Below are 72089 nucleotides of genomic sequence, written 5' to 3' on the forward strand. Positions count from 1 at the left end.
CAGATGTGATTAAGATGAGGTCATACTAGATTAGAATGGCCCCTAATCCAGTGATTGGTGTCCTTACAAAGAGATGGAAATTCAGACACAGATACACAGGGGAGAATGCTATGTGAAGATAGAGGCAATGATTGGAGGGATACATAGCCAGGCTTGGAGAAAGTCATGGAACATTCTCCCTCAGAACCTCCCAAAGGAGCCAATCTTGCCAACACTTGGATTTTGGATTTCTAGCCACCGAAACTGTAAGAGAATAAGTTTCTATTGTTTTAAGCTATTCATTTTGTGATGATTTGCTATCACAACCCCAGAAACTAGTACAACTCTTATACTTATTTAACCCAGAGTTTCTCAACAGGAACAATCTTTGCTCCCTGGGAGCTATGTGGCAATGTCTAGAGAAGGTTTTGGCTGTCACAATCGGGGGTGATGTTAGCAGCACCTAGTGGGTTGAGGCCAGGGAAGCTAGGCATCCTAAAATACACAGGACAGGCTCCAGAAGAATTACCCGGCCTAAAATGTCAACAGTGCCAACGTTGAGAAAACCTTATTTAATCTATACCTTATTTGGAGAGATTCGATTTCTTTACTATTTTTGCTGTCGTAAATAACGATGCAATGAATATCCTACCTGTGCCATTACTACTTAACCATAGCAATTATGTTTAGTTAACTTCTTAGAGAACTTTGTGTTCTCTTTTTCTTATTTTATTAGGTTTATTTATTTATTTTGAGAGTGAGAGGAGGAGGGGCAAAGAGAAAGGAAGAGAGAGAGAATCTCAAGCAGGCTCCGCATTGTCAGCACAGAGCCCCACACGGGGCTTAAACCCATGGATCATGAGATCATGACCCGAGCCGAAACCAAGAGTAGGATGTTTAACCAACGGAGTCACCCAGGAGCCCCTTTTTCTCCTATTTTAATGCACATTTTGCCACTTCTTGTTACACTATTTGAATACATTTTTTTTTGAAATAGAGTATAAAAAAGAACATGAATGGGTGAAAAGCTGCAAACATTTCAAAGGTGTTGGAAAAGACTCAGTGCCTTCTGGCATTGACTTTTGTCTGCTAATATTCCACCTACATTTGCTCCATCCTTAAAAGATAAAAAGCCCTCAAGAAAAAAGTACTGTTATTTTAACAGCTGACATGACAACATGCTATTACTCCTAATTTAAAAAAAAAACTGTAAGTATAACAAACCAAAATTTTAAAAATTGATAATTTTCATTTTTTTCATGATCATTTTTATCTTTCATAGCCATGAAATAGGTTTTTCTGCTAGCAGATACTTAGCATTGCACGCTTTTAAAATGGGATGATAAAGGTGATTGCATTGAGGTATAAGCCTCAGTGCCCTTTTCTATTAGCTCCTACTAAAGTACTGCTGCTCAGATGTGGCTGTTGTCTTCTAGGAGGTATTAGGCTGCATGAACATTAAAATTCAATGATAGAAGCCCCTGGGTGGCTCAGTCGGTTAAGCGTCCAACTTCTGCCCAGGTCATGATCTCACGGTTCGTGAGTTTGAGCCCCGCATCAGGCTCTGTGCTGACAGCTCAGAGCCTGGAGCCTGCTTCAGATTCTGTCTCCCTCTCTCTCTGCCCCTCCCCCACTCATGCACCTCTCTCTCTCTCTCTCTCTCTCCCTCCCCAAAACAAATAAATATTTTTAAAAAATTAAAATTCAATGATAAATATGTTTGGCCCTTGACTAGCTGGTTTATATACTTTTTCTTGCATACAGTAAAGTACTTATGTTATTATTTGAGGGAGGTAATTTTCTATGGGTTTCTCATGATTCTGCACATCTTGTGAGTAGAAGCACTGGCCAGGTTCTGGTTCTAGATTATCTTTTCAAGGATGTTTGTATAATGAACAGCCTTGAAAATAGAGATATTGTCTATATCCAGAGCAAAGGGCAGCTGCACTAACCATCCAGTGTAATAAAAATGTTATAATGCAAAGATTGGGCAGTTTGCTTGCAGCCTCTTATAAAAGATTGAGTTTGCTAAGCTTGGGGTTCTTAGGCCATGACACAAAGCCAGTGTGTGAGCAGCATCTATCCGGACCCCTCTACCTGACCTCATGACATTGGGGCTGGGGGAAACAAACAAGAACATGAAGTCCATGGTATTTGTTTGCTGTGAGTAATAAGGTCTTTTGTCTCTGATCTAGTAGTCTTGTGTCTTCTCCAACATCCATGAAATTATGGCAAACAAACATGTTAAGTTGCATATAAGACAAAATCTCAGACACTGCACATTTCTTGACAATATTCTACTTTTCAAGTCTATAACTTAATTTATGAGAATATTCCACCCAGAAAGCACCATTTTTATTCTCATTCCCTTTCCTCCTCTCCAGAACTGTTGAGATAGTCAGGGGGTGACTAAGAATATGAAGCTGCTGATTGGCTTTAGCTCTGGAACTACACAGAATAAAATCTCTGGTTCAGTCACAATACTGTTGTTACCTCATGCAGCCTTGTCCCCAGTGGGGACCTAGAAGAAATCAAGCTCTTGGGAGGCACCTCAGTGGTTGCTCTTCGATGCTTCAAAGGAAATGCCAGAATCCACTCCTGGGTTATATGCCAGAGAATGTTACATGAGACCTTGAGCAGACAATCAGAAAAGATATGGAGGATGGAAACTAAAATGGTCAAGTGAAAATTTAATGAAAATTTTATGCACATATCTAACTTTTAGCAGAACACAAAATAAAGTTAATCCAGAAGAATAGGAAGAAGAATGAAAGATTTAAGCAAAACAATTCTTTTCATCTTAATCCTCTCTTAATACCATTTAAAACAATTTCTTTGATGGTTCAAAATTGGGATAGAGAAATAGATTTTACATATTACACTACCCATCAGAATAATGCAGTCATTACTGAAATAACACCAAACAGTGGCTCAGGAGGCACAGGAAATGTAGAAAGGTAAATGAAAATGTGCTCCAGCCTTCAGAGAAAAAAACAAAACAAAACGAAACACTCTAGTAATCAGTTGTTCAAAGCTATTCGCAACAGGTGAAAATAGAGCTACCTCAGAGCCCCAGCTCTTTGTGACAAAGTATAATTGTTAGTTTTACCACACATTCTAGGCACCATGTTGCCATTGTCATTGGATCTCCCCAAGAAGTCACTGTGGCTTATGGCCAAGAGTCATTCAAAGGAAACTGATAACACCAGAATGTCCCAGTTTAAGCAACCTTGGTATGAGCAAATCAACTAACATAATAGACATTGGTGGCTATTCTATTACCAGAAGAGATTTGCTTCAAATAAGTATTCTCCCACATTTTCTTTAAAAAACAGGAATCCAATGTGCCTAAATGTCTGCTTACTCTCCTTTAAGCCTTCAAGTTCATAGGCAGGGAATATAGGTAGCTGACTAAAGATTAGTTTAAACTGGAGTTGAAGCACTTCTGAAATTATAATTATGAAAAAGTAATTACATTAAATTGACTCAGTGTTTTGGAAATATGCCAAACACTTAAAAATGAGTAATGTCTTTTAACTTCTCCCTCAATACCTGTTAGCCAAAATGACAGAGTTTAACAGAAGATATTACAGAAAAATCTGATATCGCAGACTCCCAGAGCTAATCTTGGGCTCATCTGTTCAACTGGCTTATTTTGCAGTCTCAGTTCCAGAAAGTTTAAGTAATTTGCCACCAGGTAACCAGACTTCCAGACCATTCTTTACAGTATTTATTTATTTTTATTCAAATCACAGAGTAAATAATGTGATGCTTGTAGAATATTTGGAAAATGCATAAAAGCACAAATTATGCAAAAATTATGCATAATCTATGCACCCCACAGTTAGCCACTATTAACATTCCAGTAACTTTCCTATGAATTTATTTTTACAAAATTAAAATCACACCAGAGATATCTTTTTGTAAACTGCTTTTGTTTTCACATAATAATATTCTTTAACCTTCCATGATGGTGAATATTCTTTTACTGTATGAGAACATGAATATCTGTCTACAATCAATTATTTCAGAATGTGAATCTACAATTGATTGTTTAGTTAGTCCCTATTATAGGACTAGCTATTTTCAATATTTTATTACTGGAAACACTGTGCTCAAGAGATATAAATCTCTATGCACCTTTCTGTTTCTTTAGAACACATTATTTAAAGTGAAATTTGCTGGTTTCAGTGACAAAATATTTTAAATTGCTACATCTACTCGCTCAAAAAGTTGTTTCAATATTAACTTCAGCCACATGCTCATCAACAGTAGTCATTATTATTTTGAATAAGTTATTGAATATTTTGATAATTGATAAGCAAAGAGAATGGTAGCTTGCGATTTGCCTTTATTTAATTACTGGAACTTGGGGTGCCTGGGTGGCTCAGTTGGTTAAGCGTCCGACTTCGGCTCAGGTCATGATCTCACGGTCCGTGGGTTCGAGCCCCGCGTCGGGCTGTGTGCTGACAGTGCAGAGCCTGGAGCCTGTTTCCGATTCTGTGTCTCCCTCTCTCTCTGCCCCTCCCCCGTTCATGCTCTGTCTCTCTCTGTCTCAAAAATAAATAAACGTTAAAAAAAATTTTTTTTTAATTACTGGAACTTTATTTTCTTTTATTTAAGTTTATTGTTCATCTGAATTTTATATTTTTAAAATTGCCCAGGGCTAATTTATCTGCTTTCCAATTTACCATATGTGCAAGGAATTAGGATTTTGTTTCGGTGCTTGTTTTTGTTTGTTTTTAGTACTATTGTTATGGCTTCTCTAATAAATAAAGAATGAATGATTGCTTTATAATGAACAAGTAAGCAATTGTACATACTTATTCACTGGTGGCAAAGCAAGGCCTAAGAACCAGAACTTGTCCAAGAACGGTGTCCAAAAATACTTAATTTGGTCCCCGAAAGCTTCAACATAAACAAGTTTCAACAAGGTAATTAGTTCTGTTTTCTTTTTTGGAGAAATGGTATGAATATATAATTAACCATTGTCTACATCTCCCTGCCTTCTAAAAATATAAAAAGTCTATATACTGGGGCGCCTGGGTGGCTCAGTCGGTTAAGCATCCGACTTCAGCTCAGTTCCTGATCTCACAGTCCGTGAGTTGGAGCCCCGCGTCAGGCTCTGTGCTGACAGCTCAGCGCCTGGAGTCTGCTTCAGATTCTGTGTCTCCCTCTCTCTTTTCCTCTCCCCTGCTCATGCTCTGTCTCTCTCTGTCTCAAAAATAAATAAAAACATTAAAAACATTTAAAAATCTATATGCTAAGGATTTATGTATCCCAATGCAAATCGAAGTTTCAGTGGTTATTTTGCAAAATTATTTTATTTTAGTCTTGGGGAAACACTAGCAATTGCCCTGGGTTTTCTCTCCTACAAACAAAAGTTCAAAAAATTCCTCAGCACCATATGAGGTCACACATTATTGCCTTGACCGCCTCGACCACTTCTGCCCATCCCTGGCAAGGTCTACTGTAACTAGAATGTCCTCAGGAGATACATGGGTGGCAGGGTGGCAAGCCAACCTCAAAAGAAACCTTTGTACCATTGAACCACAGAAGTGTATGCCACTCTTTTTTCCCCTAGTTCTTCTAGAAGCTTTCACGGTATTTTATAATGCAACTCTTCCCTGCCATTCTGCATGTCTCTGACCAGGGAACAGGAAAGACATAGTAAGTTTATAAGCTAAATAAATATAGCTCATCCTTAGATCTGAAAGACGAAGGCATAAAAAGAAAGAAACCAACAAATTTAGAAACACAAATCTCAACCAAAGGACATTTAACTAGCAGCTTTTGCTTAAGTGGAAGTGTCTCTTTATGTCAGCATGGTGGAAGATGCCAGACAGATAGTGGGTAAACCTGTAATAGCAGCTCATTTGGATATGCTAAGAGACCAAGACAAAAAATTAAAAAGGACAAAATCTTTCTCCTAAAGATTCTCATGATACTGTTGTCCGACAGAACTGAAGTACTCCCTCTGGAAGGCTACTAACCTTGGATAAAATTTTCCCAGAGCTCAAATATACTGTATTTCTGTCCTTACTGCCCCAGAAAGTAAAATTAAGGGGGGAGGAAAGAAGAGAGGTTCTAGTCACCAACTCAGTCCTCTTTCCGTAAGCTTTTATCCAACTTGTCCTTGTCTCTGTTTATACTCCCCCCTACCCACAAAAAACATTAAATGTATGTGGTGGAAAGGCAGGATAAATGGGTATCTTACAAAACACTTTATAATAATATATGAGCAACGTGACTGAGAAATGATGAATCAAAACTTTCCCTAGTAATCATTTTAAACACGCACCTTGTGATTTCAGAACATTTGTACGTTAATATTTTCTCCTAAAAATAATGTTTAAATGATTCTTGGAACTGTCTTTTGCTTCACTGTAATCCTGTACCTACGTATGATCTAAAATTCCTTCATTTTACAGAAAGCCTTCTTTAAACAAAAAAGTAGAGAATTGAGATGCAATTATTAGTTTTAGTTGGGAATGCTCATATAAACATGAAAAGCAAAGTGGAAAATTGAAACAATCATCCAGGTTATCCGAAGTGGGGAAAAGGTTTTCATTGCATCTTGTGGATAGATGTGGCCTTAATTCTCCAACGGGACTTCCAATAGAGGAAAACTGAATAGGTTGGCACATCTCACAAGGTATTGTAAACCTGCCTCAAAAGTCTCTTCAGTGGGGGGAAAACAGAGCGGCAGTTTTTCCAATTGCAGGTGCATTCATCGAGGCAAGGGCAGACAGAAAGAAGGCACAGTTGTCTAAGTGTTCTTTCGCAAACTTGTTTTTAAGGTTTTATGGCAAGGAAACATGTGCTTTTCTCCTGCTTATTGGGCTTTCAGATGATTTTCCTGCACAGAAAAGAAGCCTCTGGCATTTTTTACTTTGCAACCGGCAGTTGCTTGGCTGCACTATCAAAGCAGGCCCAGCAGATCCTCTTGAATGGAGAATCCAAGACCCACCGCAGACTCTGGCCGCACTAATGAACTAAGAACACAGATTCCACTGGGCCCCAGCAAGGCAGCAGGGGGGACGTAAAATCCCATGGAGATGGGACCAGGCTTCAGCCATAAAGAATCAACTTGTCTTAGCAGGTGCTGTAAGTCCCAACATCTGCTGGCCACATAAAATAAAGTGCCTAATGGACGAGGGAAAAGGTAAATATACCATAAACAGTTCTTTTGTTGCTCTTCTTGGTATTGGTCCTATCGAGGGTTGGTGTTTTTCTATTGTTTTTTTATATTAAACACACTTTGACGTAAATTTTTTCCAGCAATGCTAGATTCTGGTCAATTACTTTCCTAAACTTATTTTAACAGAATTATATTCCAAACTGTTCGAGCAGAATGTCTTCAACCAGAGCATATCTTAAAACAGTAATCCTGATGAAACTGGAAGGACTCGTCTCTCAATGGAAGAATCAGAGAAACAGGCAAACTGCTTCCATTGACCCAGTCAGTACTTGAAAGACAATGGTCCCCCATCATTTGCCTATAGAGACGTCCAGCCAGCACAGTGGTGAGGGATCCAAGCTTCCTAGTCAGAAGGATCCAGGTTCAAATCCCAAGTCAGTTGTGGCCCAGGTACAAAGCTTCACTGAGATTCAGTTTACCTCTTATGAAAAATGGGAATAAAAATACCTTCCTTGCAGAATTGTGGGCAGGCTAAAATAAAATAGTACTGTTGAGCACTTAGAGTCTAAAATAAAGCGGACATTCAATGAGTAGCACCTTACTGCTGTTACTCTTGGTTATTTATTTACACCCTAGTTTGCCCAAAAATAGATTTAAGGTGGCCTATAAAGATAAACAAAACACAGAAAAATAACACACAGAGGAAAAGAGAAAGGGGGCAAAAACAAGGGGACTTTTTTGTGAGGTTTTTTGTTTGTTTTGCAAAGAATCCATTTGATTCTATGGTTCAATCAGATTAAAATTTGTATTTCTTCTTCATGAACTACTCATCAAATACACAGCAATAAAACCAAGGCACAACTTAGCAACACTAAAAGGACTCCTGGGAAGACTAAAACCTGTATTTTTATTTCACTTGAGGTCACAGACTCTTGTTCTTGCTCCCATGAAAATACCAGTTATCAGGAAACAGGCTACTATAAACTTTAGTGGCTGGGGCACAAGTACCAAGAAGCAGAATAATGTGGCCTCAATCGATTCCAGCCTAAAAGATCCATCCAAACTTCTCTTTCACTTTGCACTTAGATTTTTCCACTCCTATCCCCTCACTGCTTTCCATGCTTATCAGGGTAAGCAATGCTGCTGTTATTTAGTGAGACCTCCAAAAATAAGATCCCATAATAAATTTTATTTTAGAAAAGATATGCCACATCACTTTCTGTGTTGGATCTCTAGGGAGGTGAAGCGTCTTGGCATGTAAATTTACAGAAGTCTACTTTTGAATATTAATTATGTATTGCACTACCTCCTCACATAATTATTTTTGCTATAAATTTTGCTACAGCAAGCTGTAGGATTAGCATTTTAAAGACTTGCTGGAGATGGGAGTTCAACCAATAAGCATAAACACTCTTGGCCTCCTGTTGAGATATGCTTTAATTTGTAATGCTCAAAGTACATGTTTATTCTGACAGTCAGCATTGGGAAGACTGTATCGCAGAAATAAAAAGAAAAAGACATTTCTTCTTGAATGCAAAGTCCAGTTGAATGTCTGTGGTTCCCTGGAACCCTTTATGGAGAAATATCCTGAGGGACTGTTTAAGCTCTAGGGGAAAGAAGTCTACAACCGATTAATGACATCTATCATGGGCAGAGGAACAAGGAGGCGGGAGCATGATGGCAGGTATTTGCCCTCCCTGCTATATACACTGGACGTACAAACCACATATATCCATCTAAAGCCACTGAGAGTTGCTCAGTAGAATTTTAAATGCTAAGCCACGCAGTTCCTCCAAACCCGTGGAGCCCTCACCACTCTTTCAAGCTGTCATGCCCAGTAAAAAACAGTGTGGGTGAGTCCTGAGCTGGTGCTCAGCCAAAGGAGTCAGCTGGAATTACTACTGAGCACAGGAAGTCACCCTGGGAAAGCCCCAGAAGGTGGATGGGGATGGTAGGTTAAGAGGGGAAGTGGTTATTACTATATCTCTCAAACGTGCTTTCTTTTATAGAGCAAAGAACATTGCAGAATATATCTTTGGCAGCTGAAGCAAAGAAGATAACTGATTTGGACTGGTCTTGTAGACTTATGATTCAGACTGGTCATGTAGAATTAGTCCTGAAGAGAAATGCTTCCTTTTAAGCAAATATATCACTACCACCCACATCAATCTGAGCTAGCCTGATAGTAGGCTGTGCCTGTAATCACAGCTAGCGAGTGTCTCCACGTCTCCCTCCCTCTGGCCGGCAACTTTACGGTAACTATGGAGACTAGTTCAAGCCTAGGTTCAGCCTGGCAGTCTTTCGTAACATCCCTAAGAGCTACAAAAAGTTGAGGGCAATATCCTTGGCCTCTTTTCCTGAGTTGCAGACTGTGTGTCTCTCATCTTGCATGGATGTTTTCCTTCACTGTAACAGGGTAGGAGACAAGGGGGTGCCCAGGCAGGTTTGGAGTCAAAATGAAATCTTGTCATTTAAAAATGATCATTAAAAGAAGAAATGCTGCATCAACAGTTTTTATTTCTGTTCCTATTTAAAATTTCTTCCTTAAAAAAAGCTATAAGACAATTTAGAGGGACATAAGGATAATATATGGGATGATTCTGTTTATATAAAATATCCAGAATAAGTATATCTATGGAGACATGAAGTAAATTAGTAGTTGCTAGGAGTGATGAAAATGTTTTAGAACTTGATAGAAGGGATGGTTGTATAACACTGTGAATGTACATATAAGTGCCACTGAATGTACACTTTAAAATGGTTAATTTTGTGTTATATGAACCTCAATTTTCTAAAAGATAATTTGTAGGGACATTCGGTAAAATGTGAATATGAACTAAAAATTAAATGATATTGTGGAATTATTAATTTTCTCAGCTGTAAGTAAAGTATTACCATTATTTGAAATGAATTTTTTTATTCCTTTTTTGAAGATGTATGCAGAGACAGGCCACAAAAGCAAAAACAGACAAGTGAGACTATGTCAAACTAAAAAGCTTCTACATAGCAACAGAATAAAAAGGCAACCCACAGAATGGGAGAAAATATTTGCAAACCACCTATCTGGTTAAGGGGTTAATATCCAAAATATGTAAGGAACTCCTACAATTCAGTAGCAAAAATCAAATTAACCAGATTAAAAAGCAAGCAAAGGACTTGAATAGACATCTCTTCAAAGAATATATACAAATGGCCAACAGCTATATGAAAAAGTGCTCAACATCACTAATCATCAGGGAAGTGCAAATCAAAACTACAATGAGATATGACCTCACACCTGTTAGGATGGCTATTCTGAAAAGAAAAGAAAAGAAAAGAAAAGAAAAGAAAAGAGAAAAGAAAAGAGAAAAGAAAAGAAAAGAAAAGAAAAGAAAAAAGATCAGTGTTGTAAAAATATACAGAAATTGAAAACCTTGTACACTTTCATGGGAATGTAAAATGGTACAACCACTATGGAAAACAGTATGGAGTTTCCTCAAAATTTTAAAAATAGAACTACCTTATGATCCAGCAATCTCATCTCTGGATATATATACAAAAGAATATGCCAGATCAAGATCTTGGAATAGTATCTGCATTTCCATGTTCATTGCAGTCACTCACCATAACCAATATATGGAAACAACCCAAATGTCCACAGACAGATAAATAAAGAAAATGTGAGGTATCTGGGTGGCTCAGTCAGTTAAACATCAGGCTCTTGACTTCAGCTCAGGCAATGATCTCATGGTTTGTGGGATTGAGCCCCACATTGGGCTCTGTGCTGACAGTGTTCAGAGCCTGCTAGGGATTCTCTCTCTCCCTCTCTCTCTGCCCCTCTCTCTTCCCCTCCCCCACTCTCAGGTACATGCTCTCTCTCTTTCTCTCTCTCTCTCTCAAAATAAGTAAATAAACTTAAAAAAAAAAGGAAATGTGTTATACAGATTCAATGGAATATTACTCAGCCTTAAAAAAAGAAAACTGTCATATGTGACCACAGTATTTGTACGTTATCTGAAGATGTTATGCTAAGTGAAATAAACCAGTCAAAAAAGGAGAAATACTGCATGATTCCTCTTATATGAGGTATCTAAAGCAGTCAAACTCATAGAAGCAGAAAGTAGAATGGTGGTTTCCAGAGGCTGGAGGGAGTAGGAAATGAGGAATTGTTCATCAATTATAAAGTTTCAGTTGCACAAGATGAATAAGTTCCAGACATATGTTGTACAACATTGTGCCTGAAGTTAACAATGCTGCATTGTGCACATGGACAAATTTAAAGAGTAGTTCTCACATAAAGTGTTCCTATCACACACATACACACACACACACACACACACACACACACACACTCAGAGAAAGGAGACACAAGAGTTTGGTGGTGATGGATATGTTTATTACCTTGACTTGGATGGTGATTTCACAGGTGTGTATGCATATGTCCAAACTCATCAAATTGTATACATTAAATATGCTCAGTTTTTATATATCAATTATGCCTCAATACAGCTCTTAATTTAAAAAAAAGACGTGTGCAAAAGTCTTTAGGGATAAAGAATCATGATATCTGCAACTTACTTTCTAATAGTTCAGCAAGAATCATACATTTCTATATCTAGAGAGATCAAAGAAATATATTTTGTATTGTTGAATCTAAGTGGAGAATATAGAGCTGTGCATTTGAACATTCTCTCAACATTTCAATATGTTTGAGATTTTGAAAATATAGGGAGAAATTTTAAAAATATTTTCCTAAAATTAATCAGCACGTTGATTAATTAATTAATATAAAAGAAATTTGGGGGCATCTACTTGATTTCAGGTGCTGTGGTAGGCACTCTGGATATAATAATGAACAAAACGGGTGTAATCTCTGCCCAGCCCAGTGAGGAAACCCATAAATAATTAGGCAACACTATACAAGCTACGATAAGAAGTTAAGGGATACCAAAGGAATGGACTGAATGGGCTGGAAGCATCAGGAAAACTCCTCAAAGGATGAAAGACAAAGACTGAGCCCTGAGGGAACTTATTCACAGTCAGTTAAGTAGAGAGAACAAGCATTAACGGGTAAAACCCTCAGAATTAAGGTCTAGAGATGAGATTCTGGGCCAGAGGCTGCAAATCAAAATGCCTACAGGAGTCAGAAAAATAGCATAAATTAATGAAAACAGGAAGCAGCCCCACTGAAAGGTAGCTATTCAGTATAATGGCACTGCCACTCAACTCCAGCCAGCAGGAAGTCACATGGGAGGGAGAAAATCAGAAAATCATGGAGGTCAAATGATCACCTCAGTTGTAGATAAGTCCCAGTCCAAGCAGCTTCCACTCTCCTGTCTTGACTTTGAAGGTGTAGCCCCTTTCTAAATGGGAGGATGATGGGAGCCAAAACGATGTTAAAGGCATTAGAAAAATATCAGGGCTGGAGAAATAACCATGACCATGACAAGGAGCCAGGCACAGATCAATACTGTACTCATGCAATCTAGGGTCTCCCCAGTGTATGTAGTTTTCATTTAATTTTAAGTACAGCTAGAGAGCAAGGCACAGGCATTGGGTGGTAGTCATTCCCAGAGCTGTAAAGTCTCAGTGTTCTGAGTTGAATGGATTGCCACTCTAGAGCTTCTTAAACATAATCATGTAACACGATGATGAGAAGGTTCATGGTTCTGTTTTATTTTGTTTTGTTTTGCTTGCCTGACTATAGCCAGATTTGATGCTGACTCCTATGGGAGACTTGAGTGAACAAAAATCCTAACTTTCCTTCTCCCCTATTTTTGGTATAGGACAGACAGAGGGAGAGAAAGGAGAGAATGGGATTTTAAAGGGAAAAAAAAATCTTTAGAAAAATCTTGAGATAAATATAGTGTTTGGCCTTTTGGAAATAAATTTAAATTAGGCTAAACAGCTTTGAGTTACCCTTTGTCTAAGGCTAATCTTTTCAGTAGTGTTTAATGTTAATGGATTTGAGGAGATTTGGCAGCTTAGGAAAGTGTCTAGCCCTACGTTTAAGATTTCACTCTGGGATCCTTGAGGGGCCTCTGCAAAATCCATGACAATCTCCTGCACCCAGAGAGAGGCCAGGACATCTAGGAAGACCTAGGGGTGCCCACTGTACGATCAGGGCCCTTGAAGAGAATTCCCCCTGTTTCCTATATTGAAACACATCTCTTGGTGGGTTATTTTATTCTATTCTGGGGCCTGAGAAGAAGCCAGACTGCTAATTCGCAGCTCCAGCCCTTTGAAGTGCCATTGATATTCCAAACTTGGGGAGCCTCCCGCATCATAATGGAATCTCCAACCCTCCCCCAGCCACACTACAAATAAACTTGCTCTAGCAAACCTGCTAGCGGCCCTAGTCCTGTGCACCAACGCCAGCCGACCTCTGAGAAAAGGGCTGGGGCAGCATAAGCTTTGCAAAGGAAAATAAAATCCTCAGCATGGAGCCTCAAACAAGAAAAACAGTGAGATATTTAAACCTGACCATTTCTTTTTAAAGACTTGGGTGTTCTTCAGAAAGGGAATTTCCCTCCCACCTCAGAAGGGTCCAAAGTGTTACTCATATTATTTACAGAGCTTTGAAGTGTGTCTCCAAAGTTTGAGTTCAGCTCTGAGGAATGTGAGGGTCAAATCATTTTCCCTTTCTGATGAAGGAAGGCTGTGAATTCAATACCACAATTTATTCAAAACAAGGAAATACACTGAGGCACTCTTCACCACGAACGCACACAGTAGACAGTTGGAACCGTATCATACTCCAAAGAGTTTATACGGTTTGGCCAACAGTGGTGATACGTTTAATGAGGCTTCTGGTTAATCCATTCCTACCAGCCTCAGCACCTGTAAAATACAAGACACTTTGCTTCTAATAATAGGAATTGACTTAATTTATTTAAACAATGTTAGAGTCATCATTTTCTAAAAGTAAAATAATTAAAGATATATTCCTACAGTATGTGTATATTTTATGAAACCTGGAGGTTAAATAGCACATCTGGGGCATCTGGCTTCTCCTGGTAACCCTCCAGGTGACCTCCCTTTTAAAAAGTGGCCTTTCGAGCTTTATTATCTTAACAAGAACGCCCATTTATATAGCTGCTTTCTTTATGGAGCTTGAAGCACTTTGTTGACCTTGGAATGCCCTTCATGCATAGGAGGATGCTCTCCGTAGCCTACAGAGATGGTGAGACATTCACAAGCCAAAAACTAAAAGGCTTGGCTGCATGCAGTTGGTGCTGAATGAGCATCCAGAACTTTACTCTCAGATGGAATGGCAGAAAAATATTTCAGTCCGTAGGACACAGCAGTGTGTGCCCACTACATACTTGAAGAGGCTACCAAGGGTCCAAAGTTCTGAGTCGAGTTTGTGCTCTCTACTTACTGGTTGGTAGTCTTAAGCATATCGCTTAAATTCCTGTAGCCTCTACTTCTGCGTCTGCAAAGTGGGATTAATAATACCTACTTCACACAGATAATAGTGTTATCTGTTGTATAACACCATTGCCCTGATATGTTTGCATATCTGTCTCCTCTTATTAGTTTATATACAGCTGAATTAGCATTCTTGATTGAATAAATATTGAATGGTCTGGCACTGTGCTCATAGCTTTACTTAGATTATTTTATTTAATTCTCACAAAAACACATGAGCTATGTATAATTATTAGCAGACACAGAAAAATTGATACTTGGAACAGTTAAGTAACTTGCCTGAGTTCATAAACTAGTTGGAATCAGGGTTCAAGGCAAAGCACTCTGCCTCTATAGTTTGTGATTTAAAAAAAATTTTTTTAACGTTTTTATTTATTATTGAGAGACAGAGAGACACGGAACACGAGCATGGGAGGGGCAGAGAGAGAGGGAGACAGAATCCGAAGCAGGCTCCAGGCTCTGAGCTGTCAGCACAGAGCCCGATGTGGGGTTCAAACTCACAAACCGCGAGAGCACGACCTGAGGTGAAGTTGGACGCTTCAGTTATGGAGCCACCCAGGCGCCCCTCTATAGCTTGGGATTTTAACCAGAATATCATTTCTTATTCTTGGCTATCTCAAATCCTAACATAAACAGCAGGCAGGTAAATAAAGGATCGTAATGTAATGTACTAAGGAGACTTGGTAAAACACATTTTCCAGTGGTTTTATGTTTTGTTCTAGTCATATTAAACAAACTTGGCTCACCTTGGGATGCCCATACTAAACCACATAAAAAGTCTACAACAGGGGCGCCTGGGTGGTTCAGTCGGTTAAGCGTCCAACTTCGGCTCAGGTCATGATCTCGCGGTCCATGGGTTTGAGCACCGCGTGGGGCTCTGTGCTGACAGCTCAGAGCCTGGAGCCTGTTTCAGATTCTGTGTCTCCCTCTTTCTCTGACCCTCCCCTGTTCATGCTCTCTCTCTGTCTCAAAAATAAATAAATGTTAAAAAAAAAATTAAAAAAAAAAAAGTCTACAACATTGTCACAGTGAAATTCCTTCAAGTCTTTCTCCCTGGCTGCCATATCTCCTCCTCCTTACCTTCATCTTGCCTGGTTTCTTAATGGCCCTCATTTGAAGCTATTCCTTGACTCTGGCCTTCCCCCTTCCTAGTGACCTAGTTTTGAACGTGTTCTGCAGAAGGTCAGATACACCAGGGATCTTTAAACTGGACTATGTGCACCTCCAGAAGTATAGAAGAGCTTTCCAAGGGATGTGTGTGATCAGGGGAGGTTTTAAAGGAATCGGTTTCCAGATTCTCAACTTATATATATCCTCTTTCCTAAAACTAATTTGGCCTGTGGAAAAGCTTATTGAAAAAGAACAAGCTTGTATTTCTCATTTCTTCTTTTATTTTGCCTGTTTTACCGAAAAGATAAGTTTTTCTCTTTCTTCCATTCTTACCAAAGGTGCATGACCCCAGAGCATAAAGTTCTCAAGGGTGCCAAACAGACACTTGGAATATAGTTGTTTGTCATTATTTCCAATTTTTTTCTTCTAGCCACATTGAAGGAGGACCTAATTATCAGCCAGTTTAAAATACTTTTTGATTGCTGATTTGGGTGTATATCAGAATTTCAGACAATTGAGTAGTATTACTATAAAAAAACTTCCTCCCTTCCCATCTTCTCATTTACTAAACAAGTATTTCAGTATTTTCATTTATAAAAATTGAACTTCTTTTAATTTATAAAAATGAAAGCTAAATCAAAAATTATTTTGAGGGGAACCTGGATGGCTCAGTCAGTTGAGTGTCTGACTCTTGATTTTAGCTCAGGTCATGATCCCAGGGTCGTGGGATCCAGCCTTGTGTCAGGCTCCGTGCTGGATGTGGAGCCTGACTGAGATTCTCTCTCTCTCTCTCTCTCTCTCTCTCCCTCTGCCCCTCACCCCCACTCAAGCTCTCTCTCTATCTCTAAAAAATAAAAATAAAAAATAGAAAAATAAAAAATATTATGCTCAACACTGTCCCATTCTAGCAATGCTGAGACATTCACAATTCTGTTACACTAAAATTTTATTGAACTAAATTTAAAAGTATAGGCTTAGCCATGTGTACTATCAATAATCATAATTCAGTCAATAATATTTTAACATTTATAACTTGATGGCTGGAAGAAAAAAAATATTTATACTATCAATGTATATACATATTTTGTTGCAGAGAATTATGATATAGTGGTCTATAAGAATTTTAAGGATAGAATATATTATATACAGATAACATTATCTGGGGACAGTGGAATGGAAATATAAGTTCAAAAGAAAAATAAATGGTGTAAACATTCAGCCTGTTTAAGGAGAATTTATTTGTCTATTTTTAACTATGTGATGGCAGATTTCAAGTCAATACTTAGATCTCATTGAATGTATTTTAAAGGGTGATAGAAAAATTTTATTTAAAAGCTTAGTATTTAGAATGTTTTATTTAAAAGGCCAATAATTTGGGGTGCCTTGGTTAAGCATATGACTCTTGATTTCAGGTCAGGTCACGGTGTCACGGTCTTGAGATTGAGCTTCAAATAGGGTCACGGAACCTGTTTAAAACTCTCTCTCCTCTCTCTCTCTCTCTCTCTCTCTGCCCCGCCCCTGCTCACAAGTGTGCACAAGCTCTCTCTCTCTCGCTCTCTCTCTCGCAAAGTAAATATATATATTAAAAGGCCAATAATTATAATTGAAATACATCTTTTCATCTATTCTGTTTACACTTAAAAAATGTATAAGAGGATATAAAATTTTGCAAAATTTTTTTCCCCAATTCAAGAGGGACATGTGATCAATTAGAAGACCCTTTTATATGTAAAAGAAAGAAAGAAGCGATACTCAAATCTCTCATCTGGCAAGTCGGTGCTTAATAAATGTATGTTAAATAGATAATGCTGAAGAATTCGGTAAGTTGTAAATCACTGTACAAATGCTACAGCGATGCAGCATGATGTGCCCACATCACTCATCATATGAAATCTCATAGACTTGGTTCAGGATGGAATACTAACACCTGCTGTAGCCCTATGCACGGTGTTCATTATTTTCACAATATCCTGCAACCTTTAAAAATACCTTGACTTCAAAGTGTGTTGTTAGCAGTTAAACTTAACATTAAATTATTTTTCCCAACAATTCATTTCACACTAGTGAGAACTTGGGGAAGTACAAATCCTTTTGGGGTGGAATCTGGCAACAATTGCCCAAAACACAAATGTTTATCATTTAACTCAGCAATCATACATCTGAGACTTTCCCTACAGAAACACCTGGACTCATACAAAGTAATCTATTTTATAAAATATTGGAAAAAGATTAGCAACTACTCAAGCGAGATTGGTTCAATTACAGTATATTCCATGGCATACTATACAGCCGTTTAAAAAAAATTAGTATCTATAAACTGGCAGGAAGGTATCTTTGGATATATGGTCAGCTGGGAAATAAAATCAAATGTTTATGGTGTGCAGTCCTCTGTGCCAGAAAGGCAAGGAATAAAAATGTACACATTTGTATCTGCTAGGACTGATTTAAGGAAACACTGGGGAAATAAAAACAGGATCAGGAAGAACAGGGTAGACAGGGTTAAAGTGGGATTGAGACATTCAGTGTATGCCTTTTATATCATTTTGATTTTTGAACCATGTATTACATTTGATTAGAAGAAATATCAAAGAAAAAAAAAGTTTTCACCGACCACAAGCTAGTGTTGAACCTAATACATTTTTATCAGTTGACTTTATCTATCAGTATTTCTGAATGAAGACCCAATCTTGAGGTTCCTTGGACATGTTTTTTTCTGTATGACTGTGGATGCATATTTTATTGATTTTGCTGCAGGAACAGTAATTGCTAAATTGGAACTCCATGAAATGCATGCCTCTACCCCACAGCAGCTTAATTTATTTAATGGTTTTAAGTAATTTACAAAAAGTGACTTAGGGTTTTTTTGGCTAGCTCCTTTCTTTCTCATTCCAATAGCCAATTGAGTCTGGTACGTTTCGTCGAGCATACTTGAATGTAGAACAGAACTATTTTAATGGCACATTTAGTACCCATTTGTAATAATGTTTTCAGTCATTAAAATGTACACTAGGGAGAGCCATGGCAGCGGCACTAACTAATTACAGTCATGCAGAAACTGGGATGAAGAGAAAGAGGCCAGTTCTCTCACACGCTATGCCAATTTTTTACCAGCATTTGACCTCAATGAGACCTCTGTTTCCTTGATTCCCCCATTTTCTGCTAGTCTATCAGCTCCTCCTGGCTTCGTTTCCTTCCCTCCTGAGCCAGGGCCCCATGGTGCATCATTTCAACCTCTCTCTTGTCAGCACCTTTAATTTCCTCGACCCTTTGCCTTCTGCCACATACCCCCTGCCAACCTCCAACTCCAGATTCCTCCAGTAATCCATCTTCTCTATGCCTACACCGAGACTGCCAAGCACAGCTGGAGAGAAGCATGCAACCCCACAGATTGGTGCCACTGCAGATTTATGTTTTCTGATCTCAGCTGAATTCTCAACACCATTTCTCAACCTGTCCTGAGTCAGCTCCCACTCACATTCTACTCAAGGACTATTCTGAACCCCTGCCCCATTCCCCTCCTTCCCTCACTCTGATGACTTTGCCCCACATTCTGAGAGAAATGGGGCTATCAGTGTGTGATCCTCCTCCTGTCAGACTAGAAATGGTGATGGGCTTTCTGGTGGGGTGGACCACAAGACTGAGGTGGAGTGCAGGGTGGGAGGCACCACTTCCTGCAGGACCAGTACCTTCTCTAGGGAACATCATCAGGCCCAATAAAGAGCTGCTGCCTGAAACTCTAGTCTCCTTCCACACTATCCTCTCTCACTTCCTAGGCACTCCCCACACTGCGCTGCAAACATGCTTCCACTTCCACGTCTTCAAAGAAATTGTAGTTCCTAGATATCTTGTGACATCCAAGGTCCTCATCATATCTAAAGTCTCTGCGTCGTCCTTATCTTTATTGACTTCATAAAGTTTGGCCATATAGACCACACTCTCTTCTTAGCCATCACTCTCTCCTTAATCCTCCTCTAGGGTAGTCTTTTCTCAGTTCCCTTTCCTCATCTCCCTTTCTCCACTTAAATAATCACCTTAAATAGCTGTGGTCTTTGGGGCACACAACCACAGCCTACCCACTGGGCTATCTCATCACCTCCCATGACTTTATCCTCTCCATATTCAGTCTTGTCCAAAGATGAAGTCAGTTTTCTCTCTCAAGAGATTGGCTCCTGATCCAGATATTTCCAGATATCCAGATCGATATTTCTTCTATTCAAAAGCTCAAGAAATAAACAGAGATCAGTCTAAACATTGCACTGTGTACATGCAATCAGGCATCAATTTTTGGCATACCTTCTTCTAAATGTCCTCCAATCCCACTGCTCCCCTCTATCCCTCATATCTTTCTGTGTCATTTAGGACCCTATCACCTCTCACCCAAATGACCGTGCAGCCCCAGTGCCTGATACAGAGTTGACAGCTCATTACTGAATGGATAAGTGAGTGAATTAACAAACTGGACTAAACCACAGTCTTATTACCTCCAGTCCATGCTATGCACAGCATCTAGAGTCCTTTATAAACAACAAGTCTGACCATATCCTTTCCTTGCTTAAATTCCTGTAAAGGTAATGGTGATTACCTGCAGAATAAAATCCAAATTCCTCACGTCTATAGCCCATAACAAAGTTTCCAACCTCATTTCTCATTATTCTTTCATAATATCTAACACCTTGATCACTTATTACATGTAAGGCACTATTCTAAGTTCTTTAAGTTGATGATCTCATGTAAACTTCACTCTGTACCTATAAAGAGCACACAATTAATTTTGACACTTTTGACTAAAGACTGAGTAACTTCCCAGGATTATGCATGTAATAAGTGGCAGAGTTTGAAGTCAAACCCAGCCACTGACCCTTGAATCCATGCTGTCTGTACTGTGAACACTGTGTCACTTGCACCCTGTTACAACCAAAATAAATCACTAGCTCCACCTTGTACCTGCTAAGTACCGTAATTACTCCATGGTCTTGGTCATGCTCTTCCAAAGGGACATTCAAGGTTCTAATCAAATTGTCTCCCCTACCATTCTGTTAGCTATACAATTTTATTTTCAGTGCATGAACAGACTTCACATCTACTTGGAAGCCTTCTCTGGCTTTCCCAGACTGTTACTGTTACTCAACCAGATGCCTTCACTATTTTGTAATTAAGTGTATTATAACATTTAGTACACTGTATTGTGAATGTATGTGTCTCCCCACTAGCCCGTGAGCTTAGGGAATAAAGACCTTTCCGTTGAACTATTGCTGAATACATGGAACCCAGCACAGTGTCTACTCATGATAGGTACTCAATCAACATTAAATTAATGAATGGACAAATGATGCTTAATAACTGATGATGGCAACCAAGCTGCACACAGATATGGAAACTTTGACACCAATCGATCTCAATGTGGGACTACCCTACATTCCAATCAGTGAAAAAAATTTAAACCAGTTCAACTTATAGATATTTATTGAATGTCTGCTACAATTATCTTTTATTCTGGCTTATAATATAGCAAACGAGCAAAAGGCAGCTCGGAGAAGATTCACGGAAATAGCAGGTATGGAACCAAGATGTGAATGGCATGAAATGATTAACAAGTGAATAAAAACTTTCCCCCAAGTCATCATCAGGGCTTTTCCCAGTGTAATCTGTTACTTGGTATTTACTTGGTTTGTGCTGTGTGCTATAGTAGTATAAATTATACAACAAAAGTCAAAGGGAATTAACCAGGCCCCGAGGACCTTAATGTTTACTACATTCCTTTTGTGAGGCATTTTTCAGTTTAGCAATCACTTTCACACATGATATCTTCTCACAGATAATGTGAATCCCAGAATTTTTTAGTTAAAATGAAACTTTGAAAGATTGATCCAAGATTCTTCAAATTGCAAAAAAAAAAAGGAAAAAAAAAAAGGAAAGAAAGAAAGTACAGTCCAAAGACTCAGATGATGTGCTTGAGCCCCACTGCCCTTGAGACTATCAAGAATTACCCCTATTTCACAGATGAGAAAACTGGGCCTGTAATAATTTAAGTGATTCATCCTATTACCACATAGCTAGTTAGTAATAATGTCAGGATTTAAATCTTGGTCTTCTGATTCCAATATACCAGCTCAGTCAAGACCTGAAGAAAACAAGTGCTCAAGGGGCACCTGTGGCTCAGTCAGTTGAGCATCCTACTTCGGCTCAGGTCATCATCTCATGGTTCGTGAGGTAGAGCCCCGTATTGGGCTTTGTGTTGACAGCTCAAAGCCTGTAGCCTGCTTCAAATTCTGTGTCTCCCTCTCTTTCTGTTCCTCCCCAGTTTGTACTCTGTCTCTCTTTCTCTCTCTCTCAAAAATAAATAAAGATTAAAAAAAATTTTTAAAAAGTAAACAAATGTTCAAGATCCATCAGAAAGTGGCATTGCCTGAAAGGTCAACTGCTAGAGCAAGATTCTGACTAATTAAAAACCACTCTTACCCATCCACTCCACTAGAAAGGAGAAAATACAGTCCATGTGGCTACATGCAATATATTTTTAATGTATGAATTTTGTATAATGTACATTTTCTAAAAATGAAAAATGATAGTATTTTTTGTAATGGGCCTGTAGCATTAATGTATTATTTTATCTCCTAAATAAAACAGGGACTTAGAAAGCTCTTTAAGTATTAGCATTAGCATGCTGTTATTTTAATTTCAACTGAATGCCAATTGTAAATTAAATTAATGAAGGGCCATGAACTTCTCTTAAGAAAAACAACCAACAACCACTCTGTACAAGACCATCAGATTTTTTCCTGATATGGAAATGATCCTGCCTGAAGATAAATGTGTATATGTATGTGTGTACAAAATACTTATGCTGACGTAGCTGTAGTTAACACGTTTCATGCTACAGACTCATAGCACAAAATTATTACTTAGAGATAAAGTTAATCCCCTCATTTTACAGATAATTTTAAAGCAGTAATAAGCACTACTGTTTATCAAATGTCAGCTCTGTTCTCATGATGCACATATTATCCTTAAGTTTATGCAATAGCCATTCTACATGATTTGCACCATCTTGAAGATACTATATTCCAGTTCCAAACAAAGACAAATACAGACATGCTCAGATTGTTGTTGCAGCAACAAAGGGTGAAAGGCAGTCTAAGCATCTATCACTAAATAAGTATAATGAAGTAAATGCAAACAATGGATATTTGGCAACAGTCAGAAGTTAGATAACATAAATAGAGTAAGATGAGCAGACCTGAAAACTAAATTTTGGTAAAAGCCTAAGAAGTCAAATGAGATATATAGCTCATTAGCATTAAAGTAAATTAATAAATTGATACCCACACAACAACACTATATATTTTCAAAATATATACAGGTAACTAAAACTATGTGAGGGCAGTTTATACAGAGTGAGTACTGATAAACCCAGGAAAAGGAATTGGAGAGAGGATAATAGATCAGAAAGAAAATTATCAAATGAAAAAAAGACATGCATGGTTGGACAGATGGCCACAGTTTGCAACAAAATGAGTGTGATCAACTCAATTCTGGGCACTTAAAATTCTAAAGAAAAGAGGAGAAAAAGCAGAGAATTCAAAGTGTCTCACCATTCCCAAATCATGATATATTACAGGACAAATATTTTCTTTATATAAAATAAGACAGAGTTTAGTACATGTGTTTTGAAGCTAATTTCTTTCCCAGTCCTTCTGATTATACTCTACATAATACATTACTCTTAGTATAATACAGAGACTATTATGGCTTTTTAAAATCATTATTTTAGAGAAAGAGACAGTGTAAGTGGGGGAAGAAGGGCAGAGAGAGAGAGAGACAGAGAGAGAATCTTAAGCAGGCTCCACATTCAGCGTGGAGTCCTACATGGGGCTCAATCCCACAACCCTGGGATCATGAACCTGAGCCAAAATCAAGAGTTGGACACTCAACCGAGCCACCCAGGCACCCTAAAGCTCTTAAATATAATCAAACATTTCCAAAAACCACTGGAAAAATAGAAGAATAAAAACCAGAAATGCAAACAATCACTGTCTACAAATCCAAGAGAAATCTGTGACCATGAACCACAATATGCAAGGATGGCTGCTAAAAGCAAGGAAAATTCAGTTCAGGGTGCTGAATAAATATGAGAAAAAGTGGCTGTGACTGTAAATCTGACTTGCTGTCAATCTGTACTTGATACAGAGCAATACAGTCTGGAGGAAATCATATATACAACTGTACTTGGTGAATCGATAACACTGTCCTAACCTGTCTTCCACTCAAAACCCCTGCAAATGGCATTTCCAAGAACAATTCAACACTTTTAAGAATAAAGAATAATAGGGGCACCTGGGTGGCGCAGTCAGTTAAGCGGCCGACTTCAGCCAGGTCACGATCTCGCGGTCCGTGAGTTCGAGCCCCGCGTCAGGCTCTGGGCGGATGGCTCAGAGCCTGGAGCCTGTTTCCGATTCTGTGTCTCCCTCTCTCTCTGCCCCTTCCCTGTTCATGCTCTGTCTCTCTTTGTCCCAAAAAAAATAAATAAACGTTAAAAAAAAATTGAAAAAAAAAAAGAATAAAGAATAATAAAAAACTAATCAGCATAGGATCTATGCAAAAATAGCACAAGAAAAAAAATTTTAAATAATGAAAAACGCTAGAAAATTGTTATCTTAGATCCCATGATAACTATAACCGAGTATATTGCCCTAAGTTTCAAAAGTTTAATAACACATTTACTTGCATAGAAATAAGAGCTCAAAAGATAAATATAATAGTTCAAAGAAGATACGGAAAGAAAAAAAAGAACATAAACATGAATCGGCAAATCTCAAATAAAAGTAAAAGAAAAAAATCACAAAATGGCAGACCACATTGGAAGTAGCACAAAGAATAATAAAAACAACTTAAAAAGATAAGTGGACATGGAGGACAGGATTGATAAAAATACACAAATTAAAAAGGAAAAATTGTTAACATAGATTAGAAAGAAAAAGTTAACACTTAACAAAGACAAAAATGATCCAATATTTTGATAATTAGTGTCTCTGAAGAACTGAATCCTCCAAAAAAAAAAAAAAAGAAAGAAAGAAAAAGTACAGAAATAGTAAATATCAAATTAACTAAAGAAAAATTCCCAGAAACAAGTCTTAAATCTACAGACAGAATGAGCACATAAAGTCCCAGGAAAATACAACACAAAGTAATTATATCAAACAGGTTTGATTGCAAAGACCACTGAACACTCTAGCTCTTTTAAGAAAAACTTAATTCAAGGATTACATGCTTACACAAAAGTACAAAGGGCTATAATGGAGTAGGCTCTAGACTGACTTTTCAGAGATAACTCTCAGAAAGCCACCATAAAACTGGTCCATCAAGGAGGCTACAACTTCTATCATGACCAAGAAATTGAGAAATCAACATTACTTTGGCTGTTCAGGTTTTTTGTGGTTCCATACAAATTTTAGGATTGTTTGTTTTAGCTCTGTGAAGAATGCTGGTGCTATTTTGATTGGGATTGCATTGAATGTGTAGATTATTTTGGGTAACATTTTCACAATGTTTGTTCTTCCAATCCATGAACATGAAATGTTTTTCCATTTCTTTGTCACAATCCTGGACTTTAGCCTGTACTACAAACAGTAATCATCAAGACAGTATGGTTTTGGCACAAAAACAGACACATAGACCAATGGAATTGAATAGAGAACACAGAAATGGACCCACAAACGTATGGCCAACAAATCTTCGACAAAGCAGGAAAGAGTATCCAGTGACAAAAAGATAGTCTCTTTAGCAAATGGTGCTCAGAGAACTGGACAGCAACATACAGAAGAATGAAACTAAGCCACTTTCTTACACCATATGCAAAAATAAATTCAAAATGGATGAAAGACCTAAATGTGAGACAGGAAACCATCAAAATCCTGGAGGAGAAACAGGCAACAATCTCTTTGACCTTGGACACAACAACTTCTTACTTGACATGTCTCCAAAAGCAAGGGAAATAAAAGCCAAAAAAAAAAAAAAGAATGATTGGGACCTCATCAAGATTAAAAAGCTGCACAGCAAAGGAAATAATCAACAAAACTAAAAGGCAACTGACAGAATGGGAGAAGATATCTGCAAGTGATATATCAGATAAAGGGTTAGTATAAAATATCTATAAAGAATTTGCCAAACTCAACACCCCCCCCAAAAAAATAATCCAGTGAAGAAATGGGCAGAACACACGAATAGACACTTTTCTAAAGAAGACATCCAGATGGCTAACAGACACATGAAAGGATGCTCAACATCACTCATCATCAGGGAAATAAAAATCAATACCACATTGAGATACCACCTCACATCAGTCAGAGTGGCTAAAATTAACAACTCAGGAAACAATAGATGTTGGTGAGGATGTGAAGAAAGAGGAACCCTCTTGCATTGTTGGTGGAATGCAAACTGGTGCAGCTGCTCTGGAAAACAGTGTTTTGATGTTCCTCAAAAAAAAAAAAATAGAATTACCCTATGACCCAACAATAGCACTGCTAGGAATTTATCCAAAGGATACAGGAGTGCTGATTCATAGGGGCACATGTACCCTAACATTTATAGCAGCTACCAACAATAGCCAAATTCTGGAAAGAGCCCAAATGTCCATCAACTGATGAATGAATAAAGATGTGGTATATATATATACAATGGTCTACTACTTGGCAATGAAAAAAAATGAAACCTTGCCATTTGCAACAACTTGGATGAAACCAGAGGGTATTATGGTAAGTGAAATAGGTCAGTCAGAGAAAGACAGATATCATGTTTTCACTCATATGTGGAATTTGAGAAACTTAACAGAAGACCATAGGGGAAGGTAAGTAAAAGTAAGTTTCAAACAGAGAGGGAGGCAAACCATAAGAGACTCTTAAATGCAGAGAAAAACTGAGTGTTGATGGGGTAGAGGCTTGGGAGTAGGGAAATTGGTGATGGGCATTGAGGAGGGCACTTGCTGGGATGAACACCGGGTGTTGTATATAAGTGATGAATCATGGGAATCTACTCCTGAAGCCAAGACTACACTGTATGTTAGCTAACTTGACAATAAATTATTTTTGAAAAAAAGAAAAGAAGAAAAGAAAAGAAAAGAAAAAAGAAAAGAAAAGAAATTAAAATAATGGAGCTGCCTGGTGTGCAGATACTAGTCTGCATATCACCTGTGTCCTGATCCAGGGATCAGGGAGTGTCTTAGTTTATTTGAGTTGCCATAAAAAAATATCATAAAGTGGGTCATATAAACTACATTTATTTTTACAGTTCTGGAGGCTGGGAATGGTAAGACCAAGGTACCAGCATGTTCTATGTCTGATGGGGGTTTGCTTCCTGGTTCATAGACTGTGATCTTCTCACTATTTCCTCACATACTAGAAGGTAAGTGGAGCTTTCTAAGGTCTCATTCATAAGGGCACTAATCCCATTCATAAGGCCTCCAGTCTCATAACCTAATCACCTCCCCAAAGCCCCACCTTCCAATACCATCACATCAGGGATTAATATTTCAATATATGAACTCCAGGGGAACAAAAAAATTCCATCCAAACAGGAAAACATTGCCATAACTGTTGGCTCTATTATCACAAAGTCAACCAAGTGGTCATTCTATCCAGTTTCTTAATACTTATAAACATATAGACCAAACGCTGACCTGACACTGATGCAACAGAATAAAGCAAATGCCTGCACTTCTGGGTTTTCCAGCAAAAATAGCAGCAGTAATTAAAACAAAGAAACAAACAAACAAACAAACAAACAAAAACACTTTGCTTTTATCCTTCTTCTACCTTCCAAATCTCAGATGGGTGATTAGTGGTAGCTAAATCACATGTTGAACCTGAGCTTCAAGGAATTCTAGGATGTGCACTCTTTAGTAGATGGAATGCTTAAAGGGAGTTGAAATGGAATTGGATGAAGCAAGCCACAATATGTGCCACAATGTTAACATAATAAATACCCTGGTAAAATTACTGCATGTCAAAGTTCAATAAAAATTTTAAAGTCTCTTTTAAGGGAGGAGGAGCCAAGATGGCGGAAGAGCATGGAAGATTTTTGTGTGTCTCCCTTCCACGAAATACAGCCAGACCAACACTAAACGATCCTACACACCTAGAAAACGGACTGGAGGATTAACACAACAATCTGCACAACCTGAACCACAGAATTCAGCGGGTATATGGCATGGAGAGGTGAACTTGGGGAAAGAGAAGCCACGGAAGGCAGGGAGCCACTTTTGCGTGTGGAGAGAGGACAGAGATGAGGTGGGGGGGAGAATACAGGAAAAGCACCATTCCCCAAAAGCAGCTGGAGAGAAAGTGGAAAATTGGAAACAGCCACAGGGACTGAACTAAAAAGAGAGAAAGGAGAGGGTTTAAATTCCATTAAGACTGTAAACAAGGGGAGCACAGAGTCTGCAACTCCACATCTCAATACCTGGCAGTGCTCTGGTGGGAAGGGTGAATCCCCAGGAGCAGAATGAGGTCTGGGAGGTTCTTGGGCCACATGGGGAGAAGAGGTTCCACTGCTAGAAGAACACTTGGTAGGGGCTGTGAGGCCACCTGGGCCCAGCAGACCCCAGAGAATGGCCACATTTCCTGGTGCTGGAACAAGGTCAGGGATGAAGCCTGGTGCCAGATATGTGCTGTGATTTTCCATAATCCCTGAGGTGCTGCGGCTACACTGTCTCAAGAACTTTTTCTGGGGCAGGCTGGCACCTGGCCACAGTCTCTGGGCATCAGCAGTGGCACAGTCCTGCAAGCGTTCCTGGGTACAGTTGGCACCTGGCCATTGCTCAGTGAGACCCTCTGCAGAGGGGCAGAGCAGTTGAAAGCCACAGTCCCTCGGAAGTGGGCGGTCAAGGAAAACAGTTGCATCTGAGACAAAACTCGGGAAGGAGGTACTGCCTTGGGCTTGGTCACGGACAGTGTGGAAGCAAGGAGTGGATAGAAGACAAAGATGAAGGACAGGTTCGTGATTGCTGATCAGGGAGAACAGGGTTCCGATACTAGAGAGTGGGTAGCTGGGTGACGCCATTTTCACCGCTCCTGCGCATGTGCATACACACCTACGAGCACCACAACAATCTACCCCAGTAGGCTAGCGTGCCATCTAGCAGAGAACAGAGCCATTTCACTACACCCCGCCCAACTGGGCCAACCACGCTCTTCAAGAACAGAAGTCTCGCCTGCTGCTTAGTTTATGGACTATAAAGTGCTTCACAGTTTGACTTCTACGGGAATATGAAATAATTTCAGTCATATTTCAGTCTGTTAGCCAGTCCATCTATTCAATTTTCTTTCTTTCTTTCCTTTCTTTTTTTTACTTTTCTCTTTTTCGTTTCTTTTCTTTTTCTTGAATATGGAAACAGAAAAATTTCATTTTTATTCTCAATTTTTATTAAAAATATTTTTCTTTAATTTATTTCTACTATATTTTTTACTCTTGTGTAAATTTTTTCAAATTCTATTTTACTTCCATCATTTCATGTTAGTCTACTTCAGTGTATTCATTTTTTCAAATTTTCAAATGATTTCCTTCCCCCCTCCCACCTTTTCTCCTAATCTATCAAGCCATTTTCAACACTCAGACCAAAACACACCTAGGATCTAGCACCATATATTCAATTTTCTGTGTGTGTGTTTTTAATTTTTTAATTTTAATATTTTTATTTTAATTTTTTCTACCTCGTTAATTCCTTTTCTCCCTTCAAAATGACGAAACGAAGGAATTCACCCCAAAAGAAAGAACAGGAATAAATGACAGCCAGGGACTGAACCAACACAGATACAAGCAAGATGTCTAAACCAGAATTTAAAATCACAATAATAAGAATACTAGCTGGAGTCGAAAATAGATTAGAATCCCTTTCTTCAGAGATAAAAGAAATAAAAGCTAGTCAGGATGAAATAAAAAATGCTATAACTGAGTTGTAATCTCAAATGGATGCCACGGCAGAGAAAGAGGATCTCTTTTGCATTGTTGGTGGGAATGCAAGCTGGTGCAGCCACTCTGGAAAACAGTCTAGAGGTTCCTCACAAAATTAAAAATAGAACTACCCTACAATCCAGCAATTGCACTACTAGGTATTTATCCAAGGGATACAGGTATGCTGTTTCAAAGGGACACATGCACCATAGCAGCACTATCAACAATAGCCAAAGTATGGAAAGAGCCCAAATGTCCATCGATGGATGAATGGATAAAGAAGATGTGGTATTATATACAATGGAGTATTAGTCAGCAATCAAAAAGAATGAAATCTTGCCATTTGCAACTACGTGGATGGAACTGGAGGGTATTATGCTAAGTGAAATTAGTCAGTGAGAGAAAGACAAATATCGTATGACTTCACTCATATTAGGACTTTAAGAGACAAAACAGATGAACATAAGGGAAGGGAAACAAAAGAACAATGCATTTAGATTCCTTGAAAAAAGTGTATGCGACCCAAATATTTTGTTTTATTCCCAGCCTAACTTTGGTTCAAGTTACAAGCAATAGGTTGGGGCACCTGGATGGCTCAGTGAGTTAAGCATCTGGCTCTTGATTTCAGCTCAAGTCACGATCTCATGGTTCGTGAGATAGAGCCCTGCATCGGGCTCCACGTGCTGACAGTGCCGAGCCTGTTTGGGATTCTCTCTCTCTGCTTCTCCCCTGCTCGTGTTCTCTCTCTCTCAAAATAAATAAATAAGCTTAAAAAAAAGCGATAGGTGAACACTTTTAACATGCAAGAACTCAAGAAAAATAGTTCCCATGAGTCCTTCTTGAAGAAACTACTAGACAAGGAACTTCAGAAGATTAATGGAGAAACAATAGCAAAGACTGACAGTAATAATTGAATCCATCTAACTGTAGGATAAAGAATAAAACAAATATGAGAATTATGATTTCAGAACAGAACGTAAATATTTTAAATCTTGATAATGTAGAAAAGGTATAATAAGTTTAAGCTGGAAAGTGAAGGAGAAGTGAAAAGGGAAAGTAGTACAGATATACTCATTTACTCATTTTGTAATAACCAGGAGTCAAAAGATAAAATTTAAGGCTGATGAATAAACTAATTACAGTAAAATCATATTTAAAAGTATATAGGGAAAGTTGTTAAAATAGTACAATGGACCAAAACTAGTTATTAAATGAAAGAGAGAAGAGGATGTAATAAGTTAAAATGTACTAAATGTATAGTTGATTATAGTAAGGAGTTAGTAGATACTATTTAAAAAAGAGATAATTAAATATAAACTATAAAAGTAACCATCAGAACAACAACCACCAAAAAAACAACAAAATTTCCAACTAATATTTAATATTATTGGTTAATGATATAAGAAGTGAAAGAAAAAAAAAACCCTTATGGACCTATTTGCAAAACACCAATCTAAAACACAGAGAAATAAAAGTTAAATGATGGAAAATAATATATATCAGACAACTAGTATCCAAAATAACGCTGATATAAAAATGCAAAAGGAAAGGAACTAAACCTGGAAAATAGTATACAAGTAAAAAGAGAAAGTTATCAAGTTAATGTATTTTAAAATATCTGTACCTTTTGTGAGGATGGTAAAAATATTGATTAGCTGTACGTAGACAACTTATTTACCCTGACTACACTCTGATAACCTTCTATGGGCCCTTGCAACTCTCTCCAGTTAGGCTTGATGACTATTTTACCCCTCCACAACTAATAGCTTTAGGACCAAAATGGATGGAGAGCAGATCTATTCTAGTATAAATTACAAAAGGAAAATAATAACTAAAGTAAAAAAGCCTGGCAGACACTATCTTCGTCAAGGGAACATCATCATCAATAATGGGACAAATCAAAATAATCATGCCACCTGACAGGATGCAGTGAGAAGAACACAGCACCGCTTCTTGGTATTCCTGCCTACGATGAATAACCTGAATCTAATCGTGAGGAAGCATCAGAAAAATCCAAACTGAGAGAGCCTGTAATCTTCAAAATGTCCAAATCTCGAAAATGAAGAAAAGACTGAAGAACTGTTCCTAACTGAAGAAGAAAAAAACAACATTACAATTGAACATAACGTGTGAATCTAAACTGGATTGTTGTCATCTAGAGGATGTTTTGGGATATCTGATGAAACTTGAATGTGGTCTGGGGATTAAATGGTGGTAACATATCAATTTTAACTTCCTGATTTTTGTTGATTGTATCATAATTATGTAAAAGAATTTCATTGTTTTTAAGAAACATACACAAAAATATTAGGGGAGATTGGGGATCAGGTTGGGAATTTATTATTATTATTTCCCCCTGTGTACAGGGGGAAGAAGTTCCGTTGATGCAGAGTACGTAAATTCCAAAATAGCTGAAGGGGGAAAAAAGGAATGAAGGAACAAAACAAACTTTATCAATTCAAAAAAGGGTTAAAAAAGGAGAAACACAAATTAAGAAAAAAAAATAGGAAAAGTGGAACAAGTAGAGGACACAAAATTAAATGGTAAAAAAAAAAAAGAATTTAAATATATCTATAAATAATTAAATCCTGCAGTAAAAATGGAATTTGTTGGACTAGATTTATAAAAAAATATCCAGCTATATGCTATTTAACAAAGATATATCCAAAACCTAAGTACATAGATAACATGGCTTGAAAGCAAAACTTTTTAGAAAGATGAACTAAGCAAATACTAAAAAAATGTTTAGTTATTTTTATTATTTTATTTTTATTATATTGCAAAATTTTTTTATTTTTATTTTATTATATTTTTATTATATTGCAAAAAAGTTAGAAATCAAAAAATTGTATGTTTAGAAATTTTCAAAAGCTAAATCTAAATAACTTCTGTTCAAATAGAAAATTCCAATGGAAATTAGAACACATTTATAATCATACATTATTGAAAATATTCCATATTAAAATTTCGACAAAGCAAAAATTAGAGCGTCATTTAAAGGCTTAATAACAGCTAAGAAAAGAAAAATGTAAAATTAATTAGCCAAATAAACATCAAACTTAAGAATTTACAAAAAGAATAGAATAAAAGGCAAGTAGAATAAAGTTAATAAAAATTAATAAAAATTAAAATAAGCATATAAATGGTGTGTCTGGGTGGCTCAGTTGGTTAATCATCTGACTCTTGATTTTAGCTCAGGTCATGATCTCACAGTTTGTGAGTTTGAGCCCTGCATCAAGTTCTGTGCTGATAGCATAGAGCCTGCTTATGATTCTCTCTCAACCACTCTCTCTCTGTCCCTCTCCCACTCATGCTCTTTCTCTCTCTCTCAAAATTAATAAATAAACTTAAAAAATAATAAAATAAAATAAAATAAAATAAAATAAAATAAAACCTATAAATAAATAATTTTAGATTTACAGGAAAGTTACAAAGATGGTATGGAAAGTTCCTGTATATCCCTCAGCCAGTTTCCCCAGTTGTTAACATTTCACATTACCATAGTCATTTGTCAAAACTAAGAAACTGTTATTGATACATTACTATTTACAAACTAGATTTTATTTGGAATTCACATAATTTTTCCATTAATGTACTCTTTCTGTTGTTTCATTTTTTGTAGAATCAGTCCTCTGTTGAAATATGCCATCTCTATGAGCACTGGATGTTGCATGGAAACCAATTTGACAATTAAAAAAAATAGACTAAAAAAAAAAGAAGAAATACGCCATCTCTTTCTCTATTCTTTGAATGTATTAATCATAGTTATTTAAAAGCCTATGTCTAATAACATCAATTTCTGGCTCACCTGTGGGTCTGCTTTTATTGTTTATTTCTTCTCTTGGTTTTCAATTATCATATCTTATTTCTTGAAATTCTTAGTAATTTTTTTATTTCATTCTGAATATTGTATGTGAAAATTTTTAGGATCCAGATGATGTTATCTACCACCAGAAAGGATTTAATTTCCTTTGAAACACAGAGTTAAGTCAGATCACCTTGTTCCAGTTGAGATTAGATGTCTGTCATTCTCTATTTTCAGTTTGCCCTTACTTGTAAGACATAGATTTTACTCTTAAATGTATCTACTGAGAGTTCAAATGAAAGCCGAGGGTGTTTACCAGAGCCACTGCATCCTTGTAGGCTCCATCTGCTGTATCTGTAGCACCACAACACTGCCAAGGACAGTCACATATATACACAATTTTACCTACCTGCTCTATTCTCTATCTCTGGTGCATTTTTGTAAAATTTTTATAGCTGTACTGTTTTATTTAATCATCACAACAAACCTATAAGGCAGGTATGTGAGACTTATTCAGGGACCTTGTTAAGTGGACTTTAATACTTACTATGATAGTATATACCAATCTAACCCTTTTAGAAATCACTTCTTTATTCATATGATTGCTAAACCTTTGCTGAGCATCCAGTGTATGCTTGGCATTGGAACATCAATGTTCCCTGACCTCCTGTATCTCTTTGCAAACACATTATTAATAGTTTTAAAAATATTTATTACCATGGGGCGCCTGGGTGACTCAGTCGATTAAGTGGCCGACTTCAGCTCAAGTCATGATCTCACGGTCCGTGAGTTCAAGCCCCGCGTCGGGCTCTGTGCTGACAGCTCAGAGCCTGGAGCCTGTTTCGGATTCTGTGTCTCCCTCTCTCTGACCCTCCCCCGTTCATGCTCTGCCTCTCTCTGTCTCAAAAATAAATAAACGTTAAAAAAAATTTTTTTTAATTTATTACCATGTGCTTAACAGTTTCTTTTTAATGAAGTATTTAATAATTCCATTCTACAACTATATCCTAAGAAATGAACTAGAGATTTTATTTTATTTCATGCATGTGTCTAAAATGAACGGAGTGCTTACTATATCAAGTGTTTGGGCAGTATAGGATACTGTTAAGAGCCTGGACCCTGGAGCCATATTACTTGGGTTGAAATCGTGACTCAGCCACTCACTGACTGTAACCTTGGGCAGGTCACTTAACCTCTCCATGACTCAGTTTTCTCATCTGAAAATGAGGACAATGTTAGTAGCTGGTTCATAATTTCACTGTGACAATTAAATGAGTTAATATTTATAAACTGCTTAGAATAGCACTTTCATGTTATGAAGCACTATATATGGTTTTGTTTTTATCATGTGTTATCTTATGTTCTAAATGCTTCACTTGTACTAATTCAATTAATTTTCAGAGCTATTATATGAGGTAGATACTACTATTATTATATGTTAGATGCAATAAAATGAAGACTAAGGGGGGATGAAACAACATATTCAAGTAAATTGTTGAGTTGGTATTTGAACCCTGATAGCTTAGCTTCAGAGCTTGTGCGTAGAATCACTGACCTTCTAGGGGTGGCTGGGTGTTGGTTAGCATCTGACTTTGGCCAAGGTTATGATTTCACAGTCCATGAGTTCAGAGCCCCTCATCAGGCTCTCTGCTTGTCAGCACAGAGCCCGCTTCTGATCCTCTATCCCCACCTCTCTCTCTGCCCCTCCCCCACTTGCATTCTTTTTCTCTCTCTCTCTCTCTCTCTCAAAAATAAATAAACTTAAAAAAAAATCACTGACCTCTACAACACTGTTCTAGGCACTGTTCTGGATATATGAAACACTGTAGAGGTTGAGTTCCTGTTCCCACAAAGGCAAAAAAAGACCGATAATAAAAAGTAAGTAAAAAGTCACAAGGTAATAAAACAATTTCAAGTGGTAAGGAATGCTATGAAGAAAATTTTAAAGGGTGGTGTCCTAGAATATACCTAGCAGGACTGCCCAATACCATTTGATGAGAAAGGTCCTTTTGAGAAGGTAGCATTTTAAGTGAAAAACTAAAAAAAAAAAAAAAAAAAAAAAGAGCTATGCACATAACTGATTTCTGTAAATGGAAAATTTTCACTGCATTATTGCAAAAATAGTGGGAATAAGACCATGGGGGAGGAGAAGGGGGAAAAAAGGGAGGGAGGCAAACCATAAGAGACTCTTGGAAACTGAGAACAAACAGGATTGATGGGGGGTAGGGGAGAGGAGAAAGTGGGTTATGAGCATTGAGGAGGGAACTTGTTGGGATGAGCACTAGGTGTTGTTTGGAAACCAATTTGTCAATAAATTATATTTAAAAAATAAAAAAATAAAAGTCTAACAATAAATAAATAATTTATTGTCATGATATATTCCAAAGATGCTATGCTAACCATGAAAAAAATCATACTTTTTAAGTATATTTAATAAACGGCAATATCATTCATTATAAAGTTAAATGAGAGAAGTAGGAATTTAAATCTATATATCATTTAATTTTATTACTATTTACTATATAATTACATAGAAAAACATATTTACATGTATATTAAATTTTTTTTAATGTTTATTTTTTGATAGAGAAAGAGACAGAGCATGAGCGGAGGAGGGGTAGAGAGAGAGGGAGACACAGAATCCGAAGCAGGCTCCAGGCTCTGAGCTGTTAGCAGAGAGCTTGATGCAGGGCTGGAACTCACAGACCGCGAGATCATGACCTGAACCGAAGTCGGACGCTCAACCGACTGAGCCACCCAGGCACCCCTTTGCCCAGATATTAAGCATATACATAGAAAAGGAATCAGGAATAAATACAAGAAAAAGTTTACATTGATTAACTAAGTGGCAATGTTACTGGAAATGTTAATTTTCTTTGTTATATTTTCTTAATTTCCTAGAACCAGAAAAAAAAATTTATGTTGATACCTAAATGCAATCAACAACAAAAAGTCTATAATCGAATGTTAATAATTTATTGACTCTTACAATGTTCTAAAGATATCATACATTATCTTAATTGTTATTTCATAGATCAAAATATTGAGGCCTAAAAAGGTTAAATAACCCATCCAAGGTCATATATCTAGTTGAGTTAGCAGAGTCAGATTCAAACCACATTTGCCTTATCCCAAAATCTGTGGGATCATTACAGAAGTTATTTTTGTTTTAGTTATTTCTAATCCTGATCATATTCATGAAACAAATATGTGATTGTTAGGGCAAGTCAACTAATACTAAGATATGTAAGAAAAAGTCAGGCAGATTATTTTTAGAGTAAAAAATTAAAAACAATCCAAAACCCAATAAAACTCATGTATAAACCTGCATACCTACATGCTAAATTATTGAACAGGCATTAAAAACACTATTTAAAATAATACTATGATAATAAGGAAAAATATTTATAGAATACAAAGGAAATTAAAGTCAATGCAAAAGTATTTAGCATCAATTTAATTGCACAAATGCAAAAAACAGAATGTGGAAGTTAAAAGAAAAAAGAGAAGAAAGAAATATACAATTTTTTTAGTAGGTTTATTTCATTAGTGGGACAGTAGGGGATGTCTTTTTGCTGTTATATATTGTTCACACTTTCTGAAATGTGTATATATAGTATATTGGTAAAGAGCATGGTCTTCCAAATCAGGCTGCCTAGACTTGAATCCCAGCTCTGTCACTTACTAGATGCATGACCTTGGGCAAGTTCTTACTTCTCTGTGACTCAAATGTCTCACTTTGTGAAATGGCAATAATAATAGAACCAGTCTCATAGGATTAAATGAATTAATATAAATAAACCAGTTAGAAGAGTGCCTGGCACATAATATGTACTATATAACTGTCAGATATTATTCCTTCTATAATGGAAAAATAAAGTTCTTTAAGAAGAGAAAAGCATGATTATGCTGAAATATAACTCAATAATTTCTTTTTCTTCTCTATATTTTATGGGTAGGAAAATAGCTAAGACATGGATGAAATTTTTGCATTTTCTTCTCTATATTTTATGGGTAGGAAAATAGCTAAGATATGGATGAAATTTTTGCCTCTTTGGACTCTTCTTACAAGAGATGCTTTGAGCTTTTTTAACACTATTTTTTTTTTAATTTCAAATTCAGTCATTTGTCACATTCTACTGATAGCTGCCTCCATATTTTGAAGCCCAGTTTTAGTTAGGCACAGGATTAACAGCAAATAGGGCTTGTTCTAAAGAGTAATAGATAATAATAGATAGCATTGCCAGAGGCCATAAGAATAATATGCTCTCCATGTTTACATGGTAAACATGTGTTTTCCACTTGCCCAACAAAAACCATTGCCCCCTCAATCTCAGCGGTTGCTCCCACCTCCCTTCTCAATTCCTAGTCAGGAATGACAAATGTAGTCAATGAGATTCCTCTCCAGGACCTTTGCAGGAACTAGTGGTACAGCAGTACTCCCTTCCCACTGTGAGGGTAGAAGTCTAGAGCTGTCACTAGGCATTTTTGCCACTCTGCTGGGAAAATCAGCCCGAGGAGGACATCTACTGAACAGATCAGAACCAAAAGATAAAAACAGTATCTTTTCAGCATCACTGAGTGCCTAGAGGCTTCTGTGGCTGAAGCCAAATGTGCCTATAGAGGTCCAAGTCACATAAGTCAATGAATGAATCCCTTTTTATGCTTTACCTAACTAGACTGGGTGTGTCACTAATGACCAAAAGAGTTCTTACTAATTCACAAATGATTTCTCACTTAATATTCAAACTAACACTATACAGTAAATACTATTATCCCACTTATACATCAAGAAATTGAGACTTAGATCATTTATAACCTACCTCAGAACTGGTAAGAAGAAATTGGTAGAACCAAGATTTGAACCCAGGAAGTCCAGCCTAACTCCAGTTTGTGTCTGACTCCTTATTTGTGCCCTCACTATGCTCCACATGTTCTATCAATGAGTCTGTAGCCTTTTATCTGTTTTCCTCTGTCTCTTCCCATTAGTCTGGGAGACCATCATTCTCTTATCATCAATACTAAATAAATGTACATGCAAAAACATGAAACTGGACCACTTCCTTACCCCATATGCAAAAATAAATTCAAAATGGGTTAAAGACATAAATGTGAGTCCTGAAACCATAAAAGTCCTAAAAAAGAATACAGGGAGTAACTTCTCTTACATTGGTAATGGCAACATTTTTTCTAGATCTGTTTCCAGAGGCAAGGGAAACAAAAGCAAAAATAAACTACTGGGACTATATCAAAATAAAAAGCTTCTATGCAGCAAAGGAAACAATCAACAAAACTAAAAGACAACCTACTGAATGGTAGAAGATATTTACAAATAACATATCCAATAAAATATATAAAGAACTTATACAACTCAGCACAAATAATAATAATTAATAATAATAATAATCCAATTTTAAAAAGGGCAGAAGACATGAAAAGACATTTCTCCAAGGAAGACATACAGATAACCAACAGACACATGAAAAGATGCCCCACATCACTCATCATCAGGGAAATGCAATCAAAACTACAATGAGATATTACCTTACACCTGTCAGAATGGCTAAAATCAAAACACAAGGAACAAGTGTTGGTGATGTGGAGAAAAAGGAAACTTCATGCGCTGTTGGTGGGAATCAAACTGGTGCAGCCACTGTGGAAACCATCATGGAGTTTCCTTCAGAAATTAAAAATAGAATTATCATATGATCCAGTAATTCCACTACTATTTATCCAAAAATATGAAAATACTAATTTGTACAGATATAGGCACCCCTGGGCTTATTGCAGCATTCTTTACAGTAAGCAAGATATGGAAGCAACCCAAGTGTCCATCAACAGATGAATGGATAAAGAAGGTGTGGTGTGGTGTGTGTGTGTGTGTGTGTGTGTGTGTAATGGAATATCACTCAACCATAAAAAAGAATGAAATTTGCCATTTAAAACACATGGATGAATCTAGAGGGTATAATGTTAAGTGAAATCAGTCAAAGAAAGACAAATACTGTATGATTTCACTCATATGTGGAATTTAATAAATAAAACAAAGAAAGAAAAAAGAGACAAACCAAAAACCAGGCTCTTAAATATGAAGAACAATTTGGTGACTGCCAGAGGGGAGGTGGGTGGGTGGATAGGTGAAATAGGTGAAGGGGATTAAGAGTGTACTTATCAATGTGGCTCCTGCGTGGCTCAGTTGGTTGGGCGTCTGACTTCGGCTCAAGTCATGATCTCACGGTTCGTGGTTTTGAGCCCAACGTCAAACTCTGTGCTGGCAGCTCAGAGCCTGGAGCCTGCTTTGGATTCTGTGTCTCTCACTCTGTCCCTCCCTGCTCATACTCTGTCTCCCTCTGTTTCTCTCTGTCTCTCTCTCTCTCTCAAAAATAAATAAGCATTAAAATAATTTTTTAAAAAAGAGTATACTTATCGAGGTGAGCACTGAGTAATGTATAGAATTTTTGAACCACTTTATTGCACACCTGAAAGTAATATAACAATGTATGTCAATTATACTGGAATTAAAATTAAAAAAAAAATAGATAAAAATTCTTGAATAAAGATTTGTCAAGTACACTGAGCCTCTGCCCAATCAACTACAGTTGGGAATTTTTACCCTCATCTAAAGAAATTATTTCTTCGTTAATGGACCACACACTCAGGGTCAAACGAACTGTTTTTTTGTGGACTTTCCAAGGCACATGCTAAGGTCTACAGTTACTGATGGTGTTGACCTATGACCTCACTCATAATCACTTACAATAGAGCTGAACCTATAGAATCTTTGAGAACCTAAGACGTGTATCCATATTTAGTAACACCCCCACAGTTTCAAATGTAACCCATCATTCTAGTCACACAGAACATACTTTAAGTGTCATAACTGCTTAGTTGTTTCCCCAGTCATTAATTTTGTCTTATTGAAATAAAGCCCTTTCCTTCACAATTGGCCACATTTTTTAGTCTGATGAATGTTCTTTTTCAAGGCACCATTCTCTCTCTCTCTCTGTCTCTCTCTCTCTCTCTCAATCAGAATCACAGAATTGAACTTCCTAGGAAACCGGGTCTTTGCAGATGTAATTAGTTAAGTTAGGATGAGGTATTTCTGGAGAAAGATGGGCCCTTAATCCAAGATGACTGGTATCCTCATAAGAAGAGAAGACAGAGACTCAAGGGAGAATACTATGTGAAGACAGAGGCAGGGATTGGAGGGAGATGTCTACAAGCTGAGAAATGCCCAGGATTGCTGGCAATACTAGAAGCTAAGAGGAAAGAATGAAACAGATTGTTCCCCTGGAGGCTTCAGAGAGAGCATGGCCCTGCCAACACCTTAATTTCATACCTATAGTTTCTAGACTATGAGAATATAAATTTTCTGCTGCTTTAAGCCCTCCAGTTTGTAGTATTTTGTTACGACAGCCGTAGAAAACTAGTACCCTTGGGCAGTAAGTATAATGTCTTAATTCACAGGTCATTAAGGGAATTAATGAAAGTATACAAAGAGTTTGGCACTGTTAGCATATGGTAAATATTCAAGAAATGGTAGCCATTATTACCAATAAGTGTTGTTACTAATTTTACACTGTAAAAAAAATAATAGGAATCACATGTAACTCTCTCAGAAGGAAACACTATGTCCCCCACTCAATCTGTGAGCTTAAAAGGTAGAGACACCTGCTGTCTCTGTACTCAAGGACCTCTCCCAGTGATGATAATGGAACATCACACCAAGAATACAAAAGTTCTTGCCTGGCATTACCATCACCTTTTGGGGAACTTTGGTTAATACCACATACATTTCTTTGTCTGGAAGTAGAAGAGGGACCTAGTCAATAGGCATCCCTCATACACCCCAAAAAAGAACCATCAATCTTGACCTAGGTGACTGTCACATTGAACATTTTCAGGCAGCTTTTTCAACCTTGGAGGTTTGGGCAACCTGCCAGTAATGAAGATGTATTAATGCTTAATGCAGCTTAATGTAATAGGTGTCATGTTCATAATTTACAGAAGCTCTTTCTAAAGCATTAAATTCATTTATACTCCTTAAAAGCTACTCAATCGTGGGGGCTAAGTTAGTTCAGTAGGGTTTCTTTTTTAGGATCAAATGATATATAAATTGTTAACATATCCAAACTCATCCATTAGTGCATGTGAAAGCAATAAATGTGCCAAAGTAGCAATAACATGATCGAGGAAAGTCATTGTGGTCATTAGGGCTGAAAGGGTTTCATTTATGGCCCCAGGAAAGAGAATGAAGGCTGTAAAATAGACCCAGGAGCTCCCACTGACCAGGAACCCTGCCTTATTACACTCAAATAAAAATAAAACAAAATGTACATCTTAGGTGCTCAAAAGGAAAATGGGGTTTTGCCTCCTCTTTTGTAGCAAGTTGCCCCTCCTGCTTCCACCAACCATTTTGAGAAAAGAAAATGGAATGGATTGATGAGAGTTTCACATCCCACTGTCCGTTCATAGAATATTGATTGGCCTCTTGGTAAATAACTCTAAGCAAAACAGGGGGGGCACGACTAATGAGAGCCCTTGCTTGTTGGACAGATCTGGGAGGTCAGGAATTGATGGGATTATAAATCAGCACTGAGTTTCCAAAGTAGCCCCAGGATCATCATAGAGATGACAAGAAGCTATAACTTTGTGTTTTAGATTAAGACGACCACTCTAGTACCCCATTATGATCTGCTGACATCCACCATTACTCATGTTCCTATGAGTCAATTCCCCCCCCACCCCCAAAAAATATTGCAGAATGCCAAGGTACACTGAAAAAAAAAAGGTAAGAAAGCAGATTAATAAAAATAAAAGTAAAGTTAGTGTTTCTCAGTCCTTGGTATACTTAAAATCACCTAGGAGTTTTTATAAACTAGCAATACCTTGAGCCCACCTCAGACAATTAAAACTCTAGAGGTGGAGCTTGGTCATCAATATTTTTAAAGTACTCCAGAGAATTCTCTTGGGCAGCTAGGATTGAGAGCCATTAAATTGAACTTCTATAGAGGCGCAGTTACAAAGCTCTAAGATGGTATAACACATTAGTCATTTCTTATTTCGAGTTCTCCATGGAGCAGTGCATTGCAAGCATTGAGTGCCTGCCCAGGTGTGCCCTTAAGAGCTCAAAATCTGTTCAGGTTCCTCTGCTGGAGGCTTCTGAACTCAAGGGTGACCATCTACCCAGGAGTCACATTAGCGGCTGAAAAGCTAGAGGCTTAAAGCACAGTTCACCCTCCGAGGACAGTTCTGTTGTTGACATCGGGGCATTTGCTGTCCCTTAGTTCACAAAGCATGCCTCAGTTCACAAAGCATGCAGGTCCTGCTGTGGCTCTCTCACTCACCTAGACAAACAGCTGGACCAATGATCGGTAGAGATTTTTACCCAGCAAGAATCCTGCTGAAGATGTTTCTATTCCTGTTCCTGTTTGGTCTATGAGAATTCAGACCGTATCCTCATGGCCGGAGAGCTAAGATTAGGGGTCTTTGCTGACAGCATCTGAATAAGGGTGGGGCAAGGGGTTCCAACTAAAATTCAGACAGCCCACTTGAGGATCAGGGAGTTAGTGTATCTAACCACCTCTAATTAAGTCATGTCATGTAGCCAGATTCGACTTGGAGAAAGAAATGCCTACAGTAATTGCATTTAGTTCATTTTGTAGCATGCTCCCAATCATAACTGCTAATTCAATTGTACGTTCATTCTGCCAGCTCATTGCCATTAAGCACACATTTAATTACTTCAATAAAGGATTAATATGCAGCACACAAAAGGAGGGACAGAAGACTGTGCCAAAGCACACAGCTGCCCCAGCGTTTAGCCCAGAGATAAAACAAGAATATCATTGGGCAGCATAATCCTGCTCCAAATACATCATTATTAGATGAACATTCCAGACTTTTATTTTCATGCTTGTTATGCACCGTTCCACATGCATATATTTCTGTGGCACCAGAAAGAGCTGTAGCAAACAGGGCACCCGACAGCTTCCCATTGTTGTCTCAATCACACACCCACCCCCCCCCCCACCCCGTCTTCCTCCAGGCTTGTAAGGTTGCGCTTATCTGGTCTCCAGGCGAAGGCTTACAGTCCCTACATTACAACATCCTGAGATAAGGTCCCTCGCTTGACATTGTTCCTGCCTGTGCTGCAAACAAGTGACAAACCTGGCATGTATAAAAAGAGAGAGAGGGAGAACAACAAAGCCAGAGCCCACTCCTCCCGCCTCCTCCCCACACTACCTCAAAGGACAGCCCATCAATTCTCCAGGATGTACACAATCATTATTGTAGGGGAAACAAAGGCCAGTGTCAATTGTGCAGTGTTATAAAGCAGTCCCTCAAATTAAAACCATGTACCTAACTGCATCTGATGGCAGAAGCTATTTAGCAGTGATATTTTACGGAAAGGCAATGAAAAGCAATAACTGCTTTATTTAATGTATCTGTTCAATCCAGCTGCCCTGGATAGGCCTTAATAGAAGCTGTCGATCAATGTCAGGCCCTTAGAAATAACTGCACCAGACTGCAATAAACATGAAGGAAAGATAACTAGAACTACTGATCAGCCTCTTGTTACCTTTCCTGTGCCCAGAGATTTGTCATTTGTTTATACTGCTCATAATAGCTGGCTCGATGATTATCATCTTACCCACCTGGTATTGTGGTGGGCACATGAGGGGGGGGTGACAGAGGAGGAGAAGCAGCATTAGAAGGGGAGGGAGGAGGAAGAAATATGAGATGTAAAACAAAACGGTGAGGAATAAATGAAAGAAAGTTTGTTCGGGACATGAGGTTAAATCTCGTAAAGTGGACAGGCTGGCACCCTTGTTAAAATGCTAACATCGCTCTTTTGTTTACCACCTCCTGACAGGCCTTCCCTTAAAATTAATTAAATAGGGCATGAATGTTTAGTTTCAGTGTCTTCAATAAATCCTCATGCTACCAGGAAGACACTCAGAAGGCCTATAGCTAGGACAGCCCTTCCCAACCATGACTTCATTGGCCTCTGTCCATCCATCCACCCAGAATGCTGGTGTTCCCCCATGCTCCAGCATCTGCTGTATCCAATTTGATCACTTTCCGTCCTTAGACAAGTTCATCATCTTGTATCCTCACCACCTATAACTGGGGTTGGCAATCTGTAGCCCAGGCACCGATCTACACGGCAGCCTGTTTTTGTAAAGTTTTGTTGGAATGAAATCACACCCATTCATTTAGACTTTGTTCTTGGTGCTCTGTTGCTAAGATGGCAATCCAGTGGTTGCAGTGGATGTGGTATGGCCTCCAAAGCCTCAACTATTTATTATCTGGCCTTTTGCAGGAAAAGTTTGCCAACCCATGAATTATACACCTCAAAATACAATTAAAATTATAACAATATTTATTTATTTTGTGTCAGATACCTCCCAGACACAGTTCCCAGTACTTCCCATGTATTTATTTACTCATTTAATCCTCATTAAAACCTACAAGACAAAAAAGGTGCTATTATCATCCCCATGAGAAAATTGAGGTTTGGAAAGATTTTGCGAACTTGCCAAGGTCACACAGTTTGCAAACCACAAAGGGATTCAAACTCAAGTCTATGAGTCTCTAAAGCCTAAGATTTTTCCCACAACTATAACGCTTTCCCATGTTTTAGAAATCTTCAATAGTTCCTTACTCCCTATAAATAAAGACCACTCTCAATTCATATAGCTTTCAAACTCACTTTTCCGTTCTACATGTTCTCCCATCACACACTATCTTAAACCGCTCTTGATGTGGGCTGGTCCATGAACATACCATATGATTATATAGCTGGTATGCCACTTCCCCATTATTGTTTTCTGACCCCCACACCTCCCCTCACAGAAATAATTGTCCCTTCCCTGGTGTTCCAATGCTGCCTCAGCTGTACTGTAGCATAATACTTATCAAACCGTGCTACATTTAAGTGTGTGTATCTCTGTCCCCTCAGATAGGTTCCAGGTCTTTCAAAGGAAAGACAATGTCATACACCTGTTTTTATTTCTAATGTCCAGAACTTAGTAAACAATGAATAAAGGTTGATTTCTTCCAGACCCTCACTTTCCAATCCACTTTTTATGATGGTTCTTTAGTGAGCTTTCAGAAACACAAATTGGATCATGTGATTTTTACTCAGAAGGATCCATATGCGCTTCTTCATGTGTAGGATTTTAAGGTCTAAACTATTGTGCATGGCATATGAGACCTATTCCCTAACTTCATGTTTACCCTGTCTCCTTTCCACAACCCAGTCAAAGACTTAGTATCAGCCACACCAAATTACTGTGCCTTTACCCATTTTTCTCTGTCTTCCTGGAGTGTCCCTCTCCTCATAGTCCTCTCTGATAACCTCGGATTATCATGACTCAGGTCAAGTCTTATCTAATCTATAAAACTGTCCCTACCAGAGGAAAGTTGATGTCTCTTATTTTGTGGTCTCGTGAAATAATAACAATAGTCAAAATTCACATAGGACTTACTATGTATTTAGCCAATGTTATAAGTACTTTAGACATGTTACATTGTTTAATCCCCACAAAAAAGAGGTACTATTATTATACACATTTTTCTTTTTTTTTTAATTAAAAAAAATTTTTTTTCAACATTTATTTATTTTTGAGACAGAGAGAGACAGAGCATGAACAGGGGAGGGGCAGAGACAGAGGGAGACACAGAATCTGAAACAGGCTGCAGGCTCTGAGTGGTCAGCACAGAGCCTGACGTGGGGCTCGAACTCACGGGCCGTGAGATCATGACCTGAGCCGAAGTCCCAAAGTCGGATGCTTAACTGACCAAGCCACCCAGGCGCCCCTATACACATTTTTCAAGTAAGGAAATTAAGACAGGGAGAAACCTAGGTTACTTGACAGGTCACAGTGCTACTAAGTTGAGTCCGGGACTTGAACCTGAAAGCCTGAAGCCAGGGTTCATACTTTTCACTGTTACACTACATTACATCACTATGCTTTGTCTACATCTCCCTCATTCAGGCCCAGATAGCCCTATATTTAAACTTTTGCTCTAAATGTCTGTCCTCACAGTCTTCTTCTAGATATGAGCTCCTAAATGGACATGTCTGGTTCATCTTTGTGTCCCTGGCACCTTGCGTGTCCCAGAACAAGCAGACTCAGTAAGTCCTTGTTAGATGACTTTATGAACATCAATGTTCTTCAAGAGATCTGAAGCAAGGAGATGATGGGAGCTTTGATGATTCAGTGATGTGTGTGTCACAACAAAGAGGTGATCACAAATAAGAAAATGGATGCTATAGTAGTCTTCACAGATAGAACCATGGTCCTAACTTCTACACTTAATTCCACCTTTCATTTGCTCTAGGGGCTGGTGCATCACTGCACTTTCCTATGTCTCCTTTGTAATAAAGCCCCTACTTCACAGACATATTAACATCTCAGGAGTTTACATGCACTGTTGCTTATTTTAAAGTATAAGAAATAAAACACTGTTGGGACACCTGAATGACTCAGTTGGCTGAGTGTCTGATTCTTGATTTTGGCTCAGGACAGTGGTATCAAGCCCTTCATCAGGCTCCACCCTGAGCATGGAACCTACTTAAGATTCCTTCTCCTCCACCCCCCATGCCTCTCTCTCTCTCTCTCTCTAAAAGGAAGGAAGGAAGGAAGACAACACTGATGAACATTTCTTCTCTTATTCTTATTCCCAAAATGATTTTTTAATATAATCTCTGGAGAAAAATATTACCAGAGCTGAGATTTGGAAAGTCTCATTCCTGGTGACCATAAGCCCCTTAGCCCTCTCTGTCTGAATTTACATGGCTGTAGGTATACATACCTACTGAGGAAGTGGTCTCCCTACCTTCTCAACCTAAAGGTCCAGAAATATTTTATTCTAGATATAGATAAAACCCTCTGAATCCCTTCTCTGTGAAGCTATGGGCAAAACAGTACAAGTAAGGATGGTGATATGTGGAGTCATTACAAGCACTAGGACCTGTTCACAGTGGACAAGTGATCACTCCCTGGTATTGGTTCTTTTGTTGAAAAAGTAAGCAGTAAACCAGAGCAACAGACTTTTAAAGGATCTCTCTGCAAATAGAGGCTGAAACTGTAGCGTGCTTTGGTTAGTTGAAAGCTTTATTTATACTTTGGCCTTGGCTTGGAAGGACAACATTTTGGAGATTCTCTTATCAGTAGTTAGTCAATGATCACTAAGGTAATTGGGTTCTCTGATGTGATGGATTGGAGTGCCCAAGAAGATGTCACTCTCAAATTTAATCTCTCAGAGTCTTAAAGAACCATCTTTCTTGATCCACAGAAGACAAAGCTGGATGCAGAAGAGAAAGATAGTCTACATGTTACAAAAATTTTTCATTTGTAAATTTTATAGGACAAAAGAAGTTTTGTGAAAATGCTTGCTTAACTAAGTCATCTGGTATGTGCCAAAAAATAGAAATTTAGATGCTCTTGTTAATTTCTTTGTTATGTAGCAACTAAAGGTGAATCATTGTGATTCCTGTCTTATTTTGAAAAAAAAAATTACCAGTTCATTTCATCAGCCAACGTATATATTTTGGGTATGAGAAGTATATGAGGACACTATTGATAACATTATGAAAATTCTGTGTTAAAAAATTAAAACAGGGGGGCCTGGGTGGCTCAGTTGGTTAGGCATCCGACTTCCGCTCAGGTCATGATCTCGCGGTCCGTGAGTTCAAGCCTCGCGTCGGGCTCTGTGCTGAGAGCTCAGAGCCTGGAGCCTGTTTCAGATTTTGTGTCTCCCTCTCTCCCTCTCTGACCCTCCCCCATTCATGCTCTGTCTGTCTCTGTCTCAAAAATAAATAAACGTTAAAAAAAAAATTAAAACAGCCCACATTCCTTAAGCCTTAAAGAAATTAAGGCCAGTCTAACAGGAATCAGTGCTCAATTTTTTTTTAAGTTCACCTGCCTCACATTCATCTTTTATTTTTACTTGGTTTCTATCAGATCTATGATGAAACTTGAAGAATGTTTGCTTATATTCTTCTGACTTCAGGAAAGCTACTATTTTTTAAAAAGTCCCAATAAATTTTCTCCCCAAAAGTATTCATGTTTTATGACAATTACTTTTTTGGTTAGATGAGAGAATGCCATCATTATTTTAGGTCTAATATTAATTCACCTCAAAGTGGTCTTCCCCAATCCCTTTCCAAGTTTGCTCTATAGGCTGCCCCTGAAATTTTGAATACTGCTCATGAGTTTAAGAGCACAGTATGGCCGTCTCTTTGTTAGTTAGGATCTCAGCACCTACCATCATCTCTGAATTTCCCAGCCTGCCTTTCTGACCCTGTAATATAGTTCTGAGATGTAAGCATTTATTAGGCGGGATTTCTGGGAGAGCTTTGATATCTCTTGTTTTTGTTTTTCTTTTTTTTTTAAGGGGGGGGGGTTACATTTGGCTGGCATAACCCTTGGCTTCTTTCTCATTCCTCAGCTTCCTGATTGAAATGCAGATGTTTGGGGTCGCCTGGGTGGCGCAGTCGGTTAAACGTTCGACTTCAGCCAGGTCACGATCTCGCGGTCCGTGAGTTCGAGCCCCGCCGTCAGGCTCTGGGCTGATGGCTCAGAGCCTGGAGCCTGTTTCGATTCTGTGTCTCCCTCTCTCTCTGCCTTTCCCCCGATCATGCTTTGTCTCTCTCTGTCCCAAAAATAAATAAACGTTGAAAAAAAAAAAAAAGAAATGCAGATGTTTGGGCTGGAGGTATGACAGCCATCTTGTAATCACAAGGAAAGAATCAAGAGGATAATGGCATACATAGAAGGGATGGCAAAGCAAACTTAGGGAAAGATTGGTGCCTGATGGCATCACTGAAGTATTACACCAGCCCTGATCAACCTACCTCTGAACTTCTTACTGTGTAAAATCCACAAACCCCACTTTTTAAAGCCACTGGTAGATTGTCTGTTATTCTCAGCCAAATGAACTCTTAATGATTAAACTGTCTGGTGAAAGTAAGAATAGAGGAGAAAAATGACAATAAAGTCATGGGTTTGGTTTTTTTTTTTAGAAATATGAACTAAGTAAGCCAAAACAGCAGAGCCAAGTAAGGTTTTCAAGACACAAAAATCTAGCAGCAGATGGAAAGGTCCACCTCTCCAGCTAACACCAGCATTAACTGAGTTCTCAAAGTGAAGGACCAAAGAGATTCCTAAGACAGTGACTCAGAACACTACACTCCTATTACATCATTTTGCATTTTGAAATGGAGAATTTATAGTACCCTTTAAGTCAAAACCTGTGTGGTTTAGGTCACAAAGGGACATGGGCTGGATGAGGGTAGGGAGGGAGGAGGCTTGCAGGTGGAGAAGTCAAGGCTTCTAAGACCTAATTTTATTTAATGATTTTCCAATATCCTGGCTGGGAAAGAATATTTTATATATATATTTTTATTTAAAAATTTGTCATATTATCCAGTAGTTCCACTACCAGATATTGACCCAAAGAAAACAAAAATACTAGCTCAAAGAGATACATGCACCCCTAGGTTTCTTGCAGCATTCTTTACAATAGGCAAGATATGAAGCAACCCAAGAGCCCATCAATAGATGGATGGATAAAGAAGATATGGTATATATGCAATGGAATACCACTCAATCATAAGAAAAGAATGAAATCTTGCCATTTGCAACAGCATGGATGGACCTAGAAGGCATAATGCTAAGTGAAAAAAATCAGTCAGAGAAAGATAAATACCACATGACTTCAGTCATGTGTGTAATTTAAGAAACAAATGAACAAAGAAAAAAAGACCAACAAAAATCAGACTCTGAAATATAGAGAGCAACCTGATGGCTACCAGAGGGGAGCTGGGTGGGGGATGGGTGAAATCAGTAAAGGGGATTAAAGAGTACGCTTACCATGATGAGCACTGAGCAATGTACAGAACAGAATCATTATATTGTACAACTGAAACTAACATAACACTGCATGTTAATTATTCCTTAATAAAAAAATTAAAAATAAAATAAATAAATAAAAAATAAAATAAATATCCTTATTCATCAAAAAAATTATATATATAAAATATCTATGAAATGCATATTCTTTCAGATCAAAGATTGAATCTTTTCATCTATACTACAGCCTGGCACACAGTGGGACATTCAATAAATGCCCATTTTGTAAATGAATGAATGCCATTTCTATTCTCCTGCTGCAAAGTTTTCAGGCTTAGCTTCTCTAAAATAATGATTCATGCAGTTAAAAACAATCAATTCCTGATTTTTTTTCTTCTCTCTATTCCTTGACCTTTCCTCATAAAAACACCATTTATCTCCTATCTCATTCCCGGCTCCAGGCTCATTCCCATTGGAAGGGTCTGTGAGGAACCTATTGCTGTAAGCAGAATAAATGAAGAGGGCACGAGTTCTGCGTCCTTAGATTCATCTCCCAAGAGTCTCTACTCCATTTCTGCTGTTTCTCTGACTTCTAGGAGTAAATGGAACAAAAAACCAACACTGTATTTAATGAGAAAATACTCAACGATTGCCTACAGCACACACCCAGAGCCAAAAACATCCATGGGGATCTGGTTCCAGCATTTTCGCACAAACTGCATAAATACCAGAGATGATCATATAAAACTTAATTTGGATTCCACTTATTTTTTACTTACCAGGGGGGAATTTGGAACAATGAATAATCCCCAAATTCTCTCTTTCACAGAAAATTTAAATAAACAGCTTTCTATTTATGAGGTGAGGAAAGCAGCACCTGACCATTATCCAGCAAGCAGGGCTGAGAGCGCGCACCAGGGGCTGGTCCATCCACAGTGCTTTTTCACATGGACTTGGCCCTAACTGATGTCTGCCAAGCCATGCTGGGAACCTGGACAGCTTTTACCCAGCATGGTGGCAATGAGGTGGTTTTAAGCCTTGGGAATAATAATGACTCAAGTGTTTATAGCAGCTTTTAAGTCAAAAGAGGTCGAAGTGATTTTCCCTACCCACCAGGTTAAACCTTTGTTTACCTTTGCATTTTCAAAGCATTTCAGTGTGAATCTGAGACCATGAGCACAAGTGGCCTAAATGGCTCAGGAAGATGTAGGGCTCGGGGAGGCAGAGTGAACAGCCCACGATAACTGAACGGAGAGCAATGAGCTCCTAGATGGAGCCATATGTATTTGACATGTGGGAGGCTGCCTCTGGGGGCACTCAGAGGTAATCACCAGTGTTCACTGAGAGAAAAGGTGGAATTCAGCAGACCTCCAGGACAAATCCTTCCCAAATTGGTGCCATTTAAACCCTCCGCAGGAATGCCACTCAGAGATTAATCTTCACCCCCCAGCATGAAACCTCATTCTGCAGCTCTCTCCCAAGCTGAAACCCCAGGGCCTGCTGCTTCCCTGGGAGAGCATCAGGAAGGAGGTGATGGCCCAGTAAAGTAGCAGGGCCATTATCGAGGTGGCTGGTAATGTCCCCACGTTCTGTCATCCTGCTGCTCCATCATGAATGTGGCTCTCAATTTAGAAAAATTAAAAAGAAGGAAGAGAATGGTCAATTTAACACAGTATCGAAGAGGTTTTTTTCTAGGCGGCCAACCACTTTGTTAGTAGGAACCAGTTGTCTTCACATGAGTCAAGTAGTTAATCACCTACAAAATCCCAAGAAGAGAAAAGAGAAGCAAAAGGCAGAAAAGGGAGGTTTAATGAGGTGGAGGTATAAACCTTGTGAAAAAAGAAAGCAACTACGTTTCACTTTAAGAATGAACTTGCTGACAAGCCATGGTGATGGCAGCAGATACACAGCAGACCCAGACATGACCCAAGGCAAAGGGAGGTCTGCTTCTTTTCCTCCTACAGATGTCACTGGAGTGGGTCCATGCAGTTTGGAGTGAGTTCCCTGAACTGTTGAGTGTGAGGGTAAGGTCAGCACCTGACTTGTTCAGAGGCTATACAATAAAGAAGCAAGTTACAACCTCTGCATCTAAGCCTACCTGGGACAGAATTCCAGCTTTGCCACTCCCTACTTGTATAAACTTTGCCAAGTTATTTGCAACCTCTGGGCCTCAGTTTCCTCATCAGTACAATCTTCGTTGTTGTGAATTTAAAGGACTTGACTTATGAAGAAAACTATTAAACATAACCAACATATAGGAGGTATAATTCAGATAATTCTACGGCAATTTGGGGAAACAGAACAAGCCAACCGTGTTGAAGATGCCACATGAGACCAGTTGGTGCACCAGGACTCTTACAGATTGATTACCTACATAGAGGAAAAGTTTGAAACAAACTTTGGTTGTTTTTACTTTTAGATCCAAGTTTCCTAGCACTTAGAAATGTAAGCACAAAGCTCATTTAGATCTCTGAAGAAATTAATTGTAAAAATTATTCTTAAAATATTTTATGGGACACCTGGGTGGCTCAGTCGGTTAAGCATTCACCATCAGCTCAGGTCATGATATCATGGTTTGTGGGTTCAAGCCCCACATCGGGCTCTGTGCTGACAGCTCAGAGCCTGGAGCCTGCTTTGGATTCTGTGTCTCCCTCTCTCTGTGCCTCTCTCTCCCTCTCTCTCTCTCTCTCTCTCTCTCTCTCTCTCAAAAATAAATAAACTTTAAAAAAATTTTTTTAATAGTTAACATTAGATAGAGTACATCCAGGTTCTCAGATGATTGGTTGAATTACCCAGTGCCTAAGTGTTCTAGTTAGTCTAAACAAAGACCAATGTCCTAGAAAACTATAGGAGAAAAATAATAATAAAAGAACGACCTCCACAATTTGACTATTAAAATTATTAAGGGGTACCTGGTTCAGTCTGTTGAATGTCTGACTCTTGATTTCAGCTCAGGTCATGATCCCAAGGCCGTGGGATAGAGCCCTGTGTCAAGCTCTGTGCTAAGCATGGAGCTTGTTTAAGGTTTTCTCTCCCTCAGAGCCCCTGGGTGGCTCAGTCGGTTGGGTGTCCGACTTCGGCTTGGGTCATGATCTCACGGTTTGTGGGTTTGAGCCCCACATTGGGCTCTTGTGCTGACAGTTTGGAGCCTGGACTGGAGCTTGCTTCAGATTCTGTGTCTCTGCTTCTCCGCCACTCACACTATGTCTTTCTCTCTCAAAAAATAAATAAACATTAAAAAAAATTTTTTTAAAGATTCTCTCTCTCTTCTTCTGCCCCTCTTCCCCACTTGCGCTCTCTCTCAAAAACAAATTTTTTTTAATATTAAAATTAAGTCAAGATGGCCAATATCTTGTTTCTTTCCTCTTCTTTGAATCAGTGAAGCAACAAACATGTCCTGGATGCCTCCTGTGGCCAACGCTCCAGGACTGGAACTGTAGAACTTGCAGAGAATTGTTACTGTCTGCAAGTGAATCCTCATCTATTTGAATGGTGAGAGGATAGGGTGTGGTCCTTTTAGGACTGTGATCAGCGTAATGAGTCTCTCCGTTAGGTCCTCCCCCCACCACTATAATGGCAGCTATTTATCTCTTGTCTCATTACTAAAACGATTTAACAGTGACTTACCAATTGAAAGAGATAACCCAATAAGAAGAGAAAGAGAAAGAATCTCTACTGAAGTTTTACTGTGTGTTGGTATGCTTTTCCTGATTTAATCCTCATACTAATCTTATACAGTATTCTTATATCCATTGTATAAGTGAGAAGCCTGAAGTTAGGAGAGGTTAAATAACTTGCCACAGTCACAACAAAGCACTTACAACATCATTATTTTCCATGAGGCCTTTACATGGGTATTACTATGCTGTCCACAATTACCAAGCTGACCACAGGGCTTCCCCAAACTGTTGCAAAGCATTGAGAAGAAATACTGCATACGAATAAGATGTTGGGTTTTAAAGTCAGGCCTGCATCAAAGTTCATATTATTCCATTTATTCACATAGGATCTTGGGCAAGTTATTTAACCTTCCCAGGCCTCAGTCTCACATTAGTAAAAGGCAAAATAATTCACTTTATCACAGTGTCATGCCGTGTGAGATAATACATGTAAAATACTCATCCCAGAGCATGCCATATTAATATCAAGTATACAGAGAGTGGTTATGATGTACATTGTGGTAAGAGTCTAAGCTCTCTCAGTCATAGAGTTCAGTAAATATTCACTGCAACTAACATTTCATTGTTGGAATAATCTAGCCATGTTTAAACATTTTTGGCACTCCTCTATTTCTATAAGCTTTATCTGGCTGACTTACTTTAGGCTTCAAAAAGACTTTTATTTCCTTCCCACACTTAAAAACAGTTCTTTTATTAGTGTTGTCAGCTATGGACCAGCACAATGCAGTATAGGTCTCTATTGTATCTGTATCTAAGAAATAAGCACTACATTGCGGAATGATATCTATTTGCAAATATGGTTCTATAAATATTGTGAATTCATGACAGAAGACATGTTCCTGGTCAACCTAACAATGAAACTGAGTCAAAGATGCATGTGGTCATTCCAACCCACAGAATAGGGATGAAAGCTAAAATGGCCAAAAGAAAAGCAGCCCTGCAATTGTGAAATTCAGATGTCAGACAAACAAAAATACATAGGCACAATATTTTAGCTCTTATTTTGTGCCAGAGCCTAAGTGTTTTGAATTGATTAGTAAATTTTATCTTCACAACTACCTAGGAATATTAGTATTATCATCATCTCCCTTGTATAGATTCAAAAACTGAATCACAAAAAAGAGAACTTATCCAAGGCCGTATAATTAGTATGACTTGAACCCAGGAAGGCTAGCTCCAAAGTCCATGATTCTAACCAGTACACAGAATTCTCTGCACAGAGTAGTAAAGGGAAAAAATAAATGTATAAGTTCTCTGGCTATAATAGATTCAGGTAGTAGATTTATTAGCTCATCATATCAATCCAATTTCTTTATTCCACGAGCCCCTAGCTCAATAAACCAACACTTCCAGATTGTAGACAACACAAAACCTCATTTGGAAACTTATGAAGATTCAGGGAACTTTCCCACTCCCATCTTTGCATTAATCAAAACAAAGCTCTACTCCACAGTAGACATTATCTTTCATTTGGAAAATTCAGTTTGCTGTGGTTAATTTTTTAATGCTTCAGATTTGACTTCAATTTCCCATGAAAAATTACAGCTCTTGTGTATTAAATATTAAAACATTCCTGTAAGAGTGCATAAAGTTCTTCTATAAAAAAAGATAGCACAACTTGAGCTCAGAGTGCCACCATCTATATTCAACTTTTTGTACCAAATCTTCCTTTTGCTAAAGGCATAATCTTTGGGGTGAGAATTGACCATACAAATATTAAGAAGTCCAACAAATCAAGACCTTTAGATAATAAATGATTCTACAATTTAGTAGTATCTCAAAAGATAGTCGCTCAAAAGAGAGTTGTCTCAAAGGAGAACTAAGAATACTACCTCAGAGCTTGCTCAGGGCAAAATTGCATTGACAGTCTGGAATCTTTGTTTAATATCAAAGATAAATTAAATCACAGGAAATGACACTATGAAATGATCAAAAAAAAATTAAGAACTATTACAATCAATTTAGTGCAATAGATATTGAGATGTCACCAGACTGATACCAGATTGACCTATAATAATGAATTATTATTAGAATTATTAATAATAATAATTACTAATAATTATTACTAGAATTATTTCTTCTTTCTCTAGAAGAAAAAGAAGCTAGAAGTTGTATAAAATTTAAGTAAACAATTTTCAGGGTTGTAGACATAAAGATTTCAAACTTTTTGATAGCACTAAATTTTGTTTTAACATTGTCCTACAGATTCAGGCCTGCAAGACCAGTATATCTTAAAATAAAAATCTTTTTCATATTTTAAAAATTACTGAAGTCTCTTGGGTTAGATATAAGATGGCCTACCTTAATGCCATATTCAATTACATATCAAATAGTGTTACTGTAAATTTCATTTATTAATCAGGTCATTCATTTATTCCACAAATATTTTCCACTCACTATGGGCCAGTCAGTATATCTGGCACTGAGGATACAGAGATGAATAAGAAAGACCTCTGCAAAGTCTACCAACCCCATTTTAAAGAGAAATTGGGACATTAAAAGAAAACAATAACAACTCTTCACATTTGCAAAATGCTTTTTCCATTGCTATCTTCAGAACCTGTTGTGAAGAAGCTGTTGCCATACCCTTTTTACAGATGAAGAAAGCGAGGCTCAAAACCCTCATATAATTGATAAGGGTAACACTGCTAATAAGAGAAACAGAACTTAAACTTGGAAATTCAACTTCAAAATCCAAAATCATCCCATTATATATCGCTTCAGTGTACAAGAGGGAAATGGATGATGGGCCTGGGAAATTCATCAAACCCTCTGAAGAAAAACAAAGAACACCACCAAATATGAGGAGATGGGTCTAACGGCCAAAATCCTAACTCTCAGCTAGTCCTTCGCCTCTTGTAAAAAATAGGGTTTACCACCATCCAGGCAGCAGTATGACATGGGAATAATTTTGTTCCACTTCCAACATCTAATTCTTGAAATACCCTCCTCCTGCCCTCGATATCCTGATTTTCTATCTCTTATATTGCCATGCACCATCTTATGTTCCTAATCCACCATTTTCTTCTTAGCTTCATTCACTTCCTTATCTAGCTTTATAACCAGAATCAACCATTTCCAAACTGCTTATAGTACCTTAAAATCTTTGATCCTTGACTTCCTCAGTCTTATTTTTATTATGATGATGAAAATCAGAAACTATGACAACTGGGCCCATAGCACATTTTGTTCTCTTACTTGATTCCTGGCCTCTATGTTCTTTATCTTATTCTTCTCTTATTCCCTTCCCAATGCTTTTCCCACTTCCACTGTTTGACAATATTCCCACCTTCCAAAGGCTCCAGTCCTGTTCCTAGTGCTGAAATTCAATCCCTATCTATCATCACATCAACTCTCAGGAGCTGACTTAACCTCTCATTAGGACACTAGAAAACAAGGATTCACGGACTATAGTCCAAGGGCAAATCTTGAAGCAGATGTTGGTGATGGAATATGAAGAATGGCTGTAGTGTCAGGTTGCCTGTCCTCAAATCTCAGTTCTATTGTGTCTTGCCTAAGAAATAAGACAAAGTATCTACTATCTCTGAACTTCTGTTTTATCTCTATAATACTGTGGGATTAAAAACAGTATCTTCCTCAAAATATACTTGAGAAATAAATGAAATGATACAGGTAAAATAATTAATATTATTCCTGGCATATAGTAAGCACCAAATAAACTTAAGGTATATTATAATTATTCTAGGAACTACTTCTCTTTCTTCTCAGCAACATGGCTGCAACAGAAACTTATATGATACAACTCTCTTGCCCATAGTTGACTGTTCTAGGATTGGGACCCCCACCCTAATGAAACCCATGAATCCTTTCTCATATGTACACTCACCATTCCCAACACCTTGAGCTACCTGTTCAAGGAAATGCAAATACCTTTAGTGAAATGTTAAGGAAATCTCAGAAAATAATTATAGCTCAGGAAGGTACAGATTAAAGTTCTAGTACACTTGAACTTTCTCTTGAATTTCTAAATGGATCGTACCTTAAGACATAGAGCTTTATGAGAGAAGGAAAATTCTCTACGGACAATGCCTCTGACTCCAAACTTGGTCCTCCTTTCCCGTCCCTAAGTTCTTTTCACAGATTGCTCTGTCCTTTTAACCTCTCCCTCAACCACAATCCCTGAGAAGTATAGTCGATGCCAGTGGCTTTCAATCTGTGGTAATCTTTTCCCTCAGGAAACATTTGACAATATCTGGAGACATCACAACTGGGGAGGGGAGGGTGCCTTGCTGCTGGCATCTAGTGAGTAGAGGTCAGAGATGATGCTACATCCATTTAACTCAAAATTTAGCTATGATGGAGCTTGGAAGGGAGGGGAAGTTGCCAATCTTCCCATCACAAGTGTATTCCAAGAAGACACAAGGGCAAAGGTACACACTCTTAAGAAAGAATGTTGAATTAGCAAGACAAGCATTGTGACAACTAGTGTTAAAAGAATTTTGGCAGGGAAATAACAACCTTTATGTAAACTTGGTGGATGCTTTAAACAAGGAGAACACTGATCACAAAATCAGTAATGGTAAATAAGTTAATGGTGTTAACTTTAAACAGAGCAAAGAACAATTTTATATGAGTAAAAACAACTGAGTGTATTTGGGAATAGCAGAGGAATTGCAATTCAGGATGCAAACCATAGACAAGCCTAAAGAGACAAAGGGAAGGTCAGTTTTTATCAGGTTTTAGGAGAAAATACGGGATGGTTGTTCTGAACAAAATTTATTGGAAAAGACCAAGAGTTTGAGGTTATGACAATTTTTCATTGGCTGCAAGCAGTGGTTAGTGCCTTGTTGCTGGGACAAGTTGAGATCTTCCTTCCCTTTCTTAAAGGCAGGAGATAAATTCATATGTGAAAAATGTCCTCCTTTGTTGACATAATCACCTTCCTTCCTGTTGGTTCTTCAGGCTTCAGTGAATGGTATGCATGTGAGACCTCCCCTTCAGGGCTTCCTGACTCAATTTTAAGTGAATCTTCCTTTATTTATTTTTGCAATGGGCTACAGTAACCAATAAAATTTCTAGAAAGTAATTAGAAATAGTATCTCAGATTGAGCAAGTGCTGAGCCTTGAAGAACTTGAAACTTGAAGTATGAGTCCTGCCTTCTTCACAAAAGATACCAATAGGATGAATTGTGGCAATCCTATCATGTTAACCTGGTCAAAATACTGGCTGAAGGGAAATTAACAGGAAGGTACATTGAAGACAAATTCATAATGCAATGTACCTAAAGAACTAGGTAAGTAGGCTTATTTTATACATAGGCCACTATACATAAAAAGTAGGAAGAACATACTAGATATTTTTAAATTAATGTTCTTATCGGCTAAAATTTGTAATGAGAATAAAAAGCAATTGAACAAAAACTATGGGCTAATTTTTAGATCAGTAAATATATATTAAGATAGAAAGAATTGAGCTAGCCAAGAAGAGGATTGAGTATTCAAAAAAATGTGGAATAAGTGATGCCAAACAAAGGTAAATTTGGTCAACTTGATGTTTGCAATGGAAAGAAATAGACATCAGGAGGGATAGTTGGTATAGTCATTGGTCTTTGGACACAAAATTAGTAGAACTGTCCAATTCTTTTAAGAGAAAATGAGTTAAGGCTATATGTAGAGTGCAATCTTATTAACAAAGAATCCAAGCTTGAGTTCTTTATCCAAATTCACCCATTATACATCTCCTATCACATTGGATAACACAATCACAATGAAAAAGAAACCATTTACTTAGTCCATTTTTTACTGCCCACTATAGATACCATTAAGATATTTTCATGATAGATAGAGATGTGCTGTTCAGATCCCTTTCAAGGAAGGACTTGCTGCCTCTTACTCAATTCCTTCCTGGAGCCTTTCAAGCCTCCTTGCAGAAGTTCATGTCCTTCCTGGGGCAGCCTGACTGATCAAGATAAGAGGACAAAGGCCTGCTCATTTCAGCCCATTGCAGGACACTCAGATGGAATGTTTGCTAGCATTAAGGTCTGACTACTTCCTCTGCCCTGTCCTGTCCTGTGTCCTCTCCTTTCCTTTCACACTGATAAATATTTTTCACCCCAAACTTCTTAACCTCTCTTCCAGAGAACCTAACATGTGAAAATTACATTTAGAAGAATCTCAGGAGGTTCTTAGACCTTCCACTCAAACTGCAATACCCGTTCCTTACCTCTAATTAGCAACTTGAGCTTGGAGAAAGTACTTAATCCCTCTAAACCTTGGTATCCTTATCTGTGAAACGATGTTGATAGTTACTGCAAAGAATGGTTGTAGAGAATAAATTTAAATAATGTATGTAAAATGCTTAACTTGGTGCCTGGCTCACAGCAGGTATCCAGGAATTGCCAGCCCTACCCTTTCCAACAATAGAAAAAGGGGGGGTGGGGGGGAGACCAAAGAATTTTTAATGGATAAAGTTCTCTAAAATTCCAGAGATGGCATAATTTGGAGATATTGATAAAAGCCAGGTTTCTTTGTTGTTATGTGTTGTAATATTATGAAGAAAGTTTACTGGATTGCAGTTTATAAACCTAGTTAATAAAGTAACCAAAGGCAGTAGAAGAATTGTGATACAGGAATGGGGGAAGATTTAAAGCAACTCTTAAAGCAGTTGTAGCAAGAAGCATGGCTCCTGCCCACACATAGATTGAATCTACCCACTCTCCTTCACATCTGACTCTTACAATAAGAAGTCTCTAGAGTATTGTTGGTCTGAAAAGGGCTGTCTTAGTAACTAAGTAGTAAGAATGGTTGCAGAAAAAGAGGATTATGTAGGATATAAGAGGGGCTAAACTCAAAGAGGGGACTTGGTAACTGTGAGAGTAAAATAAAAAACATTTAGTTACGAAATTCAGCGTCAAGATTTTCTCTATCCAATAGTACTTTAAAATGTCTCCCATGTAGCTCTCTATATCCCTGACATTAGGGCACACAAGCTTTGTCGACTAGATGAAAAATATTGACAGCTAGATTGTTGTAATAATATAGACAGAGACACTAAGTTTGAAAGTGCAAGACTGTTATTCAACTTGGAAAGCACAGAACCAGTTATTCCTTCAGGTATCCAGTCACCTTGGTAGCTGTTCATGGCACAGAGGATAGCTTTAGGAGTAGACATTTCAGTTTTTATGTCTACAAAACGTTGCTTTAGCCCCACAGCTCCTAAGGAATGAAGCTAGTGTCAAAGATTTAATGCCTTTTCGCATTAGTGATGTCAGCACAAAAATGGCCATCTTCTCTGAATAATTTATCTTCCCACTGCATAATTTTCTTATCTTTTTTTCTGCATTTTGGCTTTTTACTATAGATGGAGAGGTAAATGGCTGTTAGTCCCTGACAAAACCTGTGGAGCATCCTTCCCATCAATCAATTAAAAAACACTTACCTTACATTCAACATGATTTATTTCTTGTTAATACAATTGTCTCACTATATCCTTCTATTATTATATCCTTAATTCCATTAGCCATTCGCTTAATGCTCGCTTTAAGGCTGACCCCCAAAGAGCTCGGAAGAGAGAGGGAAGTCCTTCTAATAGTGGCATTGCCAATAAAACTCTGGAAGCTCTTCTCCTAAAGCCGTGTAGGTCACGGAAAAGATAGGTCACAGAATGTATCCTGCCTGAAAAGAATAGAGCAATCTTTCATTTATTTGTTCTGATGGATACTGCTTGATGGTTTAAAAATCCTTAAGAGCTCTTATCTTAAAAGTCAACACAATAGGTTCACAAAGCATAATCCTTTACATCACATAGGAATGGACAAGACTCTACCAAGCTTTCCTTAAGCAAATTTAAAAAGGGGAAAACAAAGGATAAAAAACAATTTGTATTGTTTAAAGATTAATGGCTTGCTTGGGGTGGAGCAAAAGGTTAACCTCTTAAATACTTAAATGACACAAAAACATTGTAGTATTAAGGTGGTGGAGTTTCTTGTTCTCTAGCAACTTTCTTCCATTTGGGTTGAAATTTGAGAGCTCTAAAAAGAGACCTTTGGACTGCACTTCTAAAATTACACATTGAACAGCTGCTATGATTTTTTCCTCAGTGAGGTCATACATTTTTTCATTTTAATATTTATTTATTTATTTTGAGAGAGAGAGTGTGTGAGTGTGTGTGTGTGTGTGTGTGTGTGTGTCAGGGAGGGGCAGAGAGATATAGGAGAGAGAATCCCAAGCAGGCTCCACGCTGTTAGCACAGAGCCCCATGTGGAGTTCCATCCCACAAACCAGTGAGACCATGACCTGAGACAAAATCAAGAGTCAGACACTCAACTGACTGAGCCACCCAGGCACCCCAAGGACATATGCTTTCTTTTTGAAATTCAACTGGATGACTATCTTCATATAATATACAACCACATATATTCCTATATCAGTATATATTGCGTTCAGTCATATGTAGCAGTCCCTATTGCCTGCCTAACAGTCATTTCTCTCTGCTTCCTTGCAAAATAGAAACACAGTTTTATTCAGGTGTCCACTTTTCAGAAACAAGGTTCCCATCCAAAGCCTGAGGGTAAATCTGGTCAATAAAACCAGTAGCGGACATTTCATAGCCCCTGCTGGTCATTGATATTGGGGCAGGTTTCTGGGATAGGTTTTCTCATTTCTAAAAATAAACATAAAACATGAACATAATTGTGACTATCTGTGATGCTTGGAGTTTTGACCATCATTGGAGACACAGACAAGAACATAGCCAATATCCCGGGGATGACAGATTAGAAAAACAGAAAGTATCTGTCTCCTTGATAACATAATTTATCCCAGGAATTAATCAAACAGAGCCTACCCTCCTTTGACACTTCTTGTTGTATGAAAGAATACGTATGGTCATTGTTTGAGTCAGTTAAGTCAGCACTGTCCATTAACTACAGCTAGAGGTGTCCCTGCTGGATGTCACAGGCACTTTTTTAAAACACCATCTTTTACATTTTTGCTTTTTGCTTCCTCCTCCTTTTCCATCTCTTTTCCTTCTCTCATCACAAATCACTTCCCACTTAGCCCTATCCTGAGTTAACCTACATTTACAACTTAGAACATGTCTGCCAGTATTTTTCTCCATGTGCACTTAATCCTATAAACATAAACATAAAGGTTATAGCTTCACAAACAAAAATGAGATTGCATCATGCACATTCTTTCGCATCATGGTTTTTTTATATTCCACAATGAATGTGGGAATTTCTTTAAGTCAACTAATATAGCTTTAAATTCAACACAGGCTCAGTAACATTCATGGTATGGGTGTGAAAATTCAACAGTTTCCCTAATAGTAGTTGCTTCCTTGGTTTCTAATTTATTGCTGAATACACAATGAGTTAATATAAACTTGGGCACATATTCTTTCATACTGGTGCTTTTATTTATGTGGGATAGATTCCAAGAGTGAATGCCGAAAAAACTATACATTGTCTTTTTAATAATCATTTTCCTAAATGACACCATGAGTCACAGTTTCAATAATATAGGAGAGAAAGTTTTCCCCAAATGCTCACCAGAACTGGCTTTCACTTTCTAAACTTTTGTCATTGGGATAGGTGTAATGGATAGCTCATGTTTACTCTACTTTGTATCTTCCTCTCTGCTAGTGAGTTTAAGTATATATATGTTTGCTAACCATTTGTATTGGCTTCTCTATAAATAGTATATTTTTATTCCTGCCCATTTGTTGTTGCTACATGGCTAGTCTTTTTACTTATAAACCTGTAAAAGTTTTTTGTATATTATAGATGACAGCTCTTTGTCATGTATGTTGCAAATATCATCATATAGTCAATCCTTTGTCCGGTGTGGTATCTTTTCTAAACATAAACATTAAATTGGCTATTTATAGCAGCACTGTCAACAATTGCCAAATTATGGAAAGAGCCTAAATGTCCATTGACTGACAAATGGATACAGAAGAGGTGTTATATACATACAATGGAATATTACTCAACAATCAAAAAGAATGAAATCTTGCCATTCGCAACAACGTGGATGGAACTAGCGTATTATGCTAAGCGAAATAAGTCAAAGAAAGGTAAATATCAAATGATTTCACTCATATGTGGAATTTAAGAAACAAAACAAGTGAACATAGGGGAAGGGAAGGAAAAATCACATAAAAACAGAGAGAGAGGAAAACCATAAGAGACTCTTAAATACAGAGAACAAACTGAGGATTTCTGGAGGGCTGTTGGGTGGGAGGATGGGCTAAGTGGGTGATGGGCATTAAGGAGGGCACTTGTTGGGATGAGCACTGGGTTCATGTAAGTGATGAATCACTGGGTTCTACTCCTGAAACCATTACTACACTATATGTTAACTAACTTGGATTTAAATAAAATTCAAAAACTTAAAAATTAAAAAAAAATTTAAGAAGGGCACTTCCAGCAAAAAAAGTAAGAACTATAAAATTCCTTATATGATAATTCCTATGATAATTCTATAAAATAAATAGATTAGCCAACATAATTTATCTATAATATAGAATGAAAGAACCAAAGATGCTGTAATGTTTCATATAGTTTTTAAAATGTGGGGACACTCTTAAATGTACATGTGGAATGTATGGAATATATACAATTTATCTATAATACAGAATGAAAAAGCTGAACGGGCTGTAATGTTTTGTAGTTTTTAAAATGTGGAGACATTCTTCAGTGTATGTGTAGAATGTATGGAATATATATAGGAATTGTATTCAACTCTGTCAATAACTTCATCGATTTTCTAGAAGGCCACATAAGAGAGTAATACATTAAAATGGTTTTGAATAGGTGAAAAAAGTTGGCTTATATGATCCCCTTTTTCTAGCTTCTGAGTTTACAGTTAATATTAAGAGCATTGCTCTACCTTGACCTCACCCCTACCTGTATTGCATATATAAGCCTGTTTCTCACTTTAAAACTTTAATTTGGGCACCTGGGTGGCTCAGTCAGTTAAGCATCCAACTTCAGCTCAGGTCATGATCTCAAGGTCCATGAGTTCAAGCCCCACATCGGGCTCTGTGCTGACAGCTCAGAGCCTGGAACCTGCTTCAGATTCTGTATCTCCCTCTCTCTGCCCCTCCCCCATTCATACTCTGTCTCTCATTCTCTCTCTCTCAAAAAATAAATAAACATTAAAAATTTTGAAAGAAAACACCTTAATTTGTTTTAAAACCCTGCCACTAGGTAAAAAGGCATTAAGTTAAAAATATTTCAAGTCATAGAAGGAAAGCAGAATGGAGGTTGCCAGGAGCTGGAGGCAGGAGGAAATGGGGAGTATTGTTCAAAGGGTTTCCGTCAAACAAGGTGAAAAAGTTCTAGATGTCTGCTGCACAACATCGTGTGTATAGTTAATAAAACTGCACTATACACTTAAAATTTTGTTAAGTAGATTTCGCACTAATGTGTCTTTTTATCACAGAGAGTGAGCGGGGGAGGGGCAGAGAGAGAGGAAGACAGAGTCCGAAGCAGGCTCCAGGGTCTCAGCTGTCAGCTCAGAGCCAGACTCTGGGCTCCAACTCATGGACTGGGAGATCATGACTGGAGCCAAAGTCAGATGCCCAACCGAGCCACCCAGGTGCCCCCATAGTTGTTTTTTTTAAGTAGTCTTTGTTATATTTATGTAGTTTCATACTAATCTTATTTTATTTAGTGTTTTTATTAAGAATTGGTATGTAATTTTGGGAGGGGGGATGGGCTAAATGGGTAAGGGGCACTAAGGAATCTACTGAAATCATTGTTGCACGATATGCTGACTAGTTTGGATGTAAATTTTAAAATATATAAATAAATAAATAAATAAATAAATAAATAAATAAATAAATAAAAGAATTGGTATGTAATTTTATCAAACACCTGTCAATATCTACTTTTATCATAGGGTTTTTTCCCCTTAATTTATTAGTGTATTATGTATTAGATTTTTCTGGTATTTGAACCATTCTTACATTCTAGAAGTTAACCATACAAAACTCTATTTATTCATATTTTACTTATAAGTTTCTCTTCCAGATTTCTACAAGAAATTAGTCTATAGCCATCTTTCACAGTGTCTCTATCAGATATTGGTATTTAAAATGTTATTATGGCTTTATTCATTTCAGTGGGCTTATCAATCTTTTCTATAGCTTGGAATAAGTTAAATAACACAGGTATCATCTATTCTTTAAGGTGAGATATAACTCAGCTGGAACCCCCAGATAGTTGTTTTCTATGTTGGATCTTTACTCGGTTTTCAACATCTTCTAGATTTATCAGACAATTCAATTGTGCCACTTCTGTTGAACCAATTTTTGTGATTTATATTTTGCTAGGAAGTGTCTAGATTTTCAAATTTATTGTTGTAGAGTTGAATGTAGTATTCTCTTATAACACTTTAAATGCACCTGTGTCTGTATTCATGTCACCTCTCTCATTCATGACATTGTACAATCCTGCTTGCATGCTTTTACTCTTTCTTTTAAGAGGGATAAGAATTTTATTTTTCATTTCTATTATTAGCATTATGTTAACTAAACAATATTGTTTTTAGAGAAGCATCATCTAAGAAGAAGACATTTAAAGGAAACATACAGTTTAATGGATTATTAAGACATATAAATTTCCACATATCTTACTGGAAAAAAATTCAGCAGGTGGTTTCCATCCCAGGGTACCTGATAATCCATAAATGCAGTGCATCATACATTAGCACCACACCGCCAACAATTACACAGATCAGTTATTTTTAATAATTCTCAAAAAAGTTTATCAATTTCATTGGTCATTTGAAAGAATCAAGTATTTGAATTTGTTATTCTTGCCTCTTTTTGTTTTGCTTTCTTCGTTGCTTTTGTTTTCTATTTCATCTTTTTTCTTCTCCCCAGTTCTTTTTGTTCCTTACCCTATGAGTACGAAGTTCCTTTACTTTTCATACTCTAATAACAAAATTACTTAGGGCTATAAGGTTTCTTTGTGGAACAACTTTTCAGTGTTGCTAAACTTTGATTAAAGGTAATTAGAAGTCCCAGTTTTCTAGACAATCAAAGACAAACTGTTGTGGTCACATATATCAAAATACATAAACAGACAAACTGAAACAAAAAACTAAGATGCAATAAGACGTTTAAGGTGATGTGCAGTGAAGCAAAAGTGCATTTATGAGTGGAGAGTCCCAGTGGGAGCCAGGGTCGGGAATAATTGCCATGATGACTATCTACCTAAACCCTCTCAGACTGGGCCATAAACCTACAGTGATACTGACACTATCACTACGAGGCTGGTTTTCAAATCAATCTATTGGAACAGAAAATAAAACTTTTTTAGCATAGTCAGGAGAGTCTTGGTTAAAAATTCATGTAATAGGCAGAAATATGAGTGATTGATCAAAGCACTATCTTTGTCTGCTCAGGCCACCATAACCAAATCCCACAGATTGCTGTCTTAAACAGCAGGCATTTATTTCTCACAGCTCTGGAGACTGGAAGGAAGTCCAATATCAAGGTTCCAGCAGGACCGGGTTATGATACGGTCTCTTTTCTTGGGTTGCAGATAGCTGCCTTCTCACTGCGTCTTCACATGACCTTTCCTCAGTGCACAGAGTGGAGCAAGAGAGAGAGAAAAAGAGGGGTGGGGGAGAGAGAGAGAGAGAGGGAGGGCACTCTGGTATCTCTTCCTCTAAGGTCACTAATCCCATCTTGAGGACTCCGCCTGTACAACCTCCTCTGAACTTAATCACCTCCCAAAGTCCCCATCTCCAGTACCATTACATTGAAGGTTAGGACTTTAACACAGGAATTTTAGGAAGAAGACAATCAGTCACCAAATTTGCAGACACCGAGTTGACAAACAATGCTGCAGAATCGTCTGCTTAATTTTTTTTTTTTGTCTACCTAACCATCTTACTCTTTGCTTTCACCAAATTCCATTAATTATATTCCTCAGAAGATAAGATGAAATGAAGAAATGCCAATATTTGTTGAAGTAGAAAACAAACACTAACATGGCATTCTTGAAAGCTGAGGACCATTCCATAGTCAACAAGCAATAAACCATCTTTAAGCTCCTCTTTTCAATTCAGTTCGTAAGACCACCTACAGACTTTTATTAAGTCTTTCTGGCAAGCCTAGAACAGGCGTGTGGAGGGAAAAAAATGTATTTTGTATAGTCTGCCCCCCAGAAGCTTCAGAGTCACAGAAATTCTATTCACCGTGGGAGACTATGAAAGCCTTTTCAGAGGCATGTTTGTGCTGCCCTTCTAAAACAGAAAAACGAAGACCCCTCGCCTGTGGTTCCTCTCCACACTCCATGAGCTGAAAGGCGTCTGCTCTGCCTCTGATTATAACATTTAAGCAAGAGGGCTGGCCACAGAATTCTATGCATCATTTAGGACTTTGATGCTAAACTGAATTCAGAGGAAAAAATGTCTCTGCCAGTCTGGGGTTGCTGCTGACAAGGAGGAATATTGATTGGGGTGATGACAGAGCTCTCCTGGTTTAACTCCTCATACTGGGAGGCTCTACTCCGTCTTTCTAAATCTCAATTACCTCTGTGCTGCTGAAGACTCTGCCTCAATCAGGTCAAATAGAAGAATGAAGATTTTCCTAAAACAAACCTACAGCAGGAGGGAGTAGGTGACAGTGTCTGTAGGGTTCACATGTTGTACTTTCACCTCCCGAGTTTATCAAAGGAGCTTTTATGCTGGTCATCTGGTGCTGCTTGACGCAGGACAGTTTGCAGTAATGTCCCAGTCTGGTTTTTGTGACATCACAGTACCAGGTTTAGTTATCATGTTTTGTGACCTGTCACTTTAGTTTTGCTTTAGATAATCGGGGCTGTGCAACCATTATGATTCAGAAGCTTAAACCAGACTGCTTAGATTTAAATCCTGGATCTCTTCCTTACTTGTTTGGCCAGTAACTTAACCTCACTGTCTCTCAGTTTGCTCGGCTATACAATGGGAATAAAACAGAACTCCCTTAATGGAGTTGTTGTGACAGTGCTCACCCAGCCCATAGTGAGCACTGGGTAGACACTGGCTATTGTTATTGCTTCATCATGCTAAGCATGCCCAGTGTCTCCTCTGGCAAATGTCACCTCTACCCACTAGTGGTGCCCAGGTAGAAAACGGAAAGAATTATGCCATTCAGCACAGTTTTTAAACCCCTATATCCATCCTCCTAAGATGCTTTAATAACTTATAAATGTTTAAATTTCAGTGAAAATGCATTTACATAGATAATTTACATATTCCACTCCCAATTATTTTTTACTGGCAAATACTGTCCAACAAAACAATTCCCACTGCTTTTGTATGTACCTCTGGTTTAGGAATTCTGCACGTATGAAAGTGCAATAAAGTAAAATCACCCATACTCAAAACCATAGCTTCCCCTGCAACTCTAGGGTCTTAGTAACCCCTTTTACAAGTTTGGTGTGAATTCTTCCTGAATTTTTCCCTGTGTTTGTAGAAGACATAGTCTCTCTCTGTCCCTCTCTCTCTTTCCCTCTCTCTCTTTCTCTCTCTCTCCCCCCGCCCCCACACACACAGATATATACCTTATATGTGTATATATTTACAATGAGGGATCATGCTGGACATGTTTGTTTGCAACTTGCTCTTTTCCTTTCACAGTACATTGTGGACCTCACGTGGTCCTATGTCAGGACAGAGAGGTCCATCTTTTTCTTAACGACTGCCTCGTAATCCATTACATAAATATACCAAAATCTGCTTAAATATTCCCCTTTTGACATATAGCTAGGTTGATTCTAATTTTTTTATTATTAGTAGTGCTGCAATAAACACTCTTCTATATGGATTTTTATCTGTTATTTAAATCAATATGCATCTTCTGAACACATAGCAACTATAAGCAAGGAAGGTAGTCCACAGATAGGGAAGGAGATTACAAATGTGCTGCATGAAATAATCGTTTAAAAAATAATTATGATGTTTGCCTGTAGTTCAATTTCACCTTTAATTCCTTCATAACCACTTTACCTCCCTAAAAGACAGAGTTTTAGGACACATATTTTTATTATTGCTGCCAATATCCACACTTCACGGTGACCTAAGAGTTACCTCAAGAAAGGTTATGTAAGTCATCAGTTGATGTGTCATATTTGAAATTTACAAAGAAATTAACTATATTATATCAGGATTTTTTTCCTCAAACAGAAACGATATTAATTTTGTGTAAAATAAAAGGAAAGCAAGACTGTTGCCCAAAATTACAACCCCAAAGAGCATGAAAACAGAAAATGTAAATCTCTCTGATCCTGGGTTTCTGAGCCTTGGCATTATTGGCACAATGAGTGCTGTCCCGTGTGTTGAATGCTTAGCAAAATCCCTCGTCTCTACCCATTAGATGCCGGGAGCACCACTCTCAGTTGTGACAACAGGCAACCAGACACTTCCAGACAAAAAGAATTGTCCCCGGTTGAGTACCGATGTGATCCTGCTTCTCAGAAAAAAAACTCTGCTAACAGCTTGGTGAACAACCATCCATATTTTTAATGTAAATAAAAAATTCTTTTATACAATTGAAAAATGTCCATACAACAGTCTTTTAAAACTCCCTTTTTTTACTTAACATTTCATGGACACCTCTCCATGTCAATAGTCATGGACTTACTGTATCGTTTGAAAAAGTACATTTAATTTTCATTGTGTGAAATCACCATGATCATGTATTAATGGACATTCCAGCTATTTTTCTTTATTATTTTCAATTCAAAGTCATGCTGGAACAAATACACCTATAGTTATGTCTCTGCACACTCCCATTATTTCTTTAGGAATCGCTAGGTCAAAGAGCATATACTTTTTTTTTAAGTTTATTTATTTATTTTGAGGGAGAGAGAGAGAGAAAGAGAGCGAGTGCCAGGGAGGAGCGGAGAGACAGAGAATCCCAAGCAGGCTCTGTGCTGTCAGCACAGAGCCCAAAGTGGGGCTCGAATTCAGGAACCATGAGGTGATGACCTAAGCCGAAACCAAAAGTCAGTCGCTTAACTGACTGAGCCATCCAGGCGCCCCAAGGAGCATACACTTTTTAAATATCATACTTTTACTATAATTTTCAATATTTTTTCATATGAAACAGGTGAAATATTGACTTGGGGCATACAGCTGATCATCTCTTCTCTAAAAAAATAATAAACCAATCCCTTCTTTTCTTGCACACTGACATGCATTTTCCTGGGAGGAAAAAAAGGTAGGGTACCTTCCTTAACCCTACTTTTTAATTAAGGAAGTCTTAACTGAAGCTTTGACCAAGGCAACAAATTCCTTTTCTGCTGAAGATAAAAAGGATGTGCTAAAGCAGAACAACTCAGGCATACAAAGGTGACAATGAAAATAGTTGTGGTTGAAAGAGAATAGTTATTGATGAGCTACAGGAGAGGAGCACCTTGGCCTTACTTCTCACCTTGTCGCAAGAGACAGCCAAGTTGTGAGGTTAAATTGAAGTTGGTAAATACACAATTATTCAGCTTGTGTCTCGGTAACAAATGTGCCTCCAGGCAGTGAACCTGCCAGTTCTCAGAGCACCACTTTGCTGATTAAGGAGATAAAAAGAGGATATTGTGGAAAGGGTCATTTCAAGAGTAATGAATCCTTATTCTGTCACTGTACTTTGCCGACAGGGAAAAGAAGTTTAACAGGGATGAGGCATCCTGGGATATCCAGGTGGCAACATGGAGTAGGCCAAATCAGAGATGACTATTTCTGGACCATGAAAAAACAGCGGGATCTCTGATGGCTGAGAAATGACTATGGCGGTGAATTAAGTACATCTCAGGGAGAAGCCTTATTAAATTAGCCTAATACCTTATTGCATGATCAATAACAATGTATTTATTTTGTACTATGGCCTTGAGTGACTTTTCATTAGGAATTTAAATGACCTTAGAAAGCTACTGAGTATCAATTTAGAATACTTTCAGGGGATATTAGCCTGGCCTCAGAGCAAAAGATGAGTGAAAATGCGGCTCGTTATTTAAGTCAGAAAGAAAATGTCAAAAAACATTTGCCTTGGCATTAAGGGAGGTGGCTCAACTTGTGTATCCAACCCAGTGATACTGTTCCATTTTTTTGGATTCCCGGTTACGGAATAAAATAGATCAGAAGGCTGTTGAGATAGAGAAGGTCATAAGGTTGGAAAAGACAGACATACTGTTTTAAGTGAA

Source organism: Acinonyx jubatus, chromosome B1, assembly GCF_027475565.1.
Source record: "Acinonyx jubatus isolate Ajub_Pintada_27869175 chromosome B1, VMU_Ajub_asm_v1.0, whole genome shotgun sequence".
Lineage (NCBI taxonomy): Eukaryota > Metazoa > Chordata > Mammalia > Carnivora > Felidae > Acinonyx > Acinonyx jubatus.